The following is a 72089-nucleotide window of genomic DNA, read 5'->3' as shown; positions in this document are numbered from 1 at the left end:
AACTTGTAGCAATAGATTACAACCCTCAAAGTGTCTGAATCCCTGCTTGCATCGATCTAGAGCGCGGTACGTCTCAGCTAAGATCATGGGGATGATAGTGTAAGTTTGGCCTTCGATGCCATCCATTAAGGTCCTAGCGAATATGGCTAAGCGGGTATAATTCATTCCACCTTGCATTGGAAATATCAACAACACCAAGAAGCAAACAATGAACATATAAACTCTGCGATGCACACATCCTAAAGAAGTAATGTCTAGTTCATCGTGATGAAGGCAATATGATTGCTATGACCATACCGCTCGTAGAGAAACTCAAAAGGGATGTATGAATTCTTTAGACAGAGTAGTTGATCATTCTTCTTAAAACCCAATATTTTTAGAAAACTGTGGGGTGCGATTTTCTGGCACCAGTAGTCCCGGACTATCCCATGGTAACTTGGCGAAACCTCCTATTTCTTCTAGGAGAGGATTCATTTCTATATTACCAAATCGAAAAATAGCTCTTTTCTCATCCCAGAACATGGTAACGGCCTCGATCAGTTCCCTATTTGGTTGAATGTTCAGCAGAGATGGCAGGTCATCAAATACTCTCCTCACATGATTTTTGTCACAAGGTGCAAGGTCTTTCCACCAGTCAAGTAGCAAAGGCAGGATATTCTGGACCATACCGAACATGGAGATTTCGTGCTTCATTTTCTGCAAACAAATAAAAGTTAGCCCTTTCCCCCTCCAAGTTCAACTACTTGCGCAATAATGATCAATATGTTGGCATATTTTCTCCAAGTACTACATGTAATATGAAGGTGTCCTTTGGGATTATTGAAATCTCTCCGGACTTTGGACAAGGTTCATCTAAGCGGGTTGTTACATCAATGACATCTAAATCTGTACTAGGTTTAGCATGATGCATGTACATTGTAAATCAGAGTGTTATTCCTAGCAAGGTTTGGACCGGTACTATCAAGTGCACAACTTGAGAGGGAAAGGCACGGGACCGTCGACTGCACCGATGATTGACTAGTCTACCACAAATAAGCCTTTCCGATTTAAAAAAGGGTGATTTCAGGAAAGCGCGAACACTCATCAAGCGCCGCTATTTTGATAATAGGCATGAGTAGAGTATGATGGGGAACGTGCTTTATGCAGAAATAGTAACACGTTGCCAAGTATTTACATGATAAGAATACACAAAAGTAGTAAATAACATAATAAAGGTGAACATGAAAAGAAGAGAAAAGAAAAGAAAGACAAAAATAGAGAAGTCAGTTTGTCTCATGAAAATGTGTGACAACGTAATGAAGAGGTAGGGAAATAGTGATGGGAGAGTCATAATATAACAGTCTTAGACAAGGTGAATTATATGAAGAAAGGTCATACATGTCATAGCAAATAAAGGAGAATAAGGAAAGGGAAGTCCATTTCATAGCAGTTTAAAACAAGTGAAGAAAAATAAGAAAACTTATCTACATAAGTCAAGTTCGTTATGGTAAGAGCCTAAGTATATCCCCGACAGAGTCGCCATGCTGTCATGCCCCATTTTATCGTAAAAGCGGGCTTTGACATGTGAAAACTCTCTTAAAGGAAGGTAATTAAAAGAGAAGAGTCTCCGCCTAATGATTTTTAAGGTGCGTTAGGGCACCTATTTGCAAATAACTCTATTTTAACTAGTATGCGTCACCAAAGATTGGGTAAGGGCTCAAATTACCTCAAAGAGAAGGTGTTAGACACTCCTCGAGGTCCACAACTATGGGTCCCGACCGAATTTTAGACTATGTGGATTATGTTATTGGGCTAGGTGATCAAATAAACAAAGAGAAGTATAGAAGTCGAGGAGTCTTATCATAACGCATGTGAATTGGTACAAATCCTTAATGATTACAAGGATATAACTACATTGGTCTATGTTTGATGACTAAGTGTAAATAACAAGTATATAAAGAAAAGGGGAGTCCTAAGTTTTTTTAGCCTAAAGGATTACCCTATGCAACATAAATAATACTTCGCAACTCCCTTAAGGTAGGGAGTTGCTCATATTATTCAGCAGACACAGACTATCATCTCCTGCTACCCAATTACTATTTTGAAGTCGTTACCTAAAGGTGCTCTAATTCAATTCTAAACTGTACCCTATGTGTGTGCTACCCATCCCATACCTGTGGTCTAGGAGGCTTTGGACCTCTATTTGGGTGGTTCTAGACTTTACCTAGGCTGCTCAAAATGATAAAACTAATGGCGCATTCAAAACAGGTAGGACTGCACTAATAGCAAAGAGTGGCTCATGTTATCCTCCACGCATAACGACAAAGCACGCAAACAAGTTCCAGGCTGCACAGTAGACAATTTCAAGATTAAGATGTATTTGACTCGTTAAGTCCTATGTTCATGATTTCTATATGATTATGATTTCAAGTCGCACAGACAGTGCTGATGTTCCAAATTAACTAATTTTGAGATTACAGGTGTTATAAAACCTTTAGATGTGATTTCTAAGTTGTTTGCACAACGGTCAGTAAGCGCTATTAGCAAATTTGGAATTACAAACATTTTATTCAATAGACATGCTCTCTAGGAAGCTAACAATATCCTATAGGCAAGATTTCTAATGGTTAGTATCTGAACTCGATTTTGTCATACTTATCATATAGGCATGCTATCTAGGCGGTAGTATAATAAAACAACAGAAGAAGTCGATTAATTAATTAGTTAAGACCCTACAGTCATGGTATCTAGATAACGTTAACAAAGGTATGTATGATTACAACCCTATAGGCATGCTATCTAATAATCATATAGAAGTAGACATGAGAGCAGGTAAAATATTTAGTCAAACAATCATGCTTTTGAATAATGTACAGGCATTAGGCAAGTTGAGTGAAGTGTGTGATTTCCTATAAGCACAGTTTCTAAATCGACAAAGCATATGTTATACATCCTATAGGCATGTTGTCTAAACGAACAATAATAACATAGAAATCAAGTATAGTAGCGGCTAACATGTTTGAAGTAGCGAGTATTAGTCAAATTAGGTGAGATATGTGTGGTTCCTATAGACATGATTTCTATTAGTGCGCAGAAATAGAGCAAGTCCAACATAATAGCAAAAGGTCTTTAGGCAATATTAAAGAGCGCTGGATTGAACAAATCGAGGAGCACACGTTAAGTAGAAAGAAAGCATGTTTGGCTAATCAACGTGATCAAGAAATAACTCTAGGAAAGCATTAAGTTATACATAGATGATTTAACAGGAATTAGAACATATTCTAGGCATAAATTGATTTATCACAAGAATTCAGAACAGGGTAGAAAATAAACTCAGGACAAACAGTAGATGTAAGCATTCAGACACACACAAACACACCAGTCTAGACATGCTTAAAAAATCTAGAATTAGAGTTAGAATTTACGCTAGTTCAGATGCTAGAAAAATAAAGAACCACGAGAATAACTTTAAAGAAAATAGGCTACAAACAGAGATGACATAGTAGCATATTAATTCACAAAGTCCCAATCACCAAGTCACAATGACAGAAAGTCCCAATGACATAGGTTGAGGATGATTGCACTAGATTCGAAGAGGTAATACTTGCCAAAATCAGGCAAATACTAAGTTATACCACGAACATATGAATGATAATGATATAGTGCAAATAAGGTAAGCATATCGTGAAAGAATTTCATGATTTAGCCGAGTTTTGAGGGGATTTGGGAGGAGACGGCTAGGATTTGGTATAAGAGTGGGAAGATGAGAGAATGTAGAGGCGACTGGGTGGGGGAAATATCTATAGGGTTTAGGTTATGGAGATATAAGGAAAGGGGAAGGGCTATTGTGGGCCGTTGATCATCTAAGATCGACGATCATGATTAAAAGGGAAGCTGGGCGGATTGTAAGGCAGGTCACGATCGGGTTAGGGGTTGTATGGTTTGGGCTTGGGTTATTGGTCTATGGTTTTGGGGTTTGGGCTGGTGTATTGGGTCCGAAAGTAACTCAAAAATTGAGACATAGTTTAAATACACGAAATGTATTAAAAATATAAATTATAAAAATGACTAATAAATAAAAAAAAATATTATTCATGCAGTAAAATAACAAATTAACATTGCAAAAATATAAGAAAAGCTATTTTGATATGAATAATATAATAAATACAATTATGTATAGAATATAGGCTACAACAACAACAACAACAACCCAGTAAAATCTCACTAGTGGGGTCTGGGGAGGGTAGTGTGTACGCAGACCTTACCCCTACCCCTACCCCTACCCCAAAGGAGTAGAGAGGTTATTTCTGAAAGACCCTCGGCTCAAAAAAAATAAAAAGACAAAAGGACAAAAAGGAGACAATATTAGTATCACAAAAACAATCATAGGATAAATAGGAACACCATGAAATCCAGAAGAAAGATGCAAAGCAAAGGGAGGCAATATTAGTAAATATTAGTATCACCACAACAATCATAAGAAAAATAGGAACACAATGAAATCTAAAAGAAATATGCAAAGCAAAAGCGATATCTAGTAAATAGGACATGCACTGAAAAGCGAAATAGTAAGCCACAACATTGCCACTAGCTATCTTAGACAAAAACCCTACATGGCTAGTCCCACAATGGTACGAAGTAAGGCACGACTCAACTACCTCCTAACCTACAACCCTAATACTCGACCTCCACATCTTCCTATCAAGTGTCATGTCCTCGGAAATCTGGAGCCTCGCCATATCCTGCCTGATCACCTCTCCCCAATACTTCTTAGGCCGCCCTCTACCTCTTCTCATGCCATCCACAACCAGCTGCTCACACCTCCATACCGGAGCATCTGGGCTTCTCCTCTGAACATGTCCGAACCATCTAAGCCTCGCTTTTCTCATCTTGTCATCAATGGGAGCCACATGCATCTTCTCCCGAATATCATCATTCCTAATCTTATCTATCCTAGTGTGCCAGCACATCCACCGCAACATCCTCATTTCTGCTTATTTCATCTTCTGGATATGTGAGTTCTTAACGGGCCAACACTCAGCCTCATACATCATGGCAGGTCTAACCACCGCTTTATAAAACTTACCTTTGAGTATCAGTGGCACTCTCTTGTCACACAGGACTCCAGATGCTAACCTCCACTTCATCCATCCTACCCCAATACGGTGTGTGACATCCTCGTCGATCTCCCCTCCCCCTGGATAACCGAACCAAGGTACTTGAAGCTGCCTCTACTCGGGATGACCTGCGAATCAAGCCTCACATCCACGCCCACTTCCCCTGGCTCAGCACTGAACTTACACTCCAGGTATTCCGTCTTCGTCCTGCTCAGCTTGAAACCCTTAGACTCAAGAGCCTGTCTCCAAACCTCCAGCCTCTCGTTAACACCGGCTCGCGACTCATCAATCAGAACTATGTCATCGGCGAATAGCATGCACCATGGCACATCCCTTTGAATATGGTGTGTTAACGCGTCCATCACCAGGGCGAATAAGAACGGACTGCGCGCAGAACCTTGGTGTAACCCCATTACAACCTAAAAATGCTCAGAGTCGCCTCCTACTGTCCTAACCCGAGTCTTAGCCCCATCATACATGTCCTTAATCGCCATAATGTAGGGAACCGACACACCTTTTGCCTCCAGGCATCTCCAGAGAATTTCTCTACGAACCTTGTCATACGCTTTCTCTAGGTCAATAAACACTATGTGTAGATCCTTCTTCCTCTCACTGTATAGTTCCACCAACCTTCTAACAAGGTGTATAGCTTCTGTAGTCAAACGACCCGGCATGAACCCAAACTGGTTGTCGGATACAGACACTGTCATCCTTACCCTCGCTTCAACCACCCTCTCCCACACTTTCATGGTATGACTCAGTAATTTGATACCCCTATAATTGTTACAACTCTGGATATCACCTTTGTTCTTATACAATGGAACCACCGTACTCCACCTCCACTCATCCGGCATCCTCTTCCCCTTAAAAATAATATTAAACAACCTAGTCAACTACTCCAAACCTGCTCTCCCCACACACTTCCAAAATTCCACCGGAATCTCGTCTGGCCCGGTCGCTCTGCCCCTACTCATCTCATGCATAGCTCCCACGACCTCCTCAACCTCGATACGCCTGCAGTACCCAAAGTCACAGTGACTCTCGGAATGCTCCAATTCGCCTAGCATAAAATCCCGATCCCCTTCTTCATTCAGAAGTTTATGAAAGTAAGTCTGCCATCTCCTCTTAATCTGGGCATCTTCCATCAATACTCTACCATCTTCGTCCTTGATGCATCTCACTTGGTCCAAATCCCGAGCCTTCCTGTCTCTCCACTTGGCCAGCCGGAATAACTTCTTCTCCCCACTTTTTTTCCCCAATTCCTCGTACATACGACCATAAGCTGCAGTCTTAGCCTCTGTGACCGCCAACTTAGCCTCCTTCCTAGCTGCCTTATACCTCTCCATGCACACTCGCCTCTCCTCCTCACCTATGCTCCCCACTAACTTCAGGTACGCCGCCTTCTTTGTTTCCACTTTACCTTGGACCACTTCATTCCATCACCAGTCTCCTTTGTGTCCACCAGATACGCCCGTCGAGACCCCTAACACCTTTCTGGTAGCCTTTCTAATATAGTTTGTTGTCGCTGACCACATAGTGCTCGCGTCACCACTGCTCCTCCAAGCTCCCAAAGCCGACAATCGCCCCTCCAATGCTTGGGCTTTATCCTTAGTTAAGGCTCCCCACCTAATTCTCGGTCTTCCTCGAGTAGACCTTTTCCTCCTCTTTAATATAATACCAACGTCCATCACCAAGAGCCTATGCTGCGTCATGAGTATCTCACCCGGAATGACCTTGCAATCCTTGCACAACACTCTGTCACACCTCATGAGGAGGAGATAGTCAATCTGGGTCTTCGCCACCACATTTTGAAAAGTAACCAAATGCCTCTCCCTCTTCCGAAATCTAGAGTTCGCAATCACCAAAACCGATGCCTCCATGCACCTCACCATAACCACTTGCGGTCGACCCAATATGCCCATTGAAATCCCCTCCTATGAATAGCTTCTCAGCAGGCGGAACCTTGCGCACTATCTCATCTAACCCTTCCCAGAAGCGCCGTTTAACCTCCTCATCTAGGCCCACATGCGGCGCATAGGCGCTAACGATGTTTAGGGTGCACTCTCTAACCACCAACTTAATAATCATCAATCTATCATTCCCTCGTCTAACCTCTTCTGGAGGATCTTCACCAACTTTATAGATTAACCCGTCAATGTACCTACGTTCCATGACCCAATTCTCAACCTACAGACACCCTTGTTCCCTTTACCTCCCTTGCCCTCCAGCCCCACCCCTTAAACCCTGCCTTACCTCCTGCCCCACCCGCCGTTCCTCCCGAGGACATGACCTCACTCGACCATCCTAGACCACAGCCACTATACCTACGGCAGAGTAAGGGGAATCACTGTCATACAAGGCAACAGACCAAACCAGAAGAATACAAGTTGCAACAACAGGCACACTAATACGGTAAATAAACTAGTACGAGGTAAGATGCCAGCAATTTAACTCACACAACAAAGGGAAACTGGAAAATGGGAGGTACCAACTCCCGCGAGCAGAATAGAAAATTCAAAGCAAAAACAATAGAACCTGAAGTCACCACGAGTGCCGAGAAATGTGTTGTCCACAACAGCTATGTTTTGGAAGTTCCCGCCTGCTTTGCCCGAAGCTCGCCGGAAAATTATCTCAGCCGCCACCACCACCCCTGCTAGGCTAGATCAGTGCATCAGAAAATAGTGGTACGGGGGTGGAAGAGACGAGGTATATGGGAGAGAAAGAAAGGAGAAGAAGAAAAGGGAAATATAAAAAAAGAGGGGGAGATCTGAAAAGCAAAAAAGGGGGAGGGGAGTAACGGGGAAGAAGAAGAACGCAGGAGAGAGAGGAAAAGAAGACAGGGGTGGGGTAGGTAGTGGTGGGCTGTGACAGAGGGTGGAAAAGAAGACAAGAGAGAGAGGGGAAAATGTTACTATATTCAACCCGAAAATGTATAGAATATAGGCTATTATTGCAAAATTATATAAAATAACTTTAAAAATAAAAATATAATTATATAAAAAAAATTAAACTATTATGAGACATATATGTGGATGCAAATAATAAATTCGGATGCTTAAGTCACCACAAAATAATTTAGAGGGTAATCAATACATATTCAAGTAATTTAAATGCAAGAAAATCTATTTTAAAGCTTTTAAAAATTATGAATAAGTTATAGAAAATACTTATATGACTCTGATAAATTGGTGATGATACAGGAATGATAGTTTTAAACATATATGATATTTATAAAAATATGAGTGCAAAATTGGGTATCAACAACACTTAGTCATTTTTATGTCCACCCATTTTTCATGTAGCACTCAACTCTGTAGCGCCTAATTTAACATCGCGGCACGACGCAATGTCAAAGCATTTTCAAGTGAAGTAAATAACAACCACCACGTGGCTATCTCCAACCTTTCCCAAATATCAGGTGACTATTGACCCAAAAATTTTTATTGTTCTTGTTCTTCAAATCCAATGCATCGAAAGGTGTCACACTAACAATTTCAAATGGACCACTCTACTTTGACTTGAGCTTCTCGGGAAACATCCTCAACCTTGAGTTAAATAACAATACAAGATCACCCACCTTGAACTCTTTGTTCCAAATATATTTGTCATGAAGAAATTTAATCTTTTATTGTACAAAGACGAACTCTCATATGCATGGTACTGGAACTTATCCAATTCATTCAAGTGTGCAACCCGCAAGTAAGCGGCTACATCCTAATCAAGATTCAATTTCTTCAAATCCCACATTGCCCTGTGTTCTAGTTCCACCAGAAAATGACAAGCTTTCCCAAACACTAGCTGGTATGGAGACATTCAACTCCCGATTGGAGACTTCCACTTGCCCACTGGCTTGTGGATAATTAGGATTAATGACCTTGTGAGTAACACCATACTTGCTAAGTAAAGTGTCAAAAGATTTGTAACAAAAGTGTGACCCCCATTGCTTATAATTGCACGTGGAGTACCAAATCTTGTAAAAATATTCTTCTTCAAGAAAGCCACTACACTTCTCACCTTATTGTTGGGTAAGGCGACTGCCTCAACACATTTGGATACATAATCCACCATGACCAAGATTTAAGTGTTTCCACATGAACTCACAAAAGGGCCCATAAAGTCAATTCCCCAAACATCGAAAATATCAATCTCCAAGATGGTTGTGAGAGGCATCTCATTTTTCTTTGAAATTCCACTGGCACGTTGACATTCATCACATCTTCTCACTAAGTCACTTGCATCCTTGTAAAAATTAGGCCAATAGAAACCATAACTAAGAACTTTGGCCACCGTTATTGCTCTACCATGATGACCACCATATGGCGAATAATGACAAGCCCCAAGAATATCACGTTGCTCTTCTTCCGGTACACACCTTATAATCACCCGATCCGTATAAACCCGAAAAAGGTATGCTTCATCCAATAATAATCTTTACAGTCTCTCTTGATCTTCTTCCTTTGGTTTGAAGAGAACTAATCTAGAATGATTAAACTCACAATAAAATTTGTCAAGTCCGCAAGCTATGGCACCTCTTTCATTGAAATTGCCAAAAGTTGCTCATCGGGGAAGGAGTCATTGATTTCAAGTCCATCATGTGGCCTCCCCTCCTCCTCCAATCGTGACAAGTGGTCTGCCACTTGGTTTTCATTAGCTTTTCTATCTTGAATATCAATATTAAATTCGTGGAACAAGAGTATCCATATAATCAATCGAGCTTTAGATTCTTTTTGCTCATAATATAGCGACGAACCGCCATATGATCCATGAGGACAATAACTTTGGCACCCATCAAGTACGGGCGGAACTTCTCAATTACAAACACAATAGCAAGGAGCTCTTTTTCCATAACGGTATAATTGTCTTGGGAACTATTCACGATCTTACTTGCATAATAAACCGAATGAAAAACTTTGTTAATACGTTGCCCCAAAACAGCCCCAACCGCTACATCACTTGCATCATACATGTGTTCAAAAGGCAAACTCCAATTTGGAGAGGTAATGATAAGAGTAGTTCTCAACTTGTGCTTCAATATTTCAAAAGCCCTCATACAATCATTATTGAAATGGAACTTGGCATCCTTCTCAAGGATCTTACACAATGGGTTCACCACTTTAGAGAAATCTTTTATAAAGAGTAGGTAGAAACCCGCATGGCCTAGGATACTCCGCACACCCTTCACCGAAGTTGGGGGTGGAAGCTTAGAAATCACCTCAATTTTTGCCTTTCAACTTCAATACCATTCCTTGAGATTTTATGGACAAGGACAGTGCCTTCCTCAATCATGATATGGCATTTCTCCCAATTGAGCAACAAATTGGTCTCTTCATATCTAGCCAACACTTCGTCCAAATTTGAAAGACATTCATCAAAAGAATCCCCAACCACCGAGAAGTCATCCATAAAAACCTCAAGGTACTCCTCCATCGTGTCCATGAAAATAGCAATCATACACCATTGAGAAGTCGTTGGTGCATTGCACAACCCAAATGACATCATCTTGAAAGCAAAAGTATCATAGGGACATGTAAAGGTTGTTTTCTCTTAATCTTCTGGAATAATGAGAATTTGTTTTAGCCCGAGTACCCATCAAGAAAATAATAGAAAGCATGGCCAGCCAATATATCTAGCATTTGATATAAGAAAGGAATTAGAAAGTGATTATTCCTTGTAACTTTGTTGAGCTTGTGATAGTCCATACAAACCCTCCAACCGGTCACCGTTCTTGTAGGAATCAACTCATTCTTATCTTTGGTAACCACTATCATGCCCCCTTCTTTGGGACACATTGAACCGGAGATGTCCGTGAACTATCGAAGATGTGGTGGATAACCCTAGCATCCAACCACTTGATAATCTCCTTCTTGACAACTTCTTGCATAGCCTCGTTGAGTCTTCTTTGATGTTCAATGGACAATTTAGCAACATCCTACAACTTGATCTTATGCATGCAAAATATGAGGCTTATTCCCCAAATATCCGGCAAAGTACACATAATAGCCCTTTTCCTCTTTTGTAACACCGCCAATGTGGAATCAACCTGCACGTTAGTCAAATAAGAGGAAAGGATAATCGATAAAGTAGAACAAACGGCAAGAAATTCATACCTAAGGTGTGGAGTCAATGGCTTCAACTCCAAAGTTGGTGGCTCTTCAATAGATGGCATTGTAGGAGGAGTCTTCATATTCTCAAGATCCAAAGATAGTTTTCGGGTTGCATGGTTGTATGGCCCCATTCCTTGCAAAGAATTCACACATTCAATGAAACCATCCATCTTGTCATCATCAAAATTTAACAAAACGTCTTCAAACATACCACCAACATTGATTGTAGCACTAGTATCATCAACAATAACATCGGTCACCAAATCCACAAAATAATACACCTTATTGCTATTTGGTTGTCGTATAGACTTACACACATGGAATACCACTTGCTCATCTCCAACCCGGAAAGTAAGTTTTTTGGATTTCACATCACAAAGAGCCTTACCCGTAGCAAGGAAAGGTCTCCTAAGAATGATATGAACTTCATAATAAACCTCATAATCTAAAATAACAAAGTCCGCCGTAAGAATGAACTTATCAACCCGGACCAAAATATCTTCAATCATACCCAACGGCCTCTTCATGGTACGATCGGCCATTTGCAACCTCATAGAAGTGAGTCTTGGTTGCCTAATTCCCAAAGTATTGAAAACCGAGTAGGGCATCAATCACTTACCCTAAGATCAAAAAGAACTTTAGCAAACTCGACACTCTCAATTGTACTAGTAATCATGAAAGCATAGGGATCTTCCAACTTAGGAGCTATGGAATGAACAACTGCACTCACTTGATGAGTTACCTTGATAGTTTCAAAATTCATTGAACGCTTATTGGTTACAATGTCTTCATAAACTTTGCATAACCGGTCATTTGTTCCAAAGCTTCTACCAATGTCACATTGATTGAAAGACTCTTCATCATTTAAATGAACTTCTTTAATTGAATCTCACCATTTTGTTTGGCATGTCTTTGAGGATAGGGAGGTGGAGGCTTAGGCAATGGTTCCCTAGCCTTTTGCACTACTAGTTCTGGTATGTCAATAATGTGCTCCCTATACGAGTTCACCTCCTCTTGAGTCTCTTCAACACTATCATCAATATCAATTGGAGACTCATCATTTGCTTAAACAACATTGTTTGGTATCTCTTCTTCTTATACCACTTGGTCATCATCTATATTGGGGGACTTTGAAAACTCGACCCCCGGTTGCCTTGATTGTTTCCCCGACCACCTTGATTGTTGTCCCCCCAATTTTCTTGTATCCACTCCAATTTCCTTGATTGTTGTTATCATGCCAATTTACTTTATTGTTAGAATTCCAATTGCCTTGATTATTTTGTGATCACCATTGTTGTTGATTTGATCCTTGGAATTATTTTTTTGTTATTTTTTTGCCCTTGAAAGTTGTTCATATATTGAAATTCCTCATCTTTCTCATGATAAGAATCATCTTGATCAAACCACAATCATCGTACACATAATTCTCCACTCGGGTTTGCATTTGTGGACCCCTAGTCTTTTTCTTGTTCATCAAAATATTAACTCCCTCCATAGCATGAACTTCCTTAAGAGCTTACACTTAATTAAGTTGGGCATTTGCTAGTTGAGTCATTTTTTGTTGTCAATTCAGAAATGGCTTGCCCATGGTCTTGCAACTCTTTGTGGAGGTATATCATATTGGGATCACCTTGTGGAACATTAGATCGATATTGCCAAGCCGATGATGTTTCTGCTATCTTATCAAGAATTTCACATGCCTCCACATACGGTGTTATCATAAAGTTTTCACCAACCAATTGATTGACCACATATTCGTTTGTAGTAGTGATACCACGATAGAAGGTTTATTAAATCATGTTGTCAGTTATATCATTGTTCGGGCACTCTTTCACCATTGTTTGATATCTCTCCCAAATCTCATACAACGGCTTATTGGGCTCTTGCTTGAATGCCAAAATTTCATTATGAAGAGTAGCCATGTGCCCAGGAGAGTAAAACATAGCAATAAACTTTGCCGCCAACTCATCCCAAGTATGTATTGAATGATTTGGCAAACGTTCGAACCAATCTAAAGCTTTATCCCATAGAGAGAAAGGAAAAAGCCTTAGCCTCAAAGCATCCTCTAAAACATTAGTTTGCTTCCTCCCCCAACATGTATCCACAAAGCCCTTCAAATATTTATAGGCATTTTGACTTGGTACACCGGTGAAAAGGCCTCATTCTAAAACAAAGTGAACATCACACTAGTGATTTGAAAGTTGCCTTCCCTAATACGATGGGGGACTATTGCACTACCATAACCTTTGTTGGACAATATCTGGTGTGGTGCTTGTGGTTGAGGTGGTAGAGGTGGGGGTGGTAATGGCACATTGTCTTGTGGCACTCGGCCTCGCCGATTAGGTTGTGGCACTTAAGTTACCTCATCGAGTTGTTCTTCCTCACCGTCCAAGTCCCCCAATGGCATATTTTTGAGCTCATTATTCGCAATGTTTGTACCTATGATTTCTTCAAAAAGTTAGTAACATGGAAGAGAAAGAAGATATTTCAAAAACACATTCAAATATATAGCTAACACCATTAACACTCCCCAGCAACGGCGCCAAAAATTGATCCACGCCTAATCCACACTCAATAGTGAGTGGAAACGATCGTTGGAAGAATAGTACCCAACAAGAGTCGGGGTCGATTTCCATAGAGAGTTAAATATGGGTGTTAGGGTGTACACTTGATGAGCATAGATGGAATAGCTTAATTACACTTCCAAATAAGGGATTTTTATTATCTACTTCTAAAATTAACACTAGCAATGATCAACTAAGGAAGAGGGGCTAGAAAATGAGTAATTGTTTTTGTTATTTTTATCAAATAGGTAAAAGGTCTAGGGGTGTAACATTCACCTAGGTATTAGCCTAATGGATAAATTACGTTAATGTTTATTTTATTGACAGGGGTATAACTCTCAACTCTAAATTACCCACTCAATACCTCTCGGTTATAGAGTGATTTTTCCCAAATTGGCTTTCTCAACCACAATTGGGTATCGATTCAAATAGTTGATATGAGCTCAAGTCTGGTTTTTTCAATCTCTAGTTCAAACATCTTAATTAGGCTAGGCAAAACCTTAACTAGCATAATTTTTTGTTAGCCAAGTTTAACTAGACTAAGTCTCTCTTTCTCCAGTAAGAACCAAGTCAAATATGCATGAATCAATATTGGCAACCATTAATTCTAGAAATAATGCATGAACAAGGCTAAATAATAAACACCCAATCATAAACAAGCATTAGATTAGTTCACATAAAGTTTACACACTAGGGTTGGGTCACAACCCTAGGGAAAATCTAGCTACTCATAATATAAATTGAAGAAAATAAAGAAGAAGAACTAATTAAATTGATAAAACTAAAGATTCTTCAGCCAAAATGGTCACAAATACCAAAAGTAGTAAAAGGTAATGGCTACAACACTAAAAAATATAAAACATGCTCTAAAAAGTGTTTCCTGTCTATTTATAGTGGCCCACAATTCGCTAATAAAATACCCTTCGGGAGGTTATGCGGCCACACAATTCTATGTGCGGTCCGCACTTTTCTTGGTTCTGCAAGTGGAGGATTTCTGCAGCCGCACAATTTGGTCTGTGGCTGCACTTCAGCTTCTGGAACTGCACTTTTCCTTCTGCAGTTGCACTTTTGGCAAGGCTTCACACTTGGTCATTTTGTACACTCTCTACACTTTTTTGAATTCTTGTCAGTGTGACCATGCTTTGTGGTCGGACAAATTGTGTGCGGTCAGCACATTTCCAATCATCCTCTAGGCTTCAGTCACCAGATCGACGGCCACATAGGTGATTCTACGGTCCGCACTTTATTCTGCGGACCGCACATTTGGCCTGCTTGACTCCTTCTTGCCTTATGAGCCGGAACACTTATATTTGAGTTAGATTTCTTCGTTAAGGTCCTATTCTCCAACATTCCTACAATTTGCACAACTTCATTAGTTTTGGGGGAAATAATCAAAACTTTTAGATTAAAACTAAAGCAATAAGGTATTAATAAGTAGTTAAAATCTACATTTATCAGAATTCAATTCAGGAAAGTTGGGTCCCACATGGGAAGGCCCTTACCAGGTCTCAACTATCACCAGGAAAGGATCGTACGAACTAGAAAATCAAGATGGGGTCAAATTTCCGATCAACTGGAACGTAACTCACCTCAAAAGGTATTATTGCTGATAAACATCGCTTATTCTGAAAGTATGTGTTGCACTCTTTTTCCCTTCGTCCAATTTTTATCCCAATTGGATTTTTCTAGCAAGGTTTATAACGAGGCAGCAACGTAAAGCATACTACGAAGGAAATGCCATTAGCAGAAATAAGACATTTAAATGACAAGGCATGGAAACGACAAACTACTGCGTGATGGTTAGATACTCTTTGTGTCACGACCCAAATTCCTACTACAGGAGTCGTGATGGCACTTAGTCTCTACGACTAAGTAAGTCGATTATAATTTCAATTCAAGCCTTTTATTTTGTTTTTTTAACATATAATTAAATACTAATGTCAAAACCAATAGCGGAAATAATTACAACAACCTCCCAAGACTGGTAATACTGAGTCACGAACTTTAACTGAATACATGAAATGATCTCAAGGATCGAATACTCAATACTGTTTGATTAATAATTAACAGTACAATAAAATGGAAAGACTCCAAGGGACTGCGACGACCAAACAGCTCTACCTTGAATTCTTGCGATCACACTCTAACTCTATCCGAGTCTGATATCTCTAATACCTAGTTCTGCACAAAAATGCGCAGAAGTGTAGTATGAGTACACCATATTCGGTACCCAGTAAGTATCAAGACTAACCTCAGTGGAGTAGTGACGAGGTACAGTCAAGACACTCACTAGTCAAATAATCTGTGCAATATTGCATACAAAAATAATAGAAAATAAATAGCAGTGATAGCAACACCAATCAACTAGTGATTTAAACAGCAAGACAGCAGGAACACCATAAATATTACTCAAACGAATAATAAACACAGATACAACCAATTAATCAAGTACTTCAAAATATACATCTTTTATCAAAAAGTATTTCAATAAAAGTTTCTAGAATATAGTCCTTTTCAATAAATATATTTCGAATATACTTCCTTCAAATAAATATATTTCCATTATAATTCTTTTAAATAAATATCTTTCGAATATAATACTATCAAATAAATATCTTCCGACTATAATACTTTCAAATAAATATCTTCCGAATATAATTCTTTCAAATAAATATCTTCCGAATATAATTCTTTCAAGTAAATATCTTTCAAATATACTTTTTTCAAGTAAATATCCTTCTAATATAATTCTTTCAAATAAATATCTTTCTAATATAATTCTTTCAAATAAAAGTCACCATGTGACACCTCATTTAACTTTCCTAGCGTGAGAAATATATTCAACATATCACATCAAATGGCACGGCAATACCTTCGTACACTTGTCTCATTCTCACCCAATACATATATGCAGATATTCTCACATAATATATATATATGTAGATCAAATCAATTGGCACGGTAACACCCTTCGTGCATTTATATCTTTCTCACCGTGCATACATATAACAGTACCAACTAGGTAGGAGAAATGCCAATAACAATAAAAGAAATAAAGTGGAGGCACACAGGAAGCAACAACGACTACAAGTCACATAGAAAATATAGGTGCACAATAACATCTCAAGATAAAGTCATCAATATATACACAACAAAACGATATCACAATATAATGTATGTCTCTCGTTCTCGCCTGCACGGAAACACCCTTCGTGCCATGAATATATGATAATATAAAAATAATGGCACGGCATCACCCTTCGTGCTTTTACTCTCATCCTCACCTGATAATATAAATGAATTGGCATGGCATCACCCTTCGTGCTTTACACTCTCAATGGCACAGCATCACCCTTCGTGCTTTACACTCTCCCTCACATGATAATATAATTCAAATGGCACGGAATCACCCTTTGTACTTTACACTCTCAAATGGCACAGCATCACCCTTCGTGCTTTACACTCTTCCTTACCAAGCATATGTATATCATTAACAAACAAGGTAGGAAGCATAAATAACATCAAGGAGAGTATTTAATCCACAACACAATACGACAATTCATATCACAATTTGACACTGACCACAACCAAATTACAAATATGTAGCAGAATCAATATATTTCTCAACAAATAGCCCAAGGCTCCATACAACGTATATAAAACCTCAAAATAATCAACAGAGGTGAAAAATACGCAGTATAGGGCAACGCCTTCATTAATCAAAATTTTTGATAATTATATTAACTTCTCAATTTAAACTTATTTTATAAATATTTGCAGATAAAGATTCTATCATGAATTTAATTCCAAGAAAAATATCAATCAACAAACACACGGAATTCACATAAAATCCAAGTGACAACACCACCAAATTATTATATAAAATACAAACTCGACAAATAAGGAATGAGGCGTGATAATTCAAGGATTTACCAGATGCCAATAATTATCCAATTTAATACATAAAGATGCCTAAAACATTAAACCAATAAATTTTACGCATATAATCCCGAGTACGTACTCGTCACCTCGCGTACACGGCTTCCAGTCACACAATTTCCACATAAGGCTCAATGCTAAGGGGTAAGTCCCCTCGCTCAAGGTTAGGAAAGATATTTACCTTTTTGAAGTTATGCTGATATTCCAAAATCGCCATCTTGCTTGAATTGACCTCCGGAAAGCTCAAAACTATCCAAATTAATTGTACAACTTCATTAAACTTCATCGAAAACAATTCCGGATAATAAAACACCAACTTAAAATTCTATTCTAAAAAGTCAGCTCGGGGACCGCCCCTCGGAACCCAACAAAAGTTTTACAAAATCCGAACACCCATTCCGATACGAGATCAACCATACCAAAATTATCAAATTCTGATAACGGATCGCCCTTCAAATCTTAAATTAAATTCTAGAGGATTTCTACCATTTTCAACCCAATTCACTGATTTAGTGATAAAAACAACAATAGATTCATGCAATTTAACCAAAATCAAGTTAGAAAATCTTACCCCCAATGTTTTCCTTGAAATACTCTCGAAACATCGCCTCACCCGAGCTTCCTTGGTCCAAATATGAAAGAATGAGATGAATTTGGACTTTATTCTGCTGCCCAGGGGTTTGTTCTTTGTGTTTGCATTCGCGACCCTTCCCTCGCGTTCGCGATGAACAAATTCTCCAACAACCATTTTCAAACGCTTCTCAGACAACCTCTAGTATAATGGTCATAACCATTTGTACAAAACTCCAAATAATAAATGGTTTAATTTTCTGAAATCTAGACTCCAAGAGCTATAACTTTAATTTGTTGCTCATCTCTCCATTCCTTATAGATTGCAAGATATAGGCTTCCAAAGTCAGCCCTGTGCAACAGAGATTTCCAAACTCTTCCCACACAGAGTGTATTTTATCCACCATAACTTTTGGTACACAACTCCAAATGAAAAACGCTTTACCTTTCTGAATACTAGATACAAAGGGCTACAACTTTTATTTTTGGATCATCTCCAAATTCCATATAGATTGCGAGATATGAGCCTCCAAAGTCAGACCATTGCAATAGAGATTTCCTTCTTCGCGAACGCGAAGAACAAAATCCCAGAAGCCAAATCCTTCTTCGCGAACGCGAAGAACAACACTAGATATCAGAAAATCAGCATCCAAAGTAGCCCAAAATGATCTGAAACACACTCGAGGCCTCCGAGACCCCAACCAAATATACCAACAAGTCCTAAAATATCATACGAACTTAGTCGAGACCTAAAATCACATCAAACTTCGCTAAAAACATGATTCACACCCCAATTAAAGCCTAATGAAATTATGAAATTCCAACTTCTACATTCGATCACGAAACCTATCAAATTAAGTCCGATTGACCTCAAATTTTGCACACAAGTCATAAATGGCATAACGGAGCTATTCCAATTTCCAGAATCGGATTTCGATGCCGATATCAAAAAGTCAACTCTCCGGTCAAACTTCCAAACTTAACTTCCTATTTTTTTTATTTCAAGCCTAATCGATTACGAACTTTCAAATAAATATCTGGACACACTCCTACATCCAAAATCACCATACGAAGCTATGGACATCATCAAAAATCTATTCTGGATTCGTTTGCTCAAAAATCAAACTCCGGTCAAACTTTGAAAATTCAAGCTTTATAAAATCAAACCTTTTATTTTATTTTAGTTTTTCAAAAACTAACGGAAAACGTTCCTACGCACCTCGGAATAACTTTATATTTTATACATAAGTCATAAACATTGTTATGAAGCTGATCAAACTCTCGGAATCCATATCGGGACCCGGTATCAATAAAAATCCAATTATGGCCAAATTTAAGGATTCTTTAAACCTTTAAATTTCTAATTTCCGTCAAATTGATATAATTCTAGATACAGACTTCCAAATTTGATTCCTGGCATACGCCCAAGTCCCAAATCACGATACGGACCCACCGAAACCGTCAAAATGCTGATCTGAATCTGTTTGCTCTAAACATTGACCGAAGTCAACTCAAATGAGTTTTAAAGGCAAAATTGCATATTTTCTTTCGTTTTTCACATTAAAATTTCCGAAAATAGATACATATTGTGCACACAAATCGTGGAAGGCAGAATGGAGCTATTCGAGGTCTCGAAATACATAAATGAAATTTAAAATTAAAAAAATGACATATCGGGTCATCACACTTTGGCTCGATAACAAAGTTCCTAACGGGAAACAAAGTTTGATATCAGACCAAAAGCTATTCAACTGTTCACGAGTTCTCTTTCCCTACAAGCCACTGAGGGTGGTTAGATAATATTTGGTTCCATAGTAAAGTTCCTAACGAGAAACGAAGCTTGCTATCGGACCAAAGATTATCCAACCATTCATTAGTGGGATTCTCAAAGGAGAAAGACTTCTAGTGTTCTAATTCGCATTATTCACATTTGAACACTGGGGGAATGATATGAGAATATGGCAATCTAATTGCAACATAAACAAGAACTACAAAATTCAGGAACAAAAATGTCTCATCGGGACCAGGGACTGCACAACCATCACTGTAGAAACAAGTTGAATAAATTAGCCACAAGTAATGGCAATTTCTTTTTCAACAAAATGAATGCGTATATGTACTTTTTAATATAGAAATAAGAAAATAAAATTCTTTTATTTTTATCTTGTTTCTTATCCAAACGATGAATTGATTTTATCATTTGAAAGTTAATCAAATACTTCAAATGCTAGTGTTGGAATGAACAGGAGACGTCCTATACAAGAGCACCATAACCATAAGAGAACCCTGTCTTATGAAACCGTCACAGTAAAGGGTTAGTTCCAGAAGTGTTTATGCCCGGAACCCAAATTATATTGGGAGAAAATGCACCTGAAGCCTTGCATAATTCAATGCAAAAAAGTAAACTTTGCACAATGCTTAAAAAAGCACTTTTATTTATCAAACATGCCAAGCAGCACAAGTACAAAAATACGAAAAGAAAACAACACAAGAAAAAAACTAAATTATATAACCCAGAACTCGGGAGTAGAGAAGCATTTGCGTCCCCAGGAAAAGTAGGAGGATCTGTCGTCCGCTCGGGATCTTGGCCTTCATCATTATCCTCTTCAAGTTCCTATTTGGTTCCCGAGAACTCGGAACTAGAACCAGAAGAGTCAATTGCATCGGGCTAAGTCGAGAGGCGTCTTCAATCGGTTGACTCTAGTTCTCGGTCATTGGCAATTTAGGCATCAATATCAATGAGACCCTCTTTGGCCTCTTCCAAGGTTTTTCTTCTCATTCTATACATAGAATGTGTGTTTTCAATAATGAGGGAATCTGCTTCGTGATGGAGTTCTGATTTAAGCTGATCAACCTCGCTTGAAAGGCTATCCCTCTCGGATCTAGCGGCGCTAAGACTAAGATCAAGATCAAGGATAGTGGCTATATGAACCTTATAATGTTCCATGATCCTCTTATACTTATCCTCCATCTGGGAACGCTTCTCCTCAGAATAAGTAGCTTCTTCAGCTTTGGAGTTCAAGGCTATTTCCAGGTTAATCAATCTCTCAATGGAGGCAGATTCACGCTCAGCAGCAATGAGCACATCATTCTGGACCTTAGACCATTTAGCCTTGGCTTCTTGAAAATATACATTTAATTGAGAGGCTTCTTGGCTGAGGGCCATCACTTCCTTCTCGCTTTGCTGCAACCGAGCCTCTAACTCATCGGCTTCAGCAACTTTTGCTTCCAGCATAGGGAGGCGAGCAGCAATTTGGTCCCTTTCGGCCAACAGTTGATCCTGCTCAGACTTAAACTTTTCTTTATCAAGGATCAATTTTGAAAGGCCTTCGGAAGTAAGGAAATTGGCATGCGATGCAACGCTCAAGTTAGAAACTCTTTCATAACAAGTCAAAAGGAAATAGGCAGTAAAAAGACCAAGTACAATATGGAAGTTGCGTTGTGCATTACCTTATTTATCATACACTCCCCCAAAAGAGAGTGTATTTTCTTCTTATCTTTCTCTGAAGTCAGTGGCTTCAGGTAATTAGGGAGTTCCACCGGCCAAGACAACAGATGGTACTCATTATATACTGAGAGGGAGACACTTCATCTCCTCTATGGATCTGTAAAAGGAGGCAAATAGTTGTGCCCAAAATTCCTATAGTCTAAGGACTGGGGAGGAGGGGCATCCTCCTCTCGGGTGTCTACGGCCGGTGAGGGTGATGTAGAAGTTGCTGGTGATGAAGGTATGGACGACGTGGAAAGATATGAAGATGATGGTGTTGTGGGTTGAAAAGCAGCTACGACAAAGGCACTGCTGGTTGTTGGTTTCTCACCCTAACCGAAGACGGAAGAGGCCCGGTACTCAGCCTCAAAGTACCGGGAGCAGCAACTGGGACTGGAAAGTGAGAATTAGCATTCTCTACCAAGTCAAACTCTCCCAGAGTGCTTGGGCATCGCCCCCGATTAGGGTTTTAAGCTCTTCAGATTGCGCATTCTATTGAACTGATGAAGGTCGTTGTCTCTTCTATAGGGAAGCCCCTTCATCAATGGCTTCTCCATCATCATCAATCACCACAATGACTACGACTGGCTTGGTTCAACTTTATTCACCTTTATTATTCTTCCCCTCGGCCGAGGAATAACGCCGCCTTTTTGGTTGCTTTCTCTTCGGCTGGGGACTCCTAGAGGAAGAGCTTGCACCAGAAGTAGATCTGATGGCGCCGGTTCGAGTGAAAGCCTCCTTCAACAACCTCGCAGCCTCCGTGGTATCGGCCAAAACATCCTCCTCATGGATGGTAACAAAGCCCTATGGGAGACTTGAATTCAATGAAAAAGAGGTTAACCAATTATTTTCTTATGCCCAAAAGTTAGATGAGGACAATTAGATTCAAGAGTCAACTTACTATGATTTTTGGTCTTCCACCCGTATTTGGGGGCTAGTTCTTTCTACCGGCGGGTCTCAGGCGTGGTGATGCCCAGAATTCTTTGAACCCAGTGGTCCAAGCCTTCAACCATTTGAGGTGTCCACTGAGTTGCTAAAATAATGAAAAGAGAAGAATCAACAACGGCATGAAATAACCTCTTTTCATAAGAAAAAAAAAGACAGACTTTGAACTTGCGTGTACGAGTTCAGGACTCAGGGAAAGATGGAGTTGTGGTCGGGATGATATCCCTGGTGGCAACAATGACAAACAGTTCCATCCATACAGGGTCGATGTCGTCATCCATGCTGGTGAGCAATGCATGGTAGCCACGTTTGCTGAAATCTATTACTCCCCCACGGAAAATCTTGGAGAGTAGAGATTCATCATGCGAGCCAAGGTGAGCTCCTCATTCGTCTCCTAGCACAGTCGCCATAGACAAGTCACCGTTCTCCATACAAAAGAGCCCACTTGTGCCAAGCAAACTGGTATTTGTGGCACAACTCCAAAATTACGGGGTCAGTTCTCCCTCTCAAAGAAAACGCACCCAAAGTAAATGGCGGTATAAACGTACATGAATCCCTTCTTAGAAAGGTTACTCGCTCTACCAGTTCAGGAGCAATAATGTTTAGATCATGCCAATCACAATCCTCCTTCACAACAGGAATGATGGAAGGGTGAGTGGAAGAAGGGTATATGCCAACATCCCAAGTGCGAGAACTTGAAGAAGGAAACTTCTATTCGAAGTCCTTGGATGTGTTGAGTCTTTTGAGGATGATGGTGCTCACCGTAGAGGGGTCAGCATCAACATTGATTTCTTTATATTTGTTCTCCTTCGGAATCCCACCGAAGAGAAAATCGGGGTTCTAAGAAGAGTTAGTGGAAGAAACCATGATTAGAAGAAGGTTTTAAGAGTTCTTTGAAGAAGAAGATTAAAGAAGAGTGAAAGCAGGAAAGAGTTGATTTCAAAGATGTTGAGAGAGTTTGTAAAACTGTTAAGTGTAAAAGAAGAAGAATGAGGCGTATAAGTAAAGGAATATACGACTAAAATTGTGTCAATGATTACCTCGTGAACCAGGAAAAAATATTGCTAAATCATGGAGTAACACGTATTCCGGGTTTTAAATGCGGAGAGATGTGCATCTAATCAAGCATCAGAAACTTTTTCAAAGGGTTCAGAAAATTTCTCGCCAAGAAATGAATCTTCACAAACTTCCCGGTGACACAAAGATGTACCACCGGAAAGTAGGGGGATTATCTATATAAGGTAAAATTAGTTCACATTAAATACTCGAATGATAGAGTGACACGTGGACCTAGGGACACACAGAAGACGAAGCGAGTGGAAGCCAAGACCGAGGACAACAGTTTCGGTTGGCATCGGGTAGACCCCGAAGGGAACATTATCAATGGGGACAAACAAATATTTGTCACGATATGACATTCAATTAAGAATATTGCTCAGCATTAAATACACATCCGTTATAGAGAATTTTGGCACTCATAGTCTGTCGTTGCATATTCATCAATGGCCCTCATTATTGTCATTTAAGAGGGGATTGATCCTAGGACATTGTTCCCTAGGTTTAGCTATAAATAGTCACTTCAACAGCCAGTGTAACACACGAAATTTCTGACAAATTTATGCTACACATTATTCTAAGCTAAAAAATATTTTATTTTCTGCCTATCAATATTCTTATTGCTGCCTCCGGAAGCATGCTCCCCGAATCAAGTTGTCTGCTACCTTATCTCGATTTGAACGCTAAGTCTTCCATTTTATTTAATTTATTTATCATTTTGAGATCAAGTTGATTCGCTTGTCTATAAACCACGCTATAAATTCAATTATGCCATTTTACGGGTAAATAATTTTGGGATTTCAGCGTTGCTGAGAGGTCCATTGAAAATAAAATTATTACCAGATTAGAAAGGAAGTGAAGAAGACAAAACTTGGAATTATATTTCTTATTTTTTTCTTTGACCCTACATACTAGGACTGGTAAACGGGCGTGTCAAGTCGGATATGGGTTGGTCAAATCAGGAAATGCAAAAGAGGATAAATTATCTGACCCGATCTGAATTTAATACGGGTAAAAAAGTTGTTTAACCGACAGATAATATTGATTATCCATGACTTCTTGAATATGATCACTTTTGAGAGAATTCTTAGCCACCCAAACTTGAGGAACCCCCAATTTGAGATTTTACAAATGTAAATGTTAAACCCATTACTTATTCATTTTCTAAGTGGATAATATAGTTCTTATTCATATTTGACCCGTTTTTAAATAGTTCATTATCCCTCACATTTAATGCATAATATGGATAAATAACTATTTTCTTTCAACAATTTTGTCACCACTACTGCCTACACTAAAGAGAGTTTAACTGTATATTTTTAGTTACCATTTACACTGCTGAATTTGGAGTAAGGAAATAGATGATGTGTTAACAGGGGCGGCTCAATCAAATTGATGGCCTAAAGCAAAACTTATTAAGAGGCCTTTAGTTTCTTTTTTGGAAAAAAAATACTTCACATATATACTTTTATTTAATGTAATTTTTCTAGTTTTTTAAGATGCAAAGTTGTTAATAAGTTCTTATAATTTATTCTACTTATATTTCTTTTTCAATTGACAATTTATCTGATTCATCTTTAAGACCCTGTTTAAATAGCTCTTTTTTAAAGATTATATTGAGGTTAAATTCTTGATCTCCTCTCTTTTTTCGTGTGTTTTAGATAACCTGATTTATATTTTTAGTTTACATATTTCAATTCTAATATTCAATGAAAAGAAATATACGTATATAAGTAAAATTTACAATGGTAAAATTTAATTATAAGATAATAAAAAGTTAGAGTAATATAACTTGATTCGAGAAGTTGATAACTTGATATCACTATAAAATTTCACTGCTTTAATTCACTTGTTGCTATGTTTGAAAACTTAAAATAAATAAAAATGAAAGATCAATCAACTTATTCAATGTCTTTGCCTTATTTTTGAGAATAGATAGATTAATAGGATGGGAAAAAAGTACATGGTACAAGTTTTATTATGAGATAGAAAAGAAAAGAAAAGAAAAAAATGTATTGATATTAAAATAAATGTGTTTAAACCAAAAATAGTTTTTCGGTCAAAGTCAATATATAGAAGAAATCGGGTTACTGATAACCAAGATTTACTTCACTTTTTCAACAATTTGAAAGAATAAATTATGGAAATACGGCTCGAAAAATTAAGAAAATATGAAATTAATTGATAATCACTCCCAAAATTACGGCTCTGAACTTTAAGAGTAACTTAAAGAATAATTGTATAAATTTCAATAATTGTTTCTTGTCATTACAAATGAGATTTCAGTCCTTATATATGAGCATACAATTATAAAGGTTCCCTTACTTAATTCGGGCTCACTAATGGTATTAATTGTGTTAATTGCCCCTTACCATGTACAACTGTAACGGAAATATTTATGATTAAAGATTCCTTGTAACTGTACCGATTTCTATTCCTTATTTATGACAGGTTCGTGTATCTTCCCTTGTTCACAACCTTTATTCATTTCATTCTTGTTTCTTCTTTTACAGTTGTCGGGTCCGGTTTTTTTCTCAGTGTAACTTCGTGGGTGTTTTTTCCGTGCCTTTTCAGCATTCTTTAACTCGTCTAATTAAGAACTCCACTTGTCATCACATCGATTTTCCACGTACCATGCCCTGTGAGCTTGTTGATAGTCCACGTGTCATGTCTTTTTTCCACGAACAGAGAATGGTTAAATGGTTCTCTTTCTTTCTTTCTTTTAACAAAAATCTTATAGTGTACCTTTTTACTATACAATATTCAATGGTATTTTGTAAAGAAAGAATAATAAAAACTACACTATTAATAACAAATGGGGCCTCAAAAGCTATGGGCCCTAAAGCCTTTGCTTCAGAGGCTTGACCCTCTAGCCGGCCGTATGTGCTAACGAGAACGGTCTATACGAAAAGTCTAACATGTGCTATTATATACTAGTGGTTATGGTTAATGGCGTAATGAATAATGACAATGATTTCTTCATGAGTAAAAAGCTAAGAATCTGCAGGTATATTTTTGCTTTGTGTTTTACTGCTGTAATAATATTACCCCTTTATATATACACATCAAGTCTACCAGTTCATTCACCTTCTTTTGGGATTTGTCTTAGAGTAAAAGTAGAGAAAAAAGATGAAGAAAAGGGCGCTTTTTAATAAGATCAAGAAAGAGGAGCTCAAGGCCGGGGATCACATTTACACATGGCGACTCGGCTATCTCTACGCACATCATGGTGAGCGTTTACAGCTCTCTTTTACTTTAAGCTCGTTTCAGTTCAATTCTCATTTGTCTACATATTTGGGAATTTACTAAATGTTGAAAGTAGAGCTGGGAAATTTGCAAAAGGAAAGTAGTCATTTTCTTGAATCATTTTCCTCATTTTGGTGAAAACATATTTTTGATCCCAAGGTAACCAAGCACTGAAAAACGTTTTCTTGATGATCAGATCTTCATACAGTATCTTTTCGATCAATACTACCGGCACTTAATTTTTGATCATATTTAAATATTTCATCATTTTTTAGTATGTAAATATTTTTATATTTAATGTACATATTTTAGCTTTTATTTTTAACCTTTTTATACGTTTTTTCTTAAGGAAAATTAAAAATCACAAAAAAGAGTTATATTTTTAGATAATTAATTTTGTTTTCATTTACAAAAGAAACAAAAAAAATTAAAATATATTTTTATTAGTATAATTTTTGTTTAAGTTAAAGACATTCTACAAATAAATATTGAATATTTAGTATTTTAATCCTTTAATTAGTAAGATGTAGCATTTTACATTATTTATCTATTATCTCTAAATAAATAAAAAGAAAAAGAAAAGAAGAGTAAAAAAAATGGAATGAACGAAAAGGTGGTCAACGAATTGGTCTTGGAAAAGGTCTATTCTCTAACTCATTTCTTTTATTAGTTGTTGTGTGGTTAGCTATGGTTTTAAGAGTGATATTAGCTTCTTGTTCAGCTACTTTTACGTGTTTGCTTTGTTAGATGATATACTACAGTTCTTTTTATTTTAAAAACCTTCTTTTATTAGTTGTGTGTAGTTGGCTATGGTTTTAAGAGTGATATTAGCTTCTGCTCTATTAATTTTACGTGTTTGTTTTGATAGTGTCACTATTTCAATTTTCCTCCGTAAGATGTCGTGACGGTATCTAGTCTCTAAGACTAGAGACTAGGTAAGTCTAACAAAACATGTAGAATAACTGAAACAATAATAAATTAAATCTCAAAACATCCACAACTATATATATATATAAAGAAAATCTGCAACCCAACATATACATCTCCCAAAACCCGGTAAGTATAAGTCACAAACTCTAGATACACTACAGAATGCTCTTATACATCACTGTGTACAAAAATATAAAGGAACGAGAAAAGAACAGGATAGAAGGGGACTTCGAGGCCTACGGACGCGGGCAGGTGTACCTTAAAGTCATCAAAACAGCAACACATCGCACTAATATCGAGGTTGATAGATGTACCTGGATCTGCACAAAAACATATGCAGAAGCGTAGTATAAGTATACCACAACGGTACCCAGTAAATTTCAAGTCTAACCTCGGTAGAGTAGTGACGAGGTCAGGTCAAGGCCCTACTGGAGATAATAAAAAACAAGACAGACGATATAACGATATAATGAAATTGACAAGGAAGTGAACAATAAAGAATTTATGAAAAATAACAACACGGAATCAAGGGAAGCTAATACAACACGGAAGAAAAATAAGAATTTTACATGTTAAGGAAACAAAAACCAAACAATATAGCAAATAAAGAAGATCAACATGGGCACTCCCGAGTTACTGCCTCGTAGTCCCAAATCATAAAAAAACAAATCGCAGTCTTTCCTTATATCACCGCGGAAGCCTTTATATTTGATTTTGAAAATCATTTTCCTCAAATAGCATACCACGTTTTAGCCCACCTTATCACACTGCATGACTTCTATTAGTTCCTCTACTAGCCACGTGTATCAAGCCCACCTTATCTCACGGTATGCGTTTCAATACCCAGACCTTATACCACCGCATGCGTATCAATAATCACAACGGCATGACAGAAACCTCGTGCAAACAATAACAACTGCACGGCATAAACCTCGTGCAACAATAAATACCGCACGGCAGAAACCTCGTGCAACAATAAATACAGTACGGCAGAAACCTTATGCAAACAACCAAACAGTCACATCAACAATAACACGAAAGCCAAAACACAATAACTAAATAAATGATCTTTCACAACTTACACCTCGCCTCAAAAGAACCACGACCTTACAATTCAACACCAAACTCAACAGCAAAATATTTCAAGGATTGCAATTTCAAGTAAGAAATTCCACAGTTAAGTAATGAATACAGAAATCAAGAAAAACAAGTAATTCAACTAAACAAGTGATACAAGTTGCAAATAAGAGATAAGACAAGTAGACATGTGATATTAGGCTAAACATAATGACTACAACATGCTAAAGTAACTCAATTAAGGTATGAAAAGGAAACTACATAGAAAAAACCGAAATTTTAATATTTAGCCCGTGTACATACTCGTCACCTTGCGTCACGGCCTTCACATATCACAAATTATCACCACAATACCAAATCCTAAGGAAAATTTCCCCTACACAAGGTTAGACGAGTCACTTGCCTCAAATAACGCTCAATCAATCAATTTGAAGGCTTTTTCCTCGATTTTCCAACTCCAAACGACTCGAATCTAGGCAAAATAATTTCATACTATAAATATAACTATAGGAAACTAATTTAAATAATGAAATAATGATCTTAGCTAAAATTGAAAAATCGCTTCAAAAAGTCAACCCGGGCCCACATATCAAAACCAGACCAAAATTATAAAATTCGAACACTCATTCGATATCGAGTCCAAAAGTACAAGAATTATCCAAATCCGACCTCATTTAGCACTTCAAAACCCAAAAATTTGGTCTAAGAACTTCTACACTTTTTTCCAATTTTTTCACCCCAAATCTCTAATTACATGATGAAATCAATGATATATTAGCGAAATTTAATCAAAAACGAGTTAAGAATCCTTACCCCAACACTTCATCTAATAATCCCTCAAAATCTCGCCTTAATCCGAGCTCTCAAAGTCCAAATGTGAAATAAGAGAATGAACCCTCGTTTTGAAATTTAAGTTCTGCTGTCCAATTATCCTTAATCGCGAACGCGGGAAATGCCTCACATTCGCGAAGCACAAAAATAATACAGCCCAGATTCCTCTTACGCGAACGCGAGGATCCACTGGCGAACGCGGTGACCAAGGGTTCTCAAGCTTCGCGATCGCGAAGCCCTTCTCGTGAACGTGTAGACCACGCGTGAGTCTCATCCCACGCTGCCTTCCTCATCGCGAACGCATAACCCACTCCGTGATCGCAGAGAACCAAGTCCTGCCCCTTCGCTAACTCGAAGGGTAAACTTCAAGCAAATCTCTGAAGACTCTACGCGAATGCATAGAAGGACACCAAAACTGAGAAAAACCAGCAACTTCAGAAATTCTTCAAAGTTTTGAAATGCGCTGAACATGGTCTGAATCACACCCGAGGCACCCGAGACGTCAACCAAACATAACAAAAAGTATTAAAACATGATACGAACTTACTCGACTCAAATCACATCAAACAACATAAAAAATACAAATCACACCCCAATTCAAGCCTAAGAACTTATGAACTTTCAAATTTCTAAACCAATGCCGATTCATACCAAAACAACTCCGATTGACACCAAATTTTGCACACAAGTCATAATTGACATTACGGACCTACTCCAACTTCCTAAATCAAAATCCGACCCCAATATCAAAAAATTCACTCCCGGTCAAACTTTCCAAAATCTTCCAACTTTCCAACTTTTGCCAATTAACGCTGAAATGACCTACGAACCTCCAAATCAACATCTGGACACGCTCATATGACTCAAATCACCATACAGAACTATTGGAACTGCTAAAACTCCATTCCGGAGTCGTCTTCACATAAGTCAAACTACGGTCAACTCATACGACTTAAACTTTTAATTTAGGGACTATGTGTCCCATTTTACTCTAAAACTCTCCCGAATCCGACACCAAGCACCTCGGCATGTCACGTAACCACAAATGAAATAGAGATAGAAATAAATAGGGGATTGGGGATAATATTCTCAAAATGACTGACCAGGTTGTTACATCATCTTCCTCTTAAAGCAAACGTGTTTGCTCGAACGAGTATAGAGACATACCTAAAGTGGTGAAAAGATGAGGATAACGGCTACGCATATCATGCTCGGTCTCCCAAGTCGCCTCTTTGACTGGTTGACCCCTCCACTGGACCTTAATTGAAGCAATGTTCTTCGGCCTCAACTTTCGAACCTGCCTATCCAAAATGGCCACCGGCTCCTCAACATAAGACAAAGTCTTGTCCTATTGGACTAAGCTGAAGTCTAACACATGAGACAGATCGTTGTGATACTTTCGGATCATAGAAACATGGAACACTAGATGAACTGTAGCTAGACTAGATGGTAGTGCAAGTCTGTAGGACACCTCTCCAACCCTCTCAAGAATCTCAAAAGCTCTGATATACCTAGGGCTCAGCTTTCCCTTCTTCCCAAACCTCATAACACCCTTCATTGGCGAAGCCCGGAACAAGATCCACTCCCCAACCATGAATGCAACGTCACGAACCTTCCGATCTGCATAACTCTTCTACTCAAACCAACCTACTGGAGACTGGTATCGCTTACCATACAAAGCTTCATACGGGGACATCTGAATGCTCGACTGATAACTGTTGTTGTAGGCAAACTCCGCAAGCGGCAAGAACTGATCCCAAGAACCCCCAAACTCCATCACACACGCACAAAACATATCCTCTAATATCTGAATAGTGCGCTCGGATTGTCCGTCCGTCTGAGGGTGAAACGATGTACTCAACTCCACCTGAGTACCTAACTCATGATGTACGACTCTCCAGAACTACAATGTAAACTACGTACCCCGGTAAGAGATGATAAATATCGGCATGCCATGAAGCTTGACAATCTCGCGAATGTAAACATGAGCCAGCTGCTCTGAAGAGTAAGTAGTCACCACTGAAATGAAATGAGCTGACTTGGTCAATCTATCCACAATCACCCAAACTACATCGAACTTCCTCTGAGTCTCTAGGAGTCCAACAACAAAATCCATAGTGATCCTCTCCAATTTCCACTCTGGGATCTCTACCTTCTGAAGCAATCCACCTAGCCGATGATGCTCATACTTCACCTGCTGACAATTTACGCATTGAGCTACATACTTCAATATGTCCTTCTTCATTCTCCTCCACCAATAATGCTGCTTCAAGTCCTGATACATCTTTGCGGCACTAGATAAATGGAGTACCACGAACTGTGAGCCTCCTGGAAAAACAACTTACGTAAGCCATCTACATTGAGCATGCAAAGACTGCCCTACATCCGTAATGCACCGTCATTTCCAATAGTGACCTCCTTGGCATCGCCATGCTGAATCGTGTCCTTGAGAACAAGCAGATGGGAGTCGTCATACTGACGCTCTCTGATACGATCATAAAGAGAAGACCGAGAAACCACACAGGCCAAAACTCGGCTCGGCTTAGAATCATCCAATCTAACAAACTGGTTGGCCAAGCCTGAACATCCAAGGCTAATAGCCTCGCTACTACCGGTAGATATACTAAGCTGCCCAAATTCTCCGTCGTGCGACTCAAGGCATCGTCTACCACATTGGCCTTCCTGGGATGATATATAATGGTGATATCATTGTCCTTAAGCAACTCTAACCACCTCCATTTTTGCAAGTTAAGATCCTTCTGTTTGAACATATGTTGTAAACTCCGGTGATCGGTATAGACCTCACAAGGGACACCGTACAAATAGTGCCACTAGATTTTTAAGGCATGAACAATAGCTGGTAACTTGAGGTCGTGGATAGGATAGTTATTCTCATGCACCTTCAGCTGTCTAGACGCATTGGCAATCACCCTACCATCGTGCATCAACACCGCACCGAGACCAATACGCGATGCATCACAATATACAGTATAAGACCCCAAACCCGTAGGTAATACCAACACCGGGCTGTAGTCAAAGTAGTTTTGAGCTTTTGAAACCTCTCCTCACACTCCTCGGTCCACCTGAACGGAGCACCCTTCTAGGTCAGCCTGGTCATAGTGCTGCAATAGATGAGAAGCCATATACAAATCGACGGTAATACCCCGCCAAACCCAAAAAACTCCGGATCTCCGTAGTTGAGGATGAGCAGGGCTAACTCTGAATGGATTTAATCTTCTTCAGATCTACCTTGATCCCCTCAATCGAAACTACATGACCCAAAAATGCAACGGAATCTAGCCAGAATTCACACTTCAAAATTTTTGCATATAACTTCTTTTCTCTCAAGGTCTGAAGCACAGTACTCAGGTGTTGCTCATGATCCTCCCGGCTCCGGGAGTACACCAGAATGTCGTCAATAAACACAATAACTAACGAGTCAAGATAGGGATGAAATACATTGTTCATCAAGTGCATGAATGTTGTTGGGGCGTTGGTCAGCCCAAAAGACATCACAAGGAACTCGTAATGTCCATACCGAGTCTTGAAGGTAGTATTCGGGATATCTAGCTCCCGAATCTTCAACTGATGATAGCCTGGATGCAAGTCGATCTTAGAGAATATTGGGCATCGTGTAGATGATCAAATAGGTTCAATATGTGGCAATGGATACATGTTCTTCACTGTAACCTTGTTCAACAGGCAATAATCAATACACGTATTCATGGAAGCATCCTTCTTCTATACAAATAAGACAGGAGCACCCCAAGGCGACACACTAGGCCGAATGAAGCCCTTATCATGCAACTTTAGTAACTGTTCCTTTAACTCTGCTGGGGCCAGATGATAGAGTGGAATAGAAATGGGTTTGAGTGCCGGGTAACAAATCAATACCAAAGTCGATATCTCTGTCGGGCGGCATGCCCGGAAGATCCGCCTGGAATACATCTGGATAATCCCTCACTATCAAAAATGACTCAACGGTAGGAGTATCAATACTGGCATATCTCACATATGCCAGATACATATCACACCCCTTCTTAACCATCCGCTAAGCCTTTAAAAATGAAATAACCCTGCTAGGAATATAATCTAAAGTACCTCTCCACTCTAATCGCAGTAGACCTGGCATAGCCAACGTCACCGTCTTGGCGTGATAATCAAGGATAGCATGATAGGCCGACAACCAGTCCATGCCCAAAATAACATCAAAATCTATCATATTGAGCAACAATAAATCGAATCTGGTCTCAAAACCACCGAGAATAACTAAACACGACCAGTACACATGGTCAACAAAAATAGAATCTCCCATAGGTGTATACACATAGACAGGAGAACTTAAATAATTATGGGATACACTCAAATAAAGAGCAAATTAAGATGACAGATATGAATAAATGGATCTTGGATCAAATAAGACTGATGCATCTCCTTGACAGACTAGAACAATACATGTGATGACTGAGTCGGAAGCAATTGCCTCCATCCTAGTAGGAAGAGCATAATATCTAGTCTGGCCTCCCCATCTAGGGCGAACTCTGCCTTCCCGACCTCCACCTCTAGCTGGTTGTGCATGTGGGATGGCAGATGGCGCGGCAACCATGGACTGAGAAGCCTGAGGACTTGGTGGAATATGCGGATCTTGAGTAGTTTGTGGAGGAGCACCCCTCATGAGTCTGGGAAAATCCCTCACCATATGGCAAGTGTCACCACACTCAAAACAAGCTCTCGGGGGATGTGGCTGATGTGGCTGGATCGGGCCTAATCGGCTGGATAGACCACTGAAAGCACCCTATGCAGGAGGTGCACTTGAAAATGGAGGTGCATAATAGGGAGCCTGAGGCCTAGGAGTGGCCGGGATACCGCTGGAAGCTGGAAGTGTGGAATGAACAGGGAAACTCACATAGCCCCTACCATGACGAGCTGTAGCTGGGGCACGGGTACCACTATATGTACCTGAATCTCGAGACCTCTTGGGCTCCCTCTCCTCTCTCTCCCGAGTCAACATACCCTCCAATCTCCTAGCAATCCCCACTAACTGCCAGTATGCGATGTCCATCTCCAACTCTCGAGCCATGCTAAATATAATATTGGGGTTGAGCTCCTCGATAAATCGACGGACTCGCTCTCTAACAGTACTAACCAAGGCTGGTAGATGCCTAGCCAAATCACTAAACCGGACATACTGCGACACAGTCATAGAACCCTAGCGCAACTACTCAAACTCTGTGCGTCATGCATCTCTAAGGCTTTGGGGAACATACTCCATCAAGAACATATTTGAGAACTAAGTCTAAGTGATTGGAGCTACCTCGGCCGTACTACCCAACTCATATGCTCGCCACCACTTATAAGCTGCTCCCCTAAGCTGGAAGGTAGTGAAAGCAACCCCACTAGACTCTGCAATACCCATAGTACGGAGTATACGGTGGCACTCCTCAAGAAAACCCTAGGCATCCTCTGACGCCAAGCCACTGAAAGTAGGAGGGTGGTACTTATTGTACATCTCAAGCCTAAGCTGCTCCTCCTCATAACTTGTTTCCCTAACCTCAGGCTGAACTAGGGATACCGGCAGCACTAGTATGACCTATGGAAACTGGTCAACCTGGACCCGCTGCTTTGGGGTACGGGCGGCGGGAGTCTGTGCTCCTCCACCGGCCTGAGATGTCGCAGGCGCAAGTGGGATCAACCATGCCTGAGCTAAGGTGTCGAACATGCTCAGAAACTGGAAGAGAGTCTCTAGGAGAGCTAGTGCAGAAACAAGTATCTCAAGTGCCTGCCCCGCAACCGGAGCTACTGGTGGCTCCTTTATAGCAGGATAAGGAATCCGAAGTAAAACATTCCACATGATAAGGAATCAAAGAAGTGAAGTTTTTCCTAACAGTTCCACAGCCTCCCGAAGATAAGCACAAACGTCTCCATACCGATCCGCGAAACTCTACTAAACCTGTTTGTGAATCATAACACATATGAACCTAGGCCTCTGATACCAACTCATCATAACCCCAATTTTTATCTGTAGGATGTCGTGACGACACCTAGTCTCTAAAACTTGGTAAGCCTAACAAAACATGCAGAATAACTAAAACAATAATAATTAAATCTCAAACCATCCACAACTATATATATATATAAAGAAAATCGGCAACCCAACATGTACATCTCCCAAAATCTGATGAAGTATAAGTCACAAGCTCTAGATACAGTACAAAATGCTCCTATACATCACTGTCTACCAAAATATAAAGGAACAAGAAAAGAATAGGATAGAAGGGGACTTTGAGGCCTGCGGATGAGGGCAGGTGTACCTTGAAATCTCCAAAGCAGCAGCATAGCGCACTAATATTGAGGCTGATAGGATGTACCTAGATCTGCACAAAACTATGTACAGAAGCGTAGTATGAGTACATCACAGCGGTACCTAGTAAGTGCCAAGCCTGACCTCGGTAGAGTAGTGACGAGGTCAGGTCAAGGCCTTACTGGAGATAATAAGAAACAAGACATAAGATATAATGATATAATGAAAATGACAGGGAAGTGAACAATAAAGAATTTACGGAAAATAACAACACAGAATCAAGGGAAGCTAATACAACACAAAAGGAAAACAAGAATTTTACATGTCAAGGAAACAAGAACCAAAAAATACAGCAAATAAAGAAAATCAACAGGAGCACTCCCGAGGTACCGCCTCGTAGTCCCAAATCATAAAACACAAATCTCAGTCTTTCCTTATATCACTGCGGTAGCCTTTACATTTAGTTTTGAAAATAATTTTTCTGAAATATCATCTCGCGCTTTATCCCACCTTATCACACTACATGACATCTAGTAGTTTCCCTACTAGCCATGCGTATCAAGCCCACCTTATCTCACCACATGCGTTTCAACACCCAGACCTTATACCACCGCATGCGTATCAATAATCACAACGGAACGGCAGAAACCTCGTGCAAACAATAACAATCGCACGGCAAAAATCCCGTGCCATAATAACAATCGCACGGCAGAAATCTCGTGCAACAATAACAACCGCACGGTAGAAACCTCATACAAACAACCAAACAATCACCTCAACAATAATAGGAAAACCAAAACACAATAACTAAATAAATGATATTTCACAACGTACACCTTTCTTCAAAAGAACCACAGTCTTGCAATTCAACACCAAACTCAATAACAAATTATTTCAAGGATTGCAAATTCAAGTAAGGAATTCCACAGTTGAGTAATGAATAAGGAAATCAAGAAAAACAAGTAATTCAACTAAACATGTGATACAAGTTGCAAATAGGAGATAAGACAAATAGACACGTGATATTAGGCAAAACATCATGGCTACAACATGCTAAAGTAACTCAAATAAGGCATGAAAAGGAAACTACGTACCAAAAATCGGAATTTCAACATTTAGCCCGTGTACGCACTCGTCACCTCACCTACACGGCCTTCATATATCACAAATTATCACCACAATAACAAAATCCTAAGGAGAATTTCCCACACGCAAGGTTAGACGAGTCACTTACCTCAAACCATGCTCAATCAATCAATTAGAAGGCCTTTCCCTCGATTTTCCAGCTCCGAACGGATCGAATCTAGCCAAAATAATTTAATACTATAAATATAACTATAGGAAACTAATTTAAATAATGATCTTAGCTGAGAATTGAAATATCGCTCTAAAAATTCGACCCGGGCCCACGTCTTGGAACCCGACAAAAATTATAAAATCCGAACACCCATTCGATATCGAGTTTAACAATACAGAAATTATCCCAATCCGTCCTCATTTAATCCTTCACAATCCAAAAACTTAGTCTAAGAACTTTTACACTTTTCCCCAATTTTTCCACCCCAAATCTCTGACGAGCTCGAAACACACACTTAAATTATGCTCGTTAATCAAATATAGTATAGTATAATATCGTATCCACACGGATTGGATTTAAACAATATTCTCGTAGTTTCTAGCTTGATCGTTGTCCAAGATTATCAACAATTGAGATTTATAAGATTTCTAACTAAAATAAACTAAGATCTAAAGTTATTGAATAATGACAATTGAAACAAGGATAAGAAAGGAAGTTATCAGTGGGAGAAAATAGGGGTTGATAGGATAGGTGCAAGATAATTGTTTGAGATCTAACTCTAGATAATTAACTTCTAATGTTAAGTGAGTCTCTCGAATTCACTCAATTATTAGTTCAAACGTTTAGCAAAAACTCCTCTCTCGATTAAGACTTAACCTCACGAGATGAACCAATTTAAGCACATGAAGATATGCAAGAATGCGTAGTGAATTGGTCTTTAGGAAAACCTCTTTCGATTATTCTCCTAACTAGGGTTAATCAATAATTCAACTAGCCTCTTTCGATTACTAAGAAGAATTAATGAACTCAACCAACAATATAATGCAAAGATATCACAAGTTATGCCTCTCTCGATTACATGAACAAGTGAATATATATGGAGTAATTAAATCATCCAAAAACGCTTCAATACATAAAACTATAGTTATAATCCACAAGCAGTCATCAATACACCAAATCCATCAAACATTTAAGGGAACTACTCCATGGATATGGAGCAATTCATCACAAATAAAGTTAAAGTATATAAAAATATAAATTCAATCCAAACTCGGGTCTTGAGTGAGGAAAGAATGATGAAATACTTGTGCTTTTTCTCTTCCTACTCCTCTTTAGGCTCCTTAGGTCGAATATGTGTCCAAAGTCCAGAAAATAACATTTTCCATGTATTTATACCAAGTAGCGTCGGGCCTAGACGAAACCACATTCTCTTAGCTGAAATAGGATATTTACTCTGTAACAATTGCACAGGCGCGCTGCATGGGGCGATGCGCAATGCATGTCATTAATGGGGAAATCCAGAGAGCTTAAATTCTGTCAGGAAGCTACTGCTGCCTCGCACAATGCGCCGCACAATCCATCACATCAGTGCACATTTCTCAGAGTACGGATTTTGCTTGCGGTTTGACGTCCAGATTTGGTCCTCCACCCCCGAATACGAAACCGGCTTAATCCCTTGGGATTTTACTCATATTTCAAATCCTAAAATAGCTCGAATTCATTCCAAAATATCTACATAGCTCGGATTCACTCCTATGAGGCATAAAACACACAATAAATACTAAACACTACCAATTAAAGCTCAAACATGAATAAAGTGTAGTAAATTAGAGTGTAATAAGAGACTAAAACACGAAATTATACCCTACCATCAACACCCCACACTTAAACCATTGCTCGTCCTCGAGCAATCAAACTACACTTCATATAGATACAACCTTTTTAAACAACTCTAATAACTCATCATACCAAGAATATTTAAAATAGACTAAGTACAATACTGTAACATTCTAGCCTCAAAATTTGACTCAAAAGCATCACACATTATTTATAACCCGCTCACTTACTCTAACACAGAGGTCAAAAATATTACCTTTCCTTCAAGAATCAAGTGTCATCACACAAAAATACAGAGTAGTTCCACACATAATAAAATTTAAGAACAATTAGGAACTCAAGATAGAAAGAATTCAGTTATTACGGTGCAAGTTTGACGAACTCGAAACACACACTTAAATTATGCTCGATAATCAAATATAGTATAGTATAATATCGTATCCACAGGGATTGGATTTAAATAGTATTCTCGTAGTTTCTATCTTGATCGCTATCCAAGATTATCAACAATTGAGATTTATATGATTTCTAACTAAAATTAACTAAGATCTAAAGCTATTGACAAATGACAATTGAAACAAGGATAAGCAAAGAAGTTATCAGTGGGAGAAAATATGGGTTGATAGGATAGGTGCAAGATAATTGTTTGGGATCTAACTCTAGGTAATTCACTTCTAATGTTAAGTGAGTCTCTCGAATTCACTCAATTTTTAGTTCAAACGTTCAGCAAAAACTCCTCTCTCAATTAAGTCTTAACCTCACGAGATGAACCAATTTTTGCACATGAAGATATGCAAGAATGCGTAGTAGATTGGTTTTTAGGAAAACCTCTTTCGATTATTCTCCTAACTAGGGTTAATCAATAATTCAACTAGCCTCTTTCGATTACTAAGAAGAATTAATGAACTCAACCTACAATATAATGCAAAGACATCACAAGTTATGCCTCTCTCGATTACATGAACAAGTGAATATAGATGGAATAATTAAATCATCAGAAAATGCTTCAATACATAAAACTAGAGTTAAAATCCATAAACAATCATCAATACACCAAATCCATCAAACCCTAAAGAGAACTACTTCATGAATATGGAGCAATTCATCACAAATAAAGTTAAAGTATAGGAAAATATAAAATCAATCCAAACTCGGGTCTTGAGTGAGGACAGAATGATAAAATCCTTGTGCTTTTGCTCTTCCCACTCCTCCTTAGGCTCTTTAGGTCGAATATGTGTCCAAAGTCCAGAAAATAACGTTTTCCCATGTATTTATACCAAGTAGCATCAGGTGTAGACGAAACCACCTTCTCTTAGCCGAAATATGATATTTTCTCTGTAAAAGTTGCACAGGCGTGCCGCATGGGCGCCGCTCCATGCGGGGAATTAGTGGGGAAATCCAGAGAGCTCAACTTCTGTCAGGCAGCCACTGCTGCCTCGCACAATGCATTGCACAGTGAGTCGCATCAGTGCACATTTCTCAGAGTAAGGATTTTGCTTGCGTTTTGACGTCCAGACTTGGTCCTCGACCTCCGAACACGATCTCGGCTTAATCCCTTGGGATTTTACTCAGACTGCAAAGCCTAAAATAGCTCGAATTCATTCCATAACATCTACATAGCCCGGATTTACTCCTACAAGGCATAAAACACATAATAAATACTAAACACTATCAATTAAAGCTCAAACATGAATAAAGTGTAGTAAATTAGAGTGTAATAAGAGACTAAAACACGAAATTATACCCTACCATCAACACCCCACACTTAAACCATTGCTCGTCCTCGAGCAATCAAACTACACTTCATATAGATACAACCTTTTTAAACAACTCTAATAACTCATCATACCAAGAATATTTAAAATAGACTAAGTACAATACTGTAACATTCTAGCCTCAAAATTTGACTCAAAAGCATCACAAATTATTTATAACCCGCTCACTTACTCTAACACAGAGGTCAAAAACATTACCTTTCCTTCAAGAATCAAGTGTCATCACACAAAAATAAAGAGTAGTTCCACACATAATAAAATTTAAGAACAATTAGGAACTCAAGATAGAAAGAATTCAGTTATTACGGTGCAAGTTTGACGAACTCGAAACACACACTTAAATTATGCTCGATAATCAAATATAGTATAGTATAATATCGTATCCACAGGGATTGGATTTAAATAGTATTCTCGTAGTTTCTATCTTGATCGCTATCCAAGATTATCAACAATTGAGATTTATATGATTTCTAACTAAAATTAACTAAGATCTAAAGCTATTGACAAATGACAATTGAAACAAGGATAAGCAAAGAAGTTATCAGTGGGAGAAAATATGGGTTGATAGGATAGGTGCAAGATAATTGTTTGGGATCTAACTCTAGGTAATTCACTTCTAATATTAAGTGAGTCTCTCGAATTCACTCAATTTTTAGTTCAAACGTTCAGCAAAAACTCCTCTCTCAATTAAGTCTTAACCTCACGGGATGAACCAATTTGAGCACATGAAGATATGCAAGAATGCGTAGTAGATTGGTTTTTTGGAAAACCTCTTTCGATTATTCTCCTAACTAGGGTTAATTAATAATTCAACTAGCCTCTTTCGATTACTAAGAAGAATTAATGAACTCAACCTACAATATAATGCAAAGACATCACAAGTTATGCCTCTCTCGATTACATGACCAAGTGAATATAGATGGAATAATTAAATCATCCGAAAATGCTTCAATACATAAAACTAGAGTTAAAATTCATAAATAATCATCAAACCACCAAATCCATCAAACCCTAAAGAAAACTACTTCATGGATATGGAGCAATTCATCACAAATAAAGTTAAAGTATAGGAAAATATAAAATCAATCCAAACTCGGGTCATGAGTGAGGACAGAATGATGAAATCCTTGTGCTTTTGCTCTTCCCACTCTTCCTTAGGCTCCTTAGGTCGAATATGTGTCCAAAGTCCAGAAAATAACGTTTTCCCATGTATTTATACCAAGTAGCATCAGGTGTAGACGAAACCACCTTCTCTTAGCCGAAATATGATATTTTCTCTGTAAAAGTTGCACAGGCGTGCCGCATGGGCGCCGCTCCATGCGGGGAATTAGTGGGGAAATCCAGAGAGCTCAACTTCTGTCAGGCAGCCACTGCTGCCTCGCACAATGCATTGCACAGTGAGTCTTATCAGTGCACATTTCTCAGAGTAAGGATTTTGCTTGCGTTTTGACGTCCAGACTTGGTCCTCGACCTCCGAACACGATCTCGGCTTAATCCCTTGGGATTTTACTCAGACTGCAAAGCCTAAAATAGCTCGAATTCATTCCATAACATCTACATAGCCCGGATTTACTCCTACAAGGCATAAAACACATAATAAATACTAAACACTATCAATTAAAGCTCAAACATGAATAAAGTGTAGTAAATTAGAGTGTAATAAGAGACTAAAACACGAAATTATACCCTACCATCAACACCCCACACTTAAACCATTGCTCGTCCTCGAGCAATCAAACTACACTTCATATAGATACAACCTTTCTAAACAACTCTAATAACTCATCACACCAAGAATATTTAAAATAGACTAAGTACAATACTGTAACATTCTAGCCTCAAAATTTGACTCAAAAGCATCACACATTATTTATAACCCGCTCACTTACTCTAACACAGAGGTCAAAAACATTACCTTTCCTTCAAGAATCAAGTGTCATCACACAAAAATAAAGAGTAGTTCCACACATAATAAAATTTAAGAACAATTAGGAACGCAAGATAGAAAGAATTCAGTTATTACGGCACAAGTTTGACGAACTCGAAACACACACTTAAATTATGCTCGATAATCAAATATAGTATAGTATAATATCGTATCCACAGGGATTGGATTTAAACAGTATTCTCGTAGTTTCTATCTTGATCGCTATCCAAGATTATCAAAAATTGAGATTTATATGATTTCTAACTAAAATTAACTAAGATCTAAAGCTATTGACTAATGACAATTGAAATAAGGATAAGCAAAGAAGTTATCAGTGGGAGAAAATAGGGGTTGATAGGATAGGTGCAAGATAATTGTTTGGGATCTAACTCTAGGTAATTCACTTCTAATGTTAAGTGAGTCTCTCGAATTCACTCAATTTTTAGTTCAAACGTTCAGCAAGAACTCCTCTCTCAATTAAGTCTTAACCTCACGAGATGAACCAATTTTTGCACATGAAGATATGCAAGAATGCGTAGTAGATTGGTTTTTAGGAAAACCTCTTTCGATTATTCTCCTAACTAGGGTTAATCAATAATTCAACTAGCCTCTTTCGATTACTAAGAAGAATTAATGAACTCAACCTACAATATAATGCAAAGACATCACAAGTTATGCCTCTCTCGATTACATGAACAAGTGAATATAGATGGAATAATTAAATCATCCAAAAATGCTTCAATACATAAAACTAGAGTTAAAATCCATAAATAATCATCAATACACCAAATCCTTCAAACCCTAAAGAGAACTACTTCATGGATATGGAGCAATTCATCACAAATAAAGTTAAAGTATAGGAAAATATAAAATAAATCCAAACTCGGGTCTTGAGTGAGGACAGAATGATGAAATCCTTGTGCTTTTGCTCTTCCCACTCCTCCTTAGGCTCTTTAGGTCGAATATGTGTCCAAAGTCCAGAAAATAACGTTTTCCCATGTATTTATACCAAGTATTATCAAGTGTAGACGAAACCACCTTCTCTTAGCCGAAATATGATATTTTCTCTGTAAAAGTTGCACAGGCGTGCCGCATGGGCGCCGCTCCATGCGGGGAATTAGTGGGGAAATCCAGAGAGCTCAACTTCTGTCAGGCAGCCACTGCTGCCTCGCACAATGCATTGCACAGTGAGTCTTATCAGTGCACATTTCTCAGAGTAAGGATTTTGCTTGCGTTTTGACGTCCAGACTTGGTCCTCGACCTCCGAACACGATCTCGGCTTAATCCTTTGGGATTTTACTCAGATTTCAAAGCCTAAAATAGCTCGAATTCATTCCATAACATCTACATAGCCCGAATTTACTCCTACGAGGCATAAAACACACCATAAATACTAAACACTATCAATTAAAGCTCAAACATGAATAAAGTGTAGTAAATTAGAGTGCAATAAGAGACTAAAACACAAAATTATAGCCTACCATCAACACCCCACACTTAAACCATTGCTCGTCCTCGAGCAATCAAACTACACTTCATATAGATACAACCTTTTTAAACAACTCTAATAACTCATCACACCAAGAATATTTAAAATAGACTAAGTACAATACTGTAACATTCTAGCCTCAAAATTTGACTCAAAAGCATCACACATTATTTATAACCCGCTCACTTACTCTAACACGGAGGTCAAAAATATTGCCTTTCCTTCAAGAATCAAGAGTCATCACACAAAAATAGAGAGTAGTTCCACGCATAATAAAATTTAAGAACAATTAGGAACTCAAGATAGAAAGAATTCAGTTATTACGGCGCAATTTTGACGAACTCGAAACACACACTTAAATTATGCTCGATAATCAAATATAGTATAGTATAATATCGTATCAACAGGGATTGGATTTAAACAGTATTCTCGTAGTTTCTATCTTGATCGCTATCCAAGATTATCAAAAATTGAGATTTATATGATTTCTAACTAAAATTAACTAAGATCTAAAGCTATTGACCAATGACAATTGAAACAAGGATAAGCAAAGAAGTTATCCGTGGGAGAAACTAGGGGTTGATAGGATAGGTGCAAGATAATTATTTGGGATCTAACTCTAGGTAATTCACTTTTAATGTTAAGTGAGTCTCTCGAATTCACTCAATTTTTAGTTCAAACGTTCAGCAAAAACTCCTCTCTCAATTAAGTCTTAACCTCACGAGATGAACCAATTTGAGCACATGAAGATATGCAAGAATGCGTAGTAGATTGGTTTTTAGGAAAACCTCTTTCGATTATTCTCCTAACTAGGGTTAATCAATAATTCAACTAGCCTCTTTCCATTACTAAGAAGAATTAATGAACTCAACCTACAATATAATGCAAAGACATCACAAGTTATGCCTCTCTCGATTACATGAACAACTGAATATAGATGGAATAATTAAATCATCAGAAAATGCTTCAATACATAAAACTAGAGTTAAAATCCATAAACAATCATCAATACACCAAATCCATCAAACCCTAAAGAGAACTACTTCATGAATATGGAGCAATTCATCACAAATAAAGTTAAAGTACAGGAAAATATAAAATCAATCCAAACTCGGGTCTTGAGAGAGGACAGAATGATGAAATCCTTGTGCTTCTGCTCTTCCCACTCCTCCTTAGGCTCCTTAGGTCGAATATGTGTCCAAAGTCTAGAAAATAACGTTTTCCCATGTATTTATACCAAGTAGCATCAGGTGTAGACGAAACCACCTTCTCTTAGCCGAAATATGATATTTTCTCTGTAAAAGTTGCACAGGCGTGCCGCATGGGCGCCGCTCCATGCGGGGAATTAGTGGGGAAATCCAGAGAGCTCAACTTCTGTCAGGCAGCCACTGCTGCCTCGCACAATGCATTGCACAGTGAGTCGCATCAGTGCACATTTCTCAGAGTAAGGATTTTGCTTGTGTTTTGACGTCCAGACTTGGTCCTCGATCTCCGAACACGATCTCGGCTTAATCCCTTGGGATTTTACTCAGACTTCAAAGATTAAAATAGCTCGAATTCATTCCATAACATCTACATAGCCCGGATTTACTCCTACAAGGCATAAAACACATAATAAATACTAAACACTATCAATTAAAGCTCAAACATGAATAAAGTGTAGTAAATTAGAGTGCAATAAGAGACTAAAACACGAAATTATAGCCTACCATCAACACCCCACACTTAAACCATTGCTCGTCCTCGAGCAATCAAACTACACTTCATATAGATACAACCTTTTTAAACAACTCTAATAACTCATCACACCAAGAATATTTAAAATAGACTAAGTACAATACTGTAACATTCTAGCCTCAAAATTTAACTCAAAAGCATCACACATTATTTATAACCCGCTCACTTACTCTAACACAGAGGTCAAAAACATTACCTTTCCTTCAAGAATCAAGTGTCATCACACAAAAATAGAGAGTAGTTCCACACATAATAAAATTTAAGAACAATTAGGAACTCAAGATAGAAAGAATTCAGTTATTACGGCGCAAGTTTGACGAACTCGAAATACACACTTAAATTATGCTCGATAATCAAATATAGTAAAGTATAATATCGTATCCACAGGGATTGGATTTAAACAGTATTCTCGTAGTTTCTATCTTGATCGCTATCCAAGATTATCAAAAATTGAGATTTATATGATTTCTAACTAAAATTAACTAAGATCTAAAGCTATTGACTAATGACAATTGAAACAAGGATAAGCAAAGAAGTTATCAGTGGGAGAAAATAGGGGTTGATAGGATAGGTGCAAGATAATTGTTTGGGATCTAACTCTAGGTAATTCACTTCTAATGTTAAGTGAGTCTCTCGAATTCACTCAATTTTTAGTTCAAACGTTCAGCAAGAACTCCTCTCTCAATTAAGTCTTAACCTCACGAGATGAACCAATTTTTGCACATGAAGATATGCAAGAATGCGTAGTAGATTGGTTTTTAGGAAAACCTCTTTCGATTATTCTCCTAACTAGGGTTAATCAATAATTCAACTAGCCTCTTTCGATTACTAAGAAGAATTAATGAACTCAACCTACAATATAATGCAAAGACATCACAAGTTATGCCTCTCTCGATTACATGAACAAGTGAATATAGATGGAATAATTAAATCATCAGAAAATGCTTCAATACATAAAACTAGAGTTAAAATCCATAAACAATCATCAATACACCAAATCCATCAAACCCTAAAGAGAACTACTTCATGAATATGGAGCAATTCATCACAAATAAAGTTAAAGTATAGGAAAATATAAAATCAATCCAAACTCGGGTCTTGAGTGAGGACAGAATGATAAAATCCTTGTGCTTTTGCTCTTCCCACTCCTCCTTAGGCTCTTTAGGTCGAATATGTGTCCAAAGTCCAGAAAATAACGTTTTCCCATGTATTTATACCAAGTATTATCAGGTGTAGACGAAACCACCTTCTCTTAGCCGAAATATGATATTTTCTCTGTAAAAGTTGCACAGGCGTGCCGCATGGGCGCCGCTCCATGCGGGGAATTAGTGGGGAAATCCAGAGAGCTCAACTTCTGTCAGGCAGCCACTGCTGCCTCGCACAATGCATTGCACAGTGAGTCTTATCAGTGCACATTTCTCAGAGTAAGGATTTTGATTGCGTTTTGACGTCCAGACTTGGTCCTCGACCTCCGAACACGATCTCGGCTTAATCCTTTGGGATTTTACTCAGACTTCAAAGCCTAAAATAGCTCGAATTCATTCCATAACATCTACATAGCCCGAATTTACTCCTACGAGGCATAAAACACACCATAAATACTAAACACTATCAATTAAAGCTCAAACATGAATAAACTGTAGTAAATTAGAGTGCAATAAGAGACTAAAACACGAAATTATAGCCTACCATCAACACCCCACACTTAAACCATTGCTCGTCCTCGAGCAATCAAACTACACTTCATATAGATACAACCTTTTTAAACAACTCTAATAACTCATCACACCAAGAATATTTAAAATAGACTAAGTACAATACTGTAACATTCTAGCCTCAAAATTTGACTCAAAAGCATCACACATTATTTATAACCCGCTCACTTACTCTAACACAGAGGTCAAAAACATTACCTTTCCTTCAAGAATCAAGTGTCATCACACAAAAATAGAGAGTAGTTCCACACATAATAAAATTTAAGAACAATTAGGAACTCAAGATAGAAAGAATTCAGTTATTACGGTGCAAGTTTGACGAACTCGAAACACACACTTAAATTATGCTCGATAATCAAATATAGTATAGTATAATATCGTATCCACAGGGATTGGATTTAAACAGTATTCTCGTAGTTTCTATCTTGATCGCTATCCAAGATTCTCAACAATTGAGATTTATATGATTTCTAACTAAAATTAACTAAGATCTAAAGCTATTGACTAATGACAATTGAAACAAGGATAAGCGAAGAAGTTATCAGTGGGAGAAAATAGGGGTTGATAGGATAGGTGCAAGATAATTGTTTGGGATCTAACTCTAGGTAATTCACTTCTAATGTTAAGTGAGTCTCTCGAATTCACTCAATTTTTAGTTCAAACGTTCAGCAAAAACTCCTCTCTCAATTAAGTCTTAACCTCACGAGATGAACCAATTTGAGCACATGAAGATATGCAAGAATGCGTAGTAGATTGGTTTTTAGGAAAACCTCTTTCGATTATTCTCCTAACTAGGGTTAATCAATAATTCAACTAGCCTCTTTCGATTACTAAGAAGAATTAATGAACTCAACCTACAATATAATGCAAAGACATCACAAGTTATGCCTCTCTCGATTACATGAACAAGTGAATATAGATGGAATAATTAAATCATCCAAAAATGCTTCAATACATAAAACTAGAGTTAAAATCCATAAATAATCATCAATACACCAAATCCTTCAAACCCTAAAGAGAACTACTTCATGGATATGGGGCAATTCATCACAAATAAAGTTAAAGTATAGGAAAATATAAAATCAATCCAAACTCGGGTCTTGAGTGAGGACAGAATGATGAAATCCTTGTGCTTTTGCTCTTCCCACTCCTCCTTAGGCTCCTTAGGTCGAATATGTGTCCAAAGTCCAGAAAATAATGTTTTCCCATGTATTTATACCAAGTAGCATCAGGTGTAGACAAAACCACCTTCTCTTAGCCGAAATATGATATTTTCTCTGTAAAAGTTGCACAGGCGTGCCGCATGGGCGCCGCTCCATGCGGGGAATTAGTGGGGAAATCCAGAGAGCTCAACTTCTGTCTGGCAGCCACTGCTGCCTCGCACAATGCATTGCACAGTGAGTCTTATCAGTGCACATTTCTCAGAGTAAGGATTTTGATTGCGTTTTGACGTCCAGACTTGGTCCTCGACCTCCGAACACGATCTCGGCTTAATCCTTTGGGATTTTACTCAGACTTCAAAGCCTAAAATAGCTCGAATTCATTCCATAACATCTACATAGCCCGGATTTACTCCTACAAGGCATAAAACACACAATAAATACTAAACACTATCAGTTAAAGCTCAAACATGAATAAAGTGTAGTAAATTAGAGTGCAATAAGAGACTAAAACACGAAATTATAGCCTACCATCAACACCCCACACTTAAACCATTGCTCGTCCTCGAGCAATCAAACTACACTTCATATAGATACAACCTTTTTAAACAACTCTAATAACTTATCACACCAAGAATATTTAAAATAGACTAAGTACAATACTGTAACATTCTAGCCTCAAAATTTGACCCAAAAGCATCACACATTATTTATAACCCGCTCACTTACTCTAGCACAGAGGTCAAAAACATTACCTTTCCTTCAAGAATCAAGTGTCATCACACAAAAATAGAGAGTAGTTCCACACATAATAAAATTTAAGAACAATTAGGAACTCAAGATAGAAAGAATTCAGTTATTACGGCGCAACTTTGACGAACTCGAAACACACACTTAAATTATGCTCGATAATCAAATATAGTATAGTATAATATCGTATCCACAGGGATTGGATTTAAACAGTATTCTCGTAGTTTCTATCTTGATCGCTATCCAAGATTATCAAAAATTGAGATTTATATGATTTCTAACTAAAATTAACTAAGATCTAAAGCTATTGACTAATGACAATTGAAACAAGGATAAGCAAAGAAGTTATCAGTGGGAGAAAATAGGGGTTGATAGGATAGGTGCAAGATAATTGTTTGGGATCTAACTCTAGGTAATTCACTTCTAATGTTAAGTGAGTTTCTCGAATTCACTCAATTTTTAGTTCAAACGTTCAGCAAAAACTCCTCTCTCAATTAAGTCTTAACCTCACGAGATGAACCAATTTGAGCACATGAAGATATGCAAGAATGCGTAGTAGATTGGTTTTTAGGAAAACCTCTTTCGATTATTCTCCTAACTAGGGTTAATCAATAATTCAACTAGCCTCTTTCGATTACTAAGAAGAATTAATGAACTCAACCTACAATATAATGCAAAGACATCACAAGTTATGCCTCTCTCGATTACATGAACAAGTGAATATAGATGGAATAATTAAATCATCCAAAAATGCTTCAATACATAAAACTAGAGTTAAAATCCATAAATAATCATCAATACACCAAATCCTTCAAACCCTAAAGAGAACTACTTCATGGATATGGAGCAATTCATCACAAATAAAGTTAAAGTATAGGAAAATATAAAATAAATCCAAACTCGGGTCTTGAGTGAGGACAGAATGATGAAATCCTTGTGCTTTTGCTCTTCCCACTCCTCCTTAGGCTCTTTAGGTCGAATATGTGTCCAAAGTCCAGAAAATAACATTTTCCCATATATTTATACCAAGTATTATCAGGTGTAGATGAAACCACCTTCTCTTAGCCGAAATATGATATTTTCTCTGTAAAAGTTGCACAGGCGTGCCGCATGGGCGCCGCTCCATGCGGGGAATTAGTGGGGAAATCCAGAGAGCTCAACTTCTGTCAGGCAGCCACTGCTGCCTCGCACAATGCATTGCACAGTGAGTCTTATCAGTGCACATTTCTCAGAGTAAGGATTTTGCTTGCGTTTTGACGTCCAGACTTGGTCCTCGACCTCCGAACACGATCTCGGCTTAATCCTTTTGGGATTTTACTCAGACTTCAAAGCCTAAAATAGCTCGAATTCATTCCATAACATCTACATAGCCCGAATTTACTCCTACGAGGCATAAAACACACCATAAATACTAAACACTATCAATTAAAGCTCAAACATGAATAAAGTATAGTAAATTAGAGTGCAATAAGAGACTAAAATACGAAATTATAGCCTACCATCAACACCCCACACTTAAACCATTGCTCGTCCTCGAGCAATCAAACTACACTTCATATAGATACAACCTTTTTAAACAACTCTAATAACTCATCACACCAAGAATATTTAAAATAGACTAAGTACAATACTGTAACATTCTAGCCTCAAAATTTGACTCAAAAGCATCACACATTATTTATAACCCGCTCACTTACTCTAACACAGAGGTCAAAAACATTACCTTTCCTTCAAGAATCAAGTGTCATCACACAAAAATAGAGAGTAGTTCCACACATAATAAAATTTAAGAACAATTAGGAACTCAAGATAGAAAGAATTCAGTTATTACGGTGCAAGTTTGACGAACTTGAAACACACACTTAAATTATGCTTGATAATCAAATATAGTATAGTATAATATCGTATCCACAGGGATTGGATTTAAACAGTATTCTCGTAGTTTCTATCTTGATCGCTATCCAAGATTCTCAACAATTGAGATTTATATGATTTCTAACTAAAATTAACTAAGATCTAAAGCTATTGACTAATGAAAATTGAAACAAGGATAAGCAAAGAAGTTATCAGTGGGAGAAAATAGGGGTTGATAGGATAGGTGCAAGATAATTGTTTGGGATCTAACTCTAGGTAATTCACTTCTAATGTTAAGTGAGTCTCTCGAATTCACTAAATTTTTAGTTCAAACGTTCAGCAAAAACTCCTCTCTCAATTAAGTCTTAACCTCACGAGATGAACCAATTTGAGCACATGAAGATATGCAAGAATGCGTAGTAGATTGGTTTTTAGGAAAACCTCTTTCGATTATTCTCCTAACTAGGGTTAATCAATAATTCAACTAGCCTCTTTCGATTACTAAGAAGAATTAATGAACTCAACCTACAATATAATGCAAAGACATCACAAGTTATGCCTCTCTCGATTGCATGAACAAGTGAATATAGATGGAATAATTAAATCATCCAAAAATGCTTCAATACATAAAACTAGAGTTAAAATACATAAATAATCATCAATACACCAAATCCATCAAACCCTAAAGAGAACTACTTCATGGATATGGAGCAATTCATCACAAATAAAGTTAAAGTATAGGAAAATATAAAATCAATCCAAACTCGGGTCTTGAGTGAGGACAGAATGATGAAATCCTTGTGCTTTTGCTCTTCCCACTCCTCCTTAGGCTCCTTAGGTCGAATATGTGTCCAAAGTCCAGAAAATAATGTTTTCCCATGTATTTATACCAAGTAAAATCAGGTGTAGACAAAACCACCTTCTCTTAGCCGAAATATGATATTTTCTCTGTAAAAGCTGCACAGGCGTGCCGCATGGGCGCCGCTCCATGCGGGGAATTAGTGGGGAAATCCAGAGAGCTCAACTTCTGTCTGGCAGCCACTGCTGCCTCTCACAATGCATTGCACAGTGAGTCGCATCAGTGCACATTTCTCAGAGTAAGGATTTTGCTTGCGTTTTGACGTCCAGACTAGGTCCTCGACCTCCGAACACGATCTCGGCTTAATCCCCTGGGATTTTACTCAGACTTCAAAGCCTAAAATAGCTCGAATTCATTCCATAACATCTACATAGCCCGGATTTACTCCTACAAGGCATAAAACACACAATAAATACTAAACACTATCAATTAAAGCTCAAACATGAATAAAGTGTAGTAAATTAGAGTGCAATAAGAGACTAAAACACGAAATTATAGCCTACCATCAACACCCCACACTTAAACCATTGCTCGTCCTCGAGCAATCAAACTACACTTCATATAGATACAACCTTTTTAAACAACTCTAATAACTCATCACACCAAGAATATTTAAAATAGACTAAGTACAATACTGTAACATTCTAGCCTCAAAATTTGACTCAAAAGCATCACACATTATTTATAACCCGCTCACTTACTCTAACACAGAGGTCAAAAACATTACCTTTCCTTCAAGAATCAAGTGTCATCACACAAAAATAGAGAGTAGTTCCACACGTAATAAAATTTAAGAACAATTAGGAACTCAAGATAGAAAGAATTCAGTTATTACGGCGCAACTTTGACGAACTCGAAACACACACTTAAATTATGCTCGATAATCAAATATAGTATAGTATAATATCGTATCCACAGGGATTGGATTTAAACAGTATTCTCGTAGTTTCTATCTTGATCGCTATCCAAGATTATCAAAAATTGAGATTTATATGATTTCTAACTAAAATTAACTAAGATCTAAAGCTATTGACTAATGACAATTGAAACAAGGATAAGCAAAGAAGTTATCAGTGGGAGAAAATAGGGGTTGATAGGATAGGTGCAAGATAATTGTTTGGGATCTAACTCTAGGTAATTCACTTATAATGTTAAGTGAGTCTCTCGAATTCACTCAATTTTTAGTTCAAACATTCAGCAAAAACTCCTCTCTCAATTAAGTCTTAACCTCACGAGATGAACCAATTTGAGCACATGAAGATATGCAAGAATGCGTAGTAGATTAGTTTTTAGGAAAACCTCTTTCGGTTATTCTCCTAACTAGGGTTAATCAAAAATTCAACTAGCCTCTTTCGATTACTAAGAAGAATTAAAGAACTCAACCAACGATATAATGCAAAGATATCACAAGTTATGCCTCTCTCGACTATATGAACAAGTGAATATAGATGTAATAATTAAATCATCCAAAAATGCTTCAATACCTAAAACTAGAGTTATAATCCACAAACAATCATCAATACACCAAATCTATCAAATCCTAAAGAGAACTTCTCTATGGATATGAAGCAATTCGTCATAAATAAAGTTAAAGTATAGGAAAACATAAATTCAATCCAAACTTGGGTCTTGAGTGAGGAAAGAATGATGAAATCCTTGTGCTTTTGCTCTTTCCACTACTCCTTAGGATCCTTAGGTAGAATATATGTCCAAAGTTCAGAAAATAATATTTTTCCATATATTTATACCAAGTAGTGTCGGGCCTAGATGAAACCACCTTCTCTTAACCGAAATAAGATATTTACTCTGTAAAATTTGCACAGGCGCGCCGAATGGGGAGACGCGCCATGCGGGGCATTAGTGGGGAAATCTAGAGAGTTCAACTTCTGTCAGGCAACCACTTCTGCCTCGCAAAATGCGTCGCATCAGTGCTCATTTCTCATAGTACGAATTTTGCTCGCGTTTTGACGTCCAGACTTGGTCCTCGACCCCCGAAAACGATCCTGACTCAATCCCTTGGGCTTTTACTTAGACTTCAAAGCTCTAAATAGCTCGAATTCATTCTATAACATCTACATATCTCAAAATCACTCCTACAAGGCATAAAACACACAATAAATGCAAAACACTATCAATTAAAGCTCAAACTTGAATAAAGTGCACTAAATTAGAATTCAATAAGTGACTAAAATACGAGATTATAGCCTACCATCAATCTCTAATTACGTGATGAAATCAATGATAGATTAGTGGAATTTAATAAAAAAAATGAGTTAAAAATCCTTACCCCAACACTTCCTCTGAAAATCCCTCAAAATATCGTCTTAATCCGAGCTCTCAAATTCCAAATGTGAAATAAGAGAACCAAGTTTTGAAATTTAAGTTTTGTTGCCCAGTTATCCTTAATCGCGAACGCGGGAAATGCCTTGCGTTCGCGAAACACAAAAATGATACAGCCCATATTCCTCTTACGTGAACGCGAGGATCCACTTTTGACCAAGGGTTCTTAAGCTTCGCAAATGCGAAGCCTTTCTCGCAAACGCATAGACCACGCGTGTGTCTCAACCCAGGATGCCTTCCTCTTCGCGAACACGTAACCCAGTACCGCGATCGCAGAGCACCAAGTCATGCTCCTTCGCGAACACATGGCCATCTTCGCGAACGTGAAGGGTAAACTTCCAGCAAATCCCTGAAGACTCTATGCGAACGCGAGAGCATCATCGCGAACGCGTAGAAAGACACCAGAGTTGAGAAAAACCAGCAACTTTAGAAATTCTTCAAAGTTCCGAAATGCGCCAAACATGGTCCGAATCACACCCGAGGCCCCCGGGACCTCAACCAAACATACCAACAAGTCCTAAAACACGATACGAACTTAGTCGAGGTCTCAAATCACATCAAACAACATCAAAAACACGAATCGCACCCCAATTCAAGCCTAAGAACTTATGAACTTTCGAATTTTGAAACTAACGTCGATTCATACCAAAACACCTCCGATGGATACCAAATTTTACACACAAGTCATAATTGACATTACGAACCTACTCTAACTTTCGAAATCAAAATCCGACCCCGATATTAAAAAGTCTACTCCCGCTCAAACTTTCCAAAATCTTCCTACTTTCCAACTTTCGCCAATTAACGCCGAAATGACCTACGAACTTCTAAATCAATATTCGGATACGCTCCGAAGACTCAAATCACTATATGGAGCTATTGAAACTGCCAAAACTTTATTCCGGTGTTGTCTTCACACAAGTCAAACTACAGTCAACTCCTACGACTTAAACTTTCAATTTCGGTACTATGTGTTCCATTTCACTCCGAAACTCTTCTGAACCCGACACCAAGCCCCCCGACAAGTCATGTAACCATTACATGAAATAGAGGGAGCAATAAATTGGGGATCGGGGCTAATATTCTCAAAACGACCGACCGGGTCGTTACAGTTAGATGATATACTACAATTATTTTGAAATCTAAAAATGACTTTTGGGATCTACCATTTAAATAAATAATCTTTGAAAGCATATATGAATTCATCAGTGAATTTTGATTTGATACTTAGCCGTTGGTTTAGTGTTAAAGTAATATTCATGATAAATGGGTTAATTGCTCTAAATGCAGAATTCAACTGTCTGTCTTTTTGGGTTGTGAATTTTAATTTTTAATTTTTTTTCTTTCTCTTTTGTTTATGTAGTTTCTGTTGGGAATTAAGTTGCTTTCCTAGGGGCCGTTAAAATTGACACAGAATTTAAAAGAATTTGAGGCCCTTTTGTACATATGGGACGGAATAATAAAATTGCAAGTTAATTAGCGCATTTTTCTGTAATAAATCCATAAGAATAGAATAGACTCTCTAATCCTTCTCCTACAAATAAATTTTCATTAATCTATGACCTTCACAATTATCTCAAATGTATTCCCTCTGTCTCATATTATGTGTTGTATTTCTCTTTTACACGCCCCTTAGGAAATATTAATTAGAAAAACGATTGGACTATTTTACCCTTATTTATGTCTTAAAATATAATCTCCTTCATTGAATATTTATTTTATTTATGTGTTTTCTCCATTTTCAAGAATAATTATTACTAAGGGTAGAAAAGGAAAAAAAAATCAATTTTGTCTTAAACTTCTAAAATGACAAATAATTTGAGACAACTATTTTTAAAAACTACGACTGTTAATATGAGACGGCGGGAGTAGCGAACAAGAAACAAATCATAAATACGTTAAAATGCTTTAGGCGTGCTCTTAATTAATCTGTTATTGTGATAATTTGGTATATAGAGTTGATGATAAATAGCATAACATTGTTATCTCACTAGCCAACTCTTGTTGTTCTTTGGAATAGTGTAATAATATGTCCTTGGGCAGCACCTTGAACATCCATCTTGATTTAGATTTCTTAGCAATGACAAAGGCAGATCCGTTCTTGTCTTAGTCAAAACTTCTATCATTATCTTTCGCATAGCTTTTCTGTTAGATCATTAAAATGAGTTTAGTCACAGAAATAAGATGTTTGAGTAATCTTCCCAATCAAAATGTTGGAAGTGATGAATCGGCTTTTTTAGTGGTACAACTTCGGATGAGTTTTTGAGCTAATTGTTTGACCCAAAATTTAAATTCTGGTTCAACCAATTAGATTTAAATAAAGTAGAGTCAATATTAATATCCAAAAGATATGCTAACTGATTTTGTAGGAGATAATATGTATGTTTGACCGAATGACAATAAATGTGGACAACACTAACAATATTCGGTGACTCAAAAGGAGGATGATAGCATTAAATAACAATATATAGCAATGAATGTCATTTAAGTAAATAAGAACATGTGAGTCACAAGGTGAAATCTGTAGATATTCCTTTTCAAAATGATGAATGATTGATGAGCCTTCGAATATTCAAGTTGTTCTTGGATCAAGTGAGAAAGTTATGAAAGAATCTTAGTAAATAAGTATTTCTCGTGTGCTTGCAATAAAGCCAGATTCTCTCTATAAAGTCAGTATGTTTTCTTACAAGTGAATATCATATGTCCCATATCCTTCTCTCTCTTTCTATTTATAGGAACATATACCTAGAAACCCTATAGTACATGTATAGAGAATATTCACTAAAATATTCTCTTTTGTGTCTTATCCTAAAACTAGCCGTTATAACTCTGTCTAAGATGCTCAACCTCGATCTTCACTGACTCGTCGACCCCACCTTTCATCTCTTAAGGGACTACTTCGACCTCTAGCAGGCGTTTGTTAAGGTCGTACTGGTAATACGTGGCAGCCTAGGAAGACTCTCTTAATGTTAGCGCGGCCTGCTTGTGTCAAAGATAATTTTTGGCCAATACACTAATATTTGTCTGTTGATGAGCAATGTGGAAGATAGAATTAAGCAAGTAAAAGTACATTCTCTCTAACAATTTAACAAGCGCGTGTGGCATATACCCCTGAATTAACTGACATATATATCCTCTTTTCAATATCAGGAATATATGTTGATGCTGGAAAAGTGATCCATTTCACGTCAACAGCAGGTAGGGAGATAGGAACAGGAACAGATGCTGATTGTTTCATCTTTAGCTCATTTTCCTCTCTTCGCTCTAAATCCCAGTGTCCAACATGTGGTGATCGACCAAGGAATAATGGGGTCATCTCTTCATGCCTGGAATGCTTCCTCTCTGGTGGTAAACTACGCTGTTTTAAATATGGTGTATCAACAGGTGTCTTTCTTGCCCAAGTTAGAGGAACATGTACTACTGCCCCTTCTGATCAGCCAGAGGATGTCCTTCACCGTGCTGAACTTCTTCTTAGTAACGGTTTTGGAGATTACCATCTTTTCAAGAACAACTGTGAGGATTTCGCTATCTACTGCAAGACGGGTTATGTGATCCTAGGAAAGCCCGTAGGGTGCAGTGGTCAGGTAGGTGGTGTGGTAGCTTCAGTTGCTGCTCTATCATGTGTTTGTGCATATTCTTTCATGTGTCCATCTCTTGCACCTATTGGTCTTGGAACGTACTGTATTTCAAGGTATCTTTCTGATATTGGAGTCCGCAAGGAAGCGGAGAAAATAGCTGTAGAGAAGATTGTTTCCAGTGATGACCTTATACCTCTCTGAACCTGCATTACTCAAAATGGCTTCTTGCATGGGACCAAATTCTGAATTTACTTAAGCAAGAATTCTTGGTTTGAACTAAGTGTTTTATGATGTGTACCTCACTATTCTTATCATTTCTGAGATACTACTTATTATCAAACACCTTGTTGTGATTTTTTCCTTTCTATCTGGATCTATGATGAAAGAACATATCCTGCATCGTTTGTTGCAGGCGTATCATTTGGTAATCAGTATTGCGTATCTTTTGATTTGATTTTTGCCCTTGCTACTGTTATTTCCCTCCTTCAATATTATGCTAAACTACAGTTCATGTGGTTAGTTGGACACCCTTCGCCAGAAAATATATCGTGCATATAGATCAAATAATACTATTCTTCTCCACACACATACTGCAAATTCCTGACTGTGTTACACTTATTAAGCTGTGCTGATGGTACTTCAGTGCAGAACTGTTGATGCACAATATACCCTCCGTTTCAATTTGCTGTAACTTATTTGTCTAGGTACGAAGTTTCTTCACTTTTGAAACTTGTTGTCCAAAATAATTCATAATTATCTGTGTAGCTATAAATTATTCCATTAAGGATAAAATGAGAAGTTTAAAGTCAAATTTGCAAAGGTGTCTTATTTTTTAAAGTGACTAAAAAGGAAATAGGTTCATTATTTTTTAAACGGAGCGTATAATATTAACATATATGATTTGGGCTCTTCCATTTTGCTACTGTATCGCTCCACAAAACTCTGCCTATGTGAGCAAGGCGGAGTTAGAGTATGACTTACGAGTTCAGGAATCCACTCATTTTAATCCAAATCATATTTTTGTCATAAGAAATTCATTGAATGTGTACAAATCATTAATTTAGGATTCAGTAATTTAAAAGAATTAGAATCCTGAATTTATAAATTTCAAATCCTAATTTCACACGTGAGCTTCTCAAGTATAGTCGAGTCAAATCTGAATAATGTGGCTCCTCTAATTGTCAATACTAGTTTAAAATGATGAAATTTATCCATTGAATTTCAAAGGCTAAGATCGCTTTAAGTTTAGCCTGTATTAATGGTAAACCGGTGAATTTTTTCACGCTTAGCACGGTTATAATTGGATAATGTTTTGAATGATATTTTTTGAGTTTACCTGAAATAAAATAGATACTTTGTAGAAGAATTAACTCAAATAGTCGCACACCCTACCACTTAAACTAAAAATAACAGGTGAATATATATTATATGCGTAATTTATGTACTACATGTATATAATTATGTATAATTTATATATATGGCTCGAAAAAATAAATAATTAATATAGCAGGCTATTTGCGTAAAGATCCCTACTTTTTATCCATAAGCATATATAAATTGTTTATATCACAAATAGTAATTTTTTATCATTATGAACAACTTGGTCAACTTGAGGGACGTCGTGTTATTATTACTGGTCAACATGGCAATGTTGCTGAAGTTTTTAAACTCTTCAATTGGTTTATGTTTATACACTAAATAAACATGTTTTAACATATGAAATTTATTTAACGTAAGTGATAAAGAAGAGTCATAAAATATGTGTACTTCTTGAATTTTAATCAAATTCATGTAAATATTGAACGCCTTTCGCAAAACAAATATGCGATTCATATATATCAAATGCTACTATTTTTTTTACATACATACAAATATAACAACCAAACACACTTAGAAAATTCCTGAGTTTGTCGCTGTGCTACACTTATTAGGCTTTGCTGATGGTACTCAGAGTGCAGAGACAAGTACTGTGGGAGTTGTGTGCAGGATTGAACACGCCAATTCTATTGCTGGGATTGAGTATATCTCCTTTCCAAAAGCACGTTCTTTTCCCTCTTTAATAAATTTAACAATTTTTTTAAAATTAATTAAACATAATTATTTTTATTTTTTTAGTTAATAAAGATTGTTTGAGAAGGGTAGGATGTATGCAGCCAGATGGGGGTAATGAGTACTAACTGAGGGGTCTCCAAAACCAACCCTTCTTGCCGACTCATTGTACTAATTAGGGAATTTGGCATGACATGACAATCAGGTTCAACAATTGGCATAAAAAAGCCTACATTTTAAAATTTGGTATACGGTAGCCTAAAGTTATTCTCTCTCTCTTCTAATGGTTCAACCATCATCCTAAACATGAGCTCCATCAAAATTATTTTCATTAAAAATAGCAAAAAATATTTAAAACCCTCTCTCTTCTCTCATAGCAACCATCCTCCTAGAAATTAGGTTCCATTTCCTTGAATTGTATCCGACAAATCTCCCTAATTTTTCTAATTTTTTTTTTGTTAATATGTATATCCAAATATAAATGAGCTCCATTATCCGAAAAAAGCCTACATTTTAGAATTTGGCATACGGTAGCCTAAAGTTATTCTCTCTCTCTTCTAATGGTTCAACTATCATCCTAAACAGAGCTCCATCAAAATTATTTTTATTAAAAATAGCAAAAAATATTTAAAACCCTCTCTCTTCTCTCATAGCAACCATCATCCTAGAAATTAGGTTCCATTTCGTTGAATTGTATCCGACAAATCTCCCTAATTTTTCTATTTTTTTTTGTTAATATGTATATCCAAATATACATGAGCTCCATTATCCGAAAAAAGCCTACATTTTAGAATTTGGCATACGGTAGCCTAAAATTATTCTCTCTCTCTTCTAATGGTTCAACCATCATCCTAAACTTGAGCTCCATCAAAATTATTTTCATTAAAAATAGCAAAAAATATTTAAAACCCTCTCTCTTCTCTCATAGCAACCATCATCCTAGAAATTAGGTTCCATTTCCTTGAATTGTATCCGACAAATCTCCCTAATTTTTCTAATTTTTTTTTTGTTAATATGTATATCCAAATATAAATGAGCTCCATTATCCGAAAAAAGCCTACATTTTAGAATTTGGCATACGGTAGCCTAAAATTATTCTCTCTCTCTTCTAATGGTTCAACCATCATCCTAAACTTGAGCTCCATCAAAATTATTTTCATTAAAAATAGCAAACAATATTTAAACCCCTCTCTCTTCTCTCATAGCAACCATCATCCTAGAAATTAGGTTCCATTTCCTTGAATTGTATCCGACAAATATCCCTAATTTTTCTAATTTTGTTTTTTGTTAATATGTATATCAAATATATATAATTCCGTAATAATTATATTATTTGTGTGTATCATTGTGTATAACATAATAAAAATGTATATATCAAAAAGTTTATCAAATATTTATTTTCCTTCTGTGTATAACACATTTCAGATTGCAAACTCAAGTTTCAAGAGGACTCCACATGTGCCATTGTATCCCGTGTATATCTCCGTGTACATAAGTAATATCTCATGTATATCAAGTATATCTATGTATATCCATAAATATTTGTGTTATATACACGACATACAATGTGATATACATAGGCGTCCATACATAATTTGTATTATATACATGATATACAAAGTGGTATACATAGACGTCCATAAACATCTCTGTGAGATACACTGATGTGCACGCTATACAACGTGAGATACACATGTCGTAGTTGACTTTAGGTCTGATTTTCTTACCTAAATCCAATCTAAATCACTTCTAATCTTGCTCAAACTTTTTATATAGCCTCATCTAGATGTTTTCAACCATTTTCAATCACACTCACTCGTTCAATCTAACAACACCCAAAACAAAGTTGAACTCTATTTTTTCCTTTTTTCTCTTATATTTTGCTTCTGATTTTCTCTGATGTAAGATCAACCTTACCTTTTCATCCCATTGATAAACTTTGGCTATACAATGCCAATTTTTTTGGGGACTGTCTTTGTCAAAATAATTTATGGCTAATAATTTACCAGTTCCTCTTGTATGTTGTTACCTAGTGTCACTTTCTCTACAAACTAACTGGATCTTCATTATATCAGATTCAAGCCCAAAGGTAGGCCCAAGATCAACAAACATTTGATATTGATTATGTAGAACTTCTATCGAAGAAAAGCGCAGATATACCCGATTTTGGAGCCTCCATTGAACTCATATTCATATTGCACAAAAAATTATAATTTTACCCACTTTGGGATACACTTCAGACATAAATTTATAATTTTACCCACTTTGGGACACACTTCGGATGTCACATCTGAAGTTTCAAAAATTCGCATCTGAAGTTTAAAAAAATTTAGTAGCGTTTGCATCTAAAGTTCTCCTTATGACAGTGCAAACTTCAAACGTACATTTATAAATTTCAGATAATGTTCGCGTCTGAAGTTCTCTCCCACCCCCTACCCCAACAGTGAAAAAATTATACAATCGCATCTGAAGTTATGTAGTGTAAACTTCAAAGTTCAAAACTGCACTTAAGACTAACTAGTATGAAGTGCAACCAATTTTTTGCATGCATTCTAGACGAATTAGTCTTAAGTGCAAAAAATTATATACTTAAGATGCACTTAAGACTAATTAGTCTGACTTAAAGACGTTTTCGTTTGAAGTTCATATGTCCAAAAATGGAAATTGTTTCTTCAATTTTAATAATCCAACACACGATTCAATGCTCAAATCTACTCAAAATAAGCTCAAATTTGAAACTTAAGTTTTAAATATCATAAAAAAATAAATCACAATCATTAATTTATCCAAACAATAATAAATCTAACAAACCATGTATGTCATCTTTAAGAATCTCTCTTTCTAATCGTATTATCGTGTTGGGTTTATAACATAATAACAAATCAATTGTACCATTGATACCCATTAGAAACCCAAATTATTCTTTGCAAGAACAAGAATTTACCCAAGAAATAAATAATAAAATATTACACTTAGCCGAAAAGTCCGAGAAGGACATGCATCATAGTGAAAATAGTAAAGAATAATTAATCCAAATAGTCACCCACCTAATTTATTAAATTAAAAATAGCCGACAAATATATAATATATGTAAAATTTATGATCATACATGTATAATTGTGTCTAATCAATGTATAATTTATGTATACCGGCTAGAAAAAGTAAACAGTGAATCTGACCAGCTATTTGTGTAACAATCCCAATAGTAAATATGCAGTCATTCAATTCACGAAACGGAAGAACAAACAAGAATTTGTAGTCCGATTGGAAACAGAAACAACCTAGTTGCACATTATCTGTAGATAACCCATGATGCACATTATTGAGTTGTTGATGACTCGCGGATGGACCAGCATAATCCAAACCTCCAAAATTAGGTATATTTTAAGTGTTAGTTGGTTCATAACTTGTAAAATTCATATTTGGCTAGTAACCCCTTTGGAAAATATAAGTGTTAGTAAGAATATGATACATAAAAAATACTACAATAAGGAAAATTGATTTACCACCCGAATAGTGAATTATGTAAACTTGGCGACATTCCATGCTACTGCATCAGGGAAAAATTATGTCCTCGCTCCTCATTCATCCGTAGAGATAAGTTTAGCTCTGGCCAAACTCTTTCATACGGAACATGTTCGGATAAAACTACTCCAAAAATACCACAAGATGATTGAGGGTTATCCGTATTTTGCAGAACATCAATATTGTTGACGTATTCGGACTTAGACGTACATTTCTAGCATTTTTAACACAAGAACATCCCGATGTTCATCCGAAGTCCTCAAAATATCTTGCAGAATTTCATCATCTTCGATGTTAAACTAAGCATAACAAGCAATCCCTTGCGGAGTAAACGAATAAGGATATCTTCCGGTTACCTTAATATTAACCGAATGTGTCACATCCCTTTTTACCCCAAAATATATGTATGTCATGGATTGTTGTGGGTTAAAGAGTTTTTCCAATTAAAATAACAAATTTGAGTAGGGATTATTTTACTTACAGAGTCACCACTTGAAATTAATTTTTTGGGTATTCCAAGTCACCTTTTATTTGAATCTCTAGTCAAAGGAATGTTTGACTCTATTATTATTGGTCTACGAAAACAAAGTCCGGGTAAGGAGTTTTGTTGACCGGGAAGAAGGTGTACGGTATTCCCAGAATCCCGTGGTTCTAGCATGGTCGCTTTATTGACTACATTTGGCTTATATTATTTTTGGATAACCTGTGTTTTATTGGTTCTCATGTTTTACCTATGTCCGCTTTTATTTCCTGATTAGATTTATAAAAATTATCTTGAAATAAGTCACGCGTACGTGTACTCATTTTTGTTTGGAGTGTCAAGAATTATATCATGCGTACGTGTACACAATCAATAACACATTTATTATTATTCAAAGTTGATTGGTCAAGTCACGTGAACGTGCACTTGTATTTGAGGATAAGTATCACAGCTATGCCACAGGAACCGTACACATAGCTATGATATTTAATTATTTAAAGCGCGCCTAAAGAAACTAGCGTACTTGAATTATTTTCCTAAACTAATATGAAATTATTGTAAGGCCGAGAGTTTATGGAAAGTAAGTTATTTGGAAGTCGGAAAATATTTTAGCTATTTATAGTATTGACAAGTTATCCACACTTAGAAATATTTATAACTTACTACTTTATCTTTGAAATTATGAGACATTTATCTATTATGGAAGAATGAGCTAATTATTAATCTAGTGACTAAAACTATTGGGCCTGGCAGATTTATACTCAATTCGACCCATGTCTAATTCTTTCTTTCCTATTAAATGTCGTAGCTCATTTCTAGTTCACTTACTTGAACTCCAACACATGGCCCATTAATATTGCAAGATCTTCATTCTTAATTCTAAATAGCAAATCTCATAAAGGTGAAATCCTATACAAATAATATGTTGATAAATAGCTTGAAACGTGTAAAAAAAAACTACAACATGACAATGTGTATAAATAAAACAGCACAACACATGAACCTTTATAAGAACATCACACAAACAATGAAATAATTAACAAAGGGAGGATAAGTAATGAACCTTTAAGCAAAATATTCCTTCAGAACTTGATTAATAAAAAATATTCAGCCAAACAAGTACACCAAACCAAGGGCAAATTGACAAATGAACAGAAAATCTAACGACGAACCTTCTAAAATTCGAGCCCGGAATGAAACTCGACTGTACCTCGTGAGACTGTTTGTTTTTGGCGTGAGAGAGATGACTACTAATGAAGCTTCACATGGTGTTTTCAGGCTTGAATTTGAGGCATTTTGGGTCTGAAATAGGCAGATGAATTGCTGAATTTTTTGAAAGAAAGAGGAAGAAAGAATGAAACGAGTAGAAATTCCCTTAGCGCAGAAGAAAAATTTTTCCCCCTCAATTCTCCCCCCTCTCTCTCTCTCTCTCTTAGTTACATTTCATTCTCAGTAATACAGGGTTCCAACCCGTAGTTACATTCCTTCTTAATAATACAGGGTGCCAAACCCTGGTTACATTTACTTTCCGTAATATAGGGTACCAACTCCTAGTTCCATTCCTTCTCAGTAATACAGAGCTCCAACCCCTGGTTACATTATCTCTCTTTAATACGGGGTACCCCCGGTTGCATATCCTCATATAGCTAGTTTATACTACTGTCTTTGTATACCTTTCATAGATTAGATAATATATAACTTTCTCTGATAACTCACAAAACCTTTCTAGTGCCAAACTAGAGCAGAAAACTTTTGTTCATTTTGTTCGTCTTTTATGATTTTGCAGGACCCCGCCGTAAAGCACAAATTGTGACGATTAAAGCTTGCAGTATCAATTCTCGTCAAAAAAAGAAAAAAGAAAAGAAGAAGAGGTCTTTCGATCACAAGATAGTCGGAGTTAGCTTTGATAATGTGTCAGCAACCCGGTTTTCCAAGAATCAAGTTTCAAACTCTGATAAAAAAGCAGGTCATCAATCTTCAAAGTCAAGGCACCCATCTTTCATTACGGGTTTACAAGATTTCAAGTGAAGATGAAAGATTCAGGACACAAAGAGTAGATAAGATTTTGTATTTTCCTTCTTCTTTAATGTAATTTTCTTTTTCATTTATTGTTTAAATAAAAGGACTGCGGGACGGAGCCTCGACCACACCTCACTTGACTCTCCAACTCATCATTCCACCATTCCATTCTTCATACTTGAATTACACACGACATGATTCCCCAAACCCGGGATATGTAGGTTTTCCAAAACCAGGACCCGGTTGCACTTTTTTCTCTTCTCCATATTTCTTTCACTTTGAATAAAGATATGTTCAAAATTAGTCACATGGCTCATCTTGTCTTTGCGTGAAAACTCTTCATCTTTTCATACAAAGAGGGGTATGCTGTGAGCACATAATATTTGACCATATTTAAAATTTTCTCACCTTCTATTATGTAAATATTATTAGGGTTTAATCTACAGTTTTTAGCTTTATTACACTTTTTTATAGGGTAAAAATTTAAAATAATTTAAAAGGGAAATTATTACTATTAATATTATCTTTATCTTTATCTTTATTTTAAAATAAAAAATAAAAAAATTAAATATTTTTTTTAAATTTCGGGTGGAAAAGAAAAAGGAAAAGGGGAAGTATGAAATTAAAAAATAAAAATAAAGGAAGGTGGGGATTTTAAAAAATTAAAAGAAAGTGGGAAATAACAAAAAATAAAAGTAAAGGAATGTGGGAAATAAAAAAATGAGTAAAAGAAAGTAGAATTCTTTTAAATAAAGTAAGTGAACGTGGAATTTTATTAAAACAAAAGTAAAGAATGTGGGAATTAAAAAAATAAAAGTAAAGGAAGGTGGAGAATATCTTTTTTTCAAAAAGAAGGAAAATGGGAAGTGGAATTTTCTTAAAAACAATTAATTAAAAGAAAATCTGAAAAATTCCGAATTTTTTTCTATAAATAGAAGAGATAAATGGGAGAAGAGAGAGACACAAAGATATAGATAGATAGATAGATAGATAGAGAGAGAGAGAGAGAGAGAGAGAGAGAGAGAGAGAGAGAGAGAGAGAGAGAGAGAGAGAGGATAGAGAGAGAGAATTGAGGGGAAACAATTCTTCTTCTGCGCTAAGAGAATTTCTACTCGTTTCATTCTTTCTTCCTCTTTCTTTCAAAAACTCCAGCAATTCATCAGCCTGTTTAAGACCGGAAAAACCACAAATTCAAGCCTAAAAACACCATGTGAAGCTTCATTGGTAGTCATCTCTCTCACGCCAAAAACAAACAGCCTCACGAGGTACAGTCGAGTTTCGGCCTGAGATCGAATTTTAGAAGGTTTTTCGCTAGATTTTCTGTTTATTTGCCGATTTGCCCTTGGTTTGGTATACTTGTTTTGCTCAGAATTCTTTTTGCATTAATCAAGTTCTGAAGGAAATATTTTCTTAAAGGTTCATTACTTATCCTCCATTTGTTAATTATTTCATTGTTTGTGTGATGTTCTTATAGAGGTTCATATGTCGTGTTGTTTTATTTATACACATTGTCATGTTGTAGTTTCTTTTTACATGTTTCAAGCTATTTATCAACAGATTATTTGTATAGGATTTTATCTTAATGAAATTTTCTATTTAGAATTAAGAATGAAGATCTTGCCATATTAATGAGACATGCATTGGAGTTCAAGTGAACCAGAAAAGAGCTACGACATTAAATAGGAAAGAAAGAATTAGACATGGATCTGATTGAGTATAAATCTGTAAGGCCCAATAATTTTAGTCACTAGATTAATAATTATCCCATTCTTCCATAATAGATAAATATTTTCTAATTTCAAAGATAGAGTAGTAAGTTGTAAATATTTCTAAGTGTTGATAACTTGTCAATACTTTAAATAGCTAAAATATTTCCTAACTTCCAAATAACTTCCTTTCCATAAGCTCTTAGCCTTACAATAATTTCAAATTAGTTTAGGAAAATAATTCAAGTGTGCTAGTTTCTTTAGGCGCACTTTAAATAATTAAATATCATGGCTATGTGTACGGTTCCCGCGTCATAGCTGTGATACGTAACCCCAAATACAAGTGCACGTTCACGTGACTTGACCAATCAACTTCGAATAATAATAAATATATTATTGATTGTGTACACGTACGCGTGACATGATTCTTGACACGCCAAACAAAAATGAGTACACGTATGCGTGACTTATTTCAAGATAATTTTCATACATCTAATCAAGCAATAAAAGCGGGCATAAGTAAAACATGAGAACCAATAAAACACAGGTTATCCAAAAATAATATAAGCCAAATGTAGTCAATAAAGCGACCGTGCTAGAACCACGGGACTCGGGGAATGCCTTACACCTTCTCCTCTGTCAACAAAATTCTTTACCCGAACTTTATTTTCGTAGACCAATAATAATAGAGTCAAACTTTCCTTTGACTATAGATTCAAATAAAAGGTGACTTGGAACACCCAAAAAATCAATGCCAAGTGGCGACTCTATAAGTAAAATAATCCCTACTCAAATTTATCACTTTAATTGAAAAAACTCTTTAACCCACAATAATTCATGACATACATATCTTTTGCGGTAAAAAGCGGTGTGAGAGATCTGGAGACTCTGCTTGGGAACTTCAAGAATTAGAGCGTGTACATTGACTTCATTTGGCTTTATTAATTTTTGTATATATTGTGATTTATATGTGCTACTTGTCCACTTTTTACCGCTTTTGATATTGTTGAACTGTACATATAAACTGTCTTCTCATGCACCCTTCTGAGTCTTTTGAATATAACCTTGGGAATCACAGATACACGCTCCATTATTTTTTGAGATAAATCCTGTGGGCCTGGGCTCTCATTGACGATTATTAGTCATCAATGTTTAAGAACGGGAAGGGTACAGTAGTTAAGACGGATAAGTATTGCTCCTGGTATGCTACCCTTTCCCAACTCGAGTTATTCGCTCCTTTTATGGCAAGTCTAGATATACCTCATCCCCTTGGATTTTTAAAACCTAGAAGAACAAGCAACATGCCCGGTTATCCCTAGTAGGATTGTTTTGTTGCATCGTGTGCATTTGACTTAGCGAAACTCGGCACAGGGTCGGGTCCGTATAGGATAGGTACATTGTTGAGACCAATATGTTCATGTTATGTGCTATCTGTTGCATTAATTGGGAGTCTTGCATTTTGATCGGCTTTAGGATAAATCAGTTGAATGAACAAGAGAGAAATTATCCGATTTTTGTACAAATGTCCATTAAAAGAAAAACAAATTAAAAATAATATAAAATAAGGGGACGTTGTGGTCTGAATTGTATAAGAGTAAGAATTACCTTATTCTTGATCTTCCCGAACTACGCAAAATCTTATTCATGTTCCCACATGATACGTAGGCAACCCACATCGAATGATTTTGAAAAAAGAAAAGTGAAAAAAATAGAGAAAAGAAAAAAAAAGAAAGAGAAAAGAGTGTGTTCATTCTAATGTGCTTGTTGTTTTTAAATAAAAGCTAGTTAAAGGTGGTCGATTATTTGGTTTGCAGTGGTGAATCACGAAAAAAATTCAGGATAACTCTATCATCTTCTCAACCATGGGAATAAGCACCGCTAATGTTGATCCAACTATGATCACGAAAAGGCAAGTACACAGTTTGATGGTGAAAAATATAGGCAAATGTTTGTTGACTTTTACCAGGTTTGAGCAATAGGACATGCTTGGTGTGAGATGATCTATGATGATAGGGAGACATGTGAATGTTGCTATGAAATTTCTTATGCTGCCAGCCCTGAAATTCGATAGCCAATATTGGGAACGATTTGAGCACAAAGTCAAAATTTGTTGATTCCAAAGCAATCGAAATTGTTGAATGCCTTGGAATGCTTATCTGCAAGTCCATGGATAGGATTTCGCTTAGTAACTGAAAAGTCACTCTCTTTTCACCCGGGTAGGAGTCATAGTAGCTTATTTTGTCATGTTTTCTTCATCTTTTTGTGTTATCAGACCCTTCTATTCTTTATTCAATAAAATACAGTCAGTCATATTGTGTCCATTTTATGCATAGTTCTTTATCCGCTAGTTCTAGTGACATGACATACATGCAGAATTTTCGGCCAGATTTTAGAACATTGATCTAGTCATGAATTTGATAACTAAAAGAAAATGACACTTTTGAAGATGAATAAAGAGTTGAAACACTTCGAAAATAAGTATAAGCTAAGTATACGTGGAACTAAAGAATTCATACCTATGGAGGTTAAAGATCTCTACCTATAAATTATTGTGAAGATCCGGCTTAAGGATGATCAGATGGGTTGAAGTCTGTTTAGCACTAAAAGATAGAAAGTGTTTTTCAAAAGAAGATGCAATATAAATAATTTGAAACGAATCAATCAATATCGAAATGCACACCTCCACATCAAGAAATAAAGGTCACCCAAATTGACAGGGGTCATTCCCTGCGAGAAAATTATTACTCATACAGCTTTACACTTGACAAGACCAGAAGACAGCATGTTTATAAATGTTATGATTATGAAGAGATAATATGTTTGGCGTTCTCGAGGCTAGGAGACTTTTTTTCCTGCTACCCACTCATTTTATACCACTTGTTATCCCTTTTGAGCCTATGTTATAATCTTTGACTCCCCTCTCTTGGAATCAAGTCTAGCGTCAAAAGTCCAAAAAACAATAGTCTAAGGTCCATGCCCCTAGAACATAAGAGCTGGGTCATTTTGCAAAAAAAGAAAAAAAAGAAAGTAAGATGAAAAAAGAAATAGTTAGGATTTGAACGTAGGCAGCTCTATACTAGGGTTCAGTCTAATGAAATCAAAAATAAAAATCTCCCAGTATCTGAAACTGGGGCAGAAGTTAATTTTATGTTATAATGATGAGTCGATTCCAAGAGTTGTAAGATATAATCCTTTATCTTGAATCTATTTTAAGCCTTTATGCAGCCATTTCTTTTTAACCATATCAAAAGCCTTCCAAATAAAGATCTTCTGATAAACCTTCAAGAACGCCAAGAGACGCATTGCAATGAGCAACCATTGTCACACGACTTAGCACACTATCAAGTTGCTCACACAAGAAAGCAAAAAAAAAAAAGTAAAAAGAAATGAGAGAGCCTTACTAGTTAAAATATTCACGGGCACTTAAGGCGACGGTAAGTAGAGATAAATAAATGAGACAGACTTGTTGGTGAAAACCCCTCGGGGAACCACTAGTCGAAGGTGAGACGTGAGTCTGATGCAAAATAATTGGCATAAAGATGCTCAGTTTCAAAGCTCGAAGGAATACAAGAGGAAAGGTTAGATTGGTCTGAAAGATGAGGCCGTTAAGTCCAAAATGCATGTCATGATCACTAAGGCTGGCTACCACACTCACATGCTCTCTTTTCCCTTCCTTTCCCATAAAGGTTTGCGTCTCTTATTAACAATAACTTTCTTCTATTTGTGCATAGATTTGTCTTTTTGCTTTTGAGTCAGTCCTCATCAAAACATGCAAGACATGATTTCAAAATCTGCTACGAACTTTTCAGTTGCACAAAGTAAATTCTGGCTAGAACGTTCAAGATAACGCTTTCCAGGGAGCAACATGCACTTAGTTGTTATAATTAAAATATCTTGAGGATTCGCGCAATACAAAGGTTCCTCCCAAAAAATACTCCTATTGGCCTACTTGTCAAAAGCAAGCAAAGAAAAGACCGCAAGATTAATCATGGATTTCTTGTAGTATCGAACAAAGCTTATGGTGTATGCACATCATACAAAAGGCACATAGCCAGTTGAGATTCG

The 72089-nt window shown here is 37.1% G+C and overlaps 1 protein-coding gene across 1 annotated transcript; it reads left to right on the top strand.

Annotated features, from left to right (window-relative positions):
• Positions 1-26671: 26671 nt before the first annotated feature.
• On the top strand, positions 26672-58675 carry LOC107785515 (protein LEAD-SENSITIVE 1-like). The gene is made up of 3 exons (XM_075229803.1): positions 26672-26768; positions 26871-26990; positions 57817-58675. The coding sequence occupies exons 2-3, from the start codon at positions 26891-26893 to the stop codon at positions 58443-58445; spliced, it is 729 nt and encodes a 242-aa protein (XP_075085904.1). The 5' UTR covers positions 26672-26768; positions 26871-26890; the 3' UTR covers positions 58446-58675.
• The last annotated feature ends 13414 nt before the right edge of the window (positions 58676-72089 follow it).

This window comes from Nicotiana tabacum, chromosome 14, assembly GCF_000715075.1.
Source record: "Nicotiana tabacum cultivar K326 chromosome 14, ASM71507v2, whole genome shotgun sequence".
NCBI classification, from domain to species: Eukaryota; Viridiplantae; Streptophyta; class Magnoliopsida; order Solanales; family Solanaceae; genus Nicotiana; species Nicotiana tabacum.
This window is presented reverse-complemented; position numbering and strand designations above follow the sequence as displayed.

What these genes read in the sequence shown, in the direction of transcription:
- LOC107785515 (XM_075229803.1), top strand. Translation starts at nt 26,891, where the DNA reads ATGAAGAAAAGGGCGCTTTTTAATAAGATCAAGAAAGAGGAGCTCAAG. An exon ending in CTATCTCTACGCACATCATG is followed by an intron (nt 26,991 to 57,816) that starts GTGAGCGTTTAC and finishes TTTCAATATCAG; the next exon opens with GAATATATGTTGATGCTGGA.